The sequence below is a fragment of the Athene noctua genome, chromosome 6 (genome assembly GCF_965140245.1).
Source record: "Athene noctua chromosome 6, bAthNoc1.hap1.1, whole genome shotgun sequence".
Lineage (NCBI taxonomy): Eukaryota > Metazoa > Chordata > Aves > Strigiformes > Strigidae > Athene > Athene noctua.
Window position 1 is genome coordinate 3,267,637 of NC_134042.1, and position 65,877 is coordinate 3,333,513.

Below are 65,877 nucleotides of genomic sequence, written 5' to 3' on the forward strand. Positions count from 1 at the left end.
CTCTAGCCTCGGCTCGGCTCTAGGCTGGGCTCGGGGCTCGGCTCTGGGCTTGTCTGCAATCGGCTTTGTGTTGGGCTCAGTTATCGGCTCTGCTCTTGGCTCGGCTCGAGGCTCAGATCGCGCCTGAATCTGGGCTCGGCTCTGGACTCGGCTCGGCTCTAGACTGGGCTCGGGGCTCGGATCTGGGTTCGGCTCTGGACTCGGCTCGCCTCGGCTCTAGGCTGGGCTTTGGGATTGTCTCGGTGCTCGTCTCGAGGCTCGGCTCTGGGCTCTGTGCTCGGCTGGGCTCGGGGCTCGGCTCGAGGCTCGGCTCTGTGCTCGGCTCTGGACTCGGTACTAGGCTGGGCTCGAGGCTCGGCTCTGGGCTTGTCTGCAATCGGCTTTGGGTTAGGCTCAGGTATCGGCTCTGCTCTTGGCTCGGCTCGAGGCACAGATCGCGCTTGAACCTTGGCTCGGCTCTGGACTCGTCTCGACTCTAGGCTGGGCTTGGGATTTGTCTCGGGGCTCGTCTCGAGGCTCGGCTCTGGGCTCTGTGCTCGGCTGGGCTCGGGGCTCGGCTCGAGGCTCGGCTCTGTGCTCGCCTCTAACCTGGGCTTTGGGCTCGGCTCGGCTCTAGGCTGGGCTCGGGGCTCGGATCTGGGTTCGGCTCTGGACTCGGCTCGCCTCGGCTCTAGGCTGGGCTTGGGGATTGTCTCGGGGCTCGTCTCGAGGCTCGGCTCTGGGCTCTGTGCTCGGCTGGGCTCGGGGCTCAGCTCGAGGCTCGGCTCTAGGCTCGGCTCTAGGCTGGGCTCTAGCCTCGGCTCGGCTCTAGGCTCTGCTCGTTGCTCGGCTCTGGGCTCGGGTCTGGACAAGGATCTAGGCTGGGCTCGAGGCTCGGCTCTGGGATCGGCTCGGCTCTAGGCTGGGCTCGGGGCTCGGATCTGGGTTCGGCTATGGACTCGGCTCGCCTCGGCTCTAGGCTGGGCTTGGGGATTTTCTCGGGGCTCGTCTCGAGGCTCGGCTCTGGGCTCTGTGCTCGGCTGGGCTCGGGGCTCGTCTCGAGGCTCGGCTCTGGGCTCTGTCCTCGGCTGGGCTCGGGGCTCGGCTCGAGGCTCGGCTCTGGGCTCGGCTCTGGACTCGGCTCTAGGCTGGGCTCGAGGCTCGGCTCTGGGCTTGTCTGCAATCGGCTTTGGGTTGGGCTCAGGTATCGGCTCTGCTCTTGGCTCGGCTCGAGGCTCCGATCGCGCCCGACTCTGGGCTCTGCTCTGGAATCGGCTCGGCTCTAGGCTGAGCTCGGGGCTCGGATCTGGGTTCGGCTCTGGACTCGGCTCGCCTCGGCTCTAGGATGGGCTTGGGATTTGTCTCGGGGCTCGTCTCGAGGCTCGGCTCTGGGCTCTGTGCTCGGCTGGGCTCGGGGCTCGGCTCGAGGTTCGGCTCTGGGCTCGGCTCTAGGCTGGGCGCTAGCCTCGGCTCGGCTCTAGGCTGGGCTCGGGGCTCGGATCTGGGTTCGGCTCTGGACTCGGCTCGCCTCGGCTCTAGGCTGGGCTTGGGGATTCTCTCGGGGCTCGTCTTGAGCATCGGCTATGGGCTCTGTGCTCGGCTGGGCTCGGGGCTCGGCTCGAGGCTCGGCTCTCTGCTCTGCTCTGGACTCGGCTCTAGGCTGGGCTCGAGGCTCGTCTCTGGGCTTGTCTGCAATCGGCTTTGGGTTGGGCTCAGGTATCGGCTCTGCTCTTGGCTCGGCTCGAGGCTCGTCTCTGGGCTCGGCTCTGGACTCGGCTCGGCTTTGGGCTGGGCTCGGGGCTCGGATCTGGGTTCGGCTCTGGACTCGGCTCGCCTCGGCTCTAGGCTGGGCTTGGGGATTGTCTCGGGGCTCGTCTCGAGGCTCGGCTCTGGGCTCTGTGCTCGGCTGGGCTCGGGGCTCGGCTCGAGGCTCGGCTCTGGGCTCGGCTCTGGACTCGGCTCGGCTTTGGGCTGGGCTCGGGGCTCGGATCTGGGTTCGGCTCTGGACTCGGCTCGCCTCGGCTCTAGGCTGGGCTTGGGGATTGTCTCGGGGCTCGTCTCGAGCTCGGCTCTGGGCTCTGTGCCCGGCTGGGCTCGGGGCTCGGCTCGAGGCTCGGCTCTTGGCTCGGCTCTAGGCTGGGCTCTAGACTGGGCTCTGGCTCGGCTCGCCTCTAGGATGGGCTCGGGGCTCGGATCTGGGTTCGGCTCTGGACTCGGCTCGCCTCGGCTCTAGGCTGGGCTTGGGGATTGTCTCGGGGCTCGTCTCGAGGCTCGGCTCTGGGCTCTGTGCTCGGCTGGGCTCGGGGCTCGGCTCGAGGCTCGGCTCTGGGCTCGGCTCTGGACTCGGCTCGGCTTTGGGCTGGGCTCGGGGCTCTGATCTGGGTTCGGCTCTGGACTCGGCTCGCCTCGGCTCTAGGCTGGGCTTGGGGTTTGTCTCGGGGCTCGTCTCGAGGCTCGGCTCTGGGCTCTGTGCTCGGCTGGGCTCGGGGATCGGCTCGAGGTTCGGCTCTGGGTTCGGCTCTAGGCTGGGCTCTGGGATCGGCTCGGCTCTAGGCCTGGCTCGGGACTCGGATCTGGGTTCGGCTCTGGACTCGGCTCGCCTCGGCTCTAGGCTGGGCTTGGGGATTGTCTCGGGGCTCGTCTCGAGGCTCGGCTCTGTGCTCTGTGCTCGGCTGGGCTCGGGGCTCGGCTCGGGGTTCGGATCTGGGCTCGGCTCTAGGCTGGGCTCTAGACTGGGCTCTGGCACGGCTCGAGGCTCAGATCGCGCCTGTATCTGGGCACGGCTCTGGACTCGGCTCGGCTCTAGACTGGGCTCGGGGCTCGGATCTGGGTTCGGCTCTGGACTCGGCTCGCCTCGGCTCTAGGCTGGGCTTGGGGATTGTCTCGGGGCTCGTCTCGAGGCTCGGCTCTGGGCTCTGTGCTCGGCTGGGCTCGGGGCTCGGCTCGATTTTCGGCTCGAGGCTCGGCTCTAGGCTGGGCTCTAGCCTCGGCTCGGCTCTAGGCTGGGCTCGGGGCTCGGATCTGGGTTCGGCTCTGGACTCGGCTCGCCTCGGCTCTAGGCTGGGCTTGGGGATTGTCTCGGGGCTCGTCTCGAGGCTCCGCTCTGGGCTCTGTGCTCGGCTGGGCTCGGGGCTCGGCTCGAGGCTCGGCTCTGGGTTCGGCTCTGGACTCGGCTCGGCTCTAGGCTGGGCTCGGGGCTCGGATCTGGGTTCGGCTCTGGACTCGGATCGCCTCGGCTCTAGGCTGGGCTTGGGGATTGTCTCGGGGCTCGTCTCGAGGCTCGGCTCTGGGCTCTGTGCTCGGCTGGGCTCGGGGCTCGGCTCGAGGCTCGGCTATGGGCTCGGCTCTAGGCTGGGCTCTAGCATCGGCTCGCCTCTAGGCTGGGCTCGGTGCTCGGATCTGTGTTCGGCTCTGGACTTGGCTCGCCTCGGCTCTAGGCTGGGCTTGGGGATTGTCTCGGGGCTCGTCTCGAGGCTCGGCTCTGGGCTCTGTGCTCGGCTGGGCTCGGGGCTCGATTCTAGGTTCGGCTCTGGGCTCGGCTCTAGGCTGGGCTCTATCCTCGGCTCGGCTCTAGGCTGGGCTCGGGGCTCGGCTCTGGGCTTGTCTGCAATCGGCTTTGTGTTGGGCTCAGGTATCGGCTCTGCTCTTGGCTCGGCTCGAGGCTCAGATCGCGCCTGAATCTGGGATCGGCTCTGGACTCGGCTCGGCTCTAGACTGGGCTCGGAGCTCGGATCTGGGTTCGGTTCTGGACTCGGCTCGCCTCGGCTCTAGGCTGGGCTTGGGGATTGTCTCGGGGCTCGTCTCGAGGCTCGGCTCTGGGCTCTGTGCTCGGCTGGGCTCGGGGCTCGGCTCGAGTCTCGGCTCTGTGCTCGGCTCTGGACTCGGCTCGGATTTGGGCTGGGCTCGGGGCTCGGATCTGGGTTCGGCTCTGGACTGGGCTCGCCTCGGCTCTAGGCTGTGCTTGGGGATTGTCTCGGGGCTCGTCTCGAGTCTCGGCTCTGCGCTCTGTGCTCGGCTGGGATCGGGGCTCGGCTCGAGGTTCGGCTCTGGGCTCGGCTCTAGGCTGGGCTCTGGGATCGGCTCGGCTCTAGGCTGGGCTCGGGGCTCGGATCTGGGTTCGGCTCTGGACTCGGCTCGCCTCGGCTCTAGGCTGGGCTTGGGGATTGTCTCGGGGCTCGGCTCGAGGCTCGGCTCTGGGCTCTGTGCTCGGCTGGGCTCGGGGCTCGTCTCGAGGCTCGGCTCTGGGCTCTGTGCTCGGCTGGGCTCGGGGCTCGATTCGAGGTTCGGCTCTGGGCTCGGCTCTAGGCTGGGCTCTATCCTCGGCTCGGCTCTAGGCTGGGCTCGGGGCTCGGCTCTGGGCTTGTCTGCAATCGGCTTTGTGTTGGGCTCAGGTATCGGCTCTGCTCTTGGCTCGGCTCGAGGCTCAGATCGCACCTGAATCTGGGATCGGCTCTGGACTCGGCTCGGCTCTAGACTGGGCTCGGAGCTCGGATCTGGGTTCGGTTCTGGACTCGGCTCGCCTCGGCTCTAGGCTGGGCTTGGGGATTGTCTCGGGGCTCGTCTCGAGGCTCGGCTCTGGGCTCTGTGCTCGGCTGGGCTCGGGGCTCGGCTCGAGGCTCGGCTCTGTGCTCGGCTCTGGACTCGGCTCGGATTTGGGCTGGGCTCGGGGCTCGGATCTGGGTTCGGCTCTGGACTCGGCTCGCCTCGGCTCTAGGCTGTGCTTGGGGATTGTCTCGGGGCTCGTCTCGAGTCTCGGCTCTGCGCTCTGTGCTCGGCTGGGCTCGGGGCTCGGCTCGAGGTTCGGCTCTGGGCTCGGCTCTAGGCTGGGCTCTGGGATCGGCTCGGCTCTAGGCTGGGCTCGGGGCTCGGATCTGGGTTCGGCTCTGGACTCGGCTCGCCTCGGCTCTAGGCTGGGCTTGGGGATTGTCTCGGGGCTCGGCTCGAGGCTCGGCTCTGGGCTCTGTGCTCGGCTGGGCTCGGGGCTCGGCTCGGGGTTCGGATCTGGGCTCGGCTCTAGGCTGGGCTCTAGACTGGGCTCTAGCCTCGGCTCGCCTCTAGGCTGGGCTCGGGGCTCGGCTCTGGGCTTGTCTGCAATCGGCTTTGTGTTGGGCTCAGGTATCGGCTCTGCTCTTGGCTCGGCTCGAGGCTCAGATCGCGCCTGTATCTGGGCTCGGCTCTGGACTCGGCTCGGCTCTAGACTGGGCTCGGGGCTCGGATCTGGGTTCGGCTCTGGACTCGGCTCGCCTCGGCTCTAGGCTGGGCTTGGGGATTGTCTCGGGGCTCGTCTCGAGGCTCGGCTCTGGGCTCTGTGCTCGGCTGGGCTCGGGGCTCGGCTCGAGGCTCGGCTCTGTGCTCGGCTCTGGACTCGGCTCGGCTTTGGGCTAGGCTCGCGACTGGGATCTGGGTTCGGCTCTGGACTCGGCTCGCCTCGGCTCTAAGCTGGGCTTGGGGATTGTCTCGGGGCTCGTCTCGAGGCTCGGCTCTGGGCTCTGTGCTCGGCTGGGCTCGGGGCTCGGCTCGATGTTCGGCTCGAGGCTCGGCTCTAGGCTGGGCTCTACCCTCGGCTCGGCTCTAGGCTGGGCTCGGGGCTCGGATCTGGGTTCGGCTCTGGACTCGGCTCGCCTCGGCTCTAGGCTGGGCTTGGGGATTGTCTCGGGGCTCGTCTCGAGGCTCGGCTCTGTGCTCTGTGTTCGGCTGGGCTGGGGGCTCGATTCGAGGTTCGGCTCTGGGCTCGGCTCTAGGCTGGGCTCTAGCCTCGGCTCGGCTCTAGGCTGGGCTCGGGGCTCGGCTCTGGGCTTGTCTGCAATCGGCTTTGTGTTGGGCTCAGGTATCGGCTCTGCTCTTGGCTCGGCTCGAGGCTCAGATCGCGCCTGAATCTGGGCTCGGCTCTGGACTCGGCTCGGCTCTAGACTGGGCTCGGGGCTCGGATCTGGGTTCGGCTCTGGACTCGGCTCGCCTCGGCTCTAGGCTGGGCTTTGGGATTGTCTCGGTGCTCGTCTCGAGGCTCGGCTCTGGGCTCTGTGCTCGGCTGGGCTGGGGGCTCGGCTCGAGGCTCGCCTCTGTGCTCGGCTCTGGACTCGGCACTAGGCTGGGCTCGAGGCTCGGCTCTGGGCTTGTCTGCATTCGGCTTTGGGTTAGGCTCAGGTATCGGCTCTGCTCTTGGCTCGGCTCGAGGCTCAGATCGCGCCTGAACCTTGGCTCGGCTCTGGACTCGTCTCGGCTCTAGGCTGGGCTTGGGATTTGTCTCGGGGCTCGTCTCGAGGCTCGGCTCTGGGCTCTGTGCTCGGCTGGGCTCGGGGCTCGGCTCGAGGCTCGGCTCTGTGCTCGTCTCTAACCTGGGCTTTGGGCTCGGCTCGGCTCTAGGCTGGGCTCGGGGCTCGGATCTGGGTTCGGCTCTGGACTCGGCTCGCCTCGGCTCTAGGCTGGGCTTGGGGATTGTCTCGGGGCTCGTCTCGAGGCTCGGCTCTGGGCTCTGTGCTCGGCTGGGCTCGGGGCTCGGCTCGAGGCTCGGCTCTGGGCTCGTCTCTAGGCTGGGCTCTAGCCTCGGCTCGGCTCTAGGCTCTGCTCGTTGCTCGGCTCTGGGCTCGGGTCTGGACAAGGATCTAGGCTGGGCTCGAGGCTCGGCTCTGGGATCGGCTCGGCTCTAGGCTGGGCTCGGGGCTCGGATCTGGGTTCGGCTATGGACTCGGCTCGCCTCGGCTCTAGGCTGGGCTTCGGGATTTTCTCGGGGCTCGTCTCGAGGCTCGGCTATGGGCTCTGTGCTCGGCTGGGCTCGGGGCTCGTCTCGAGGCTCGGCTCTGGGCTCTGGGCTCGGCTGGGCTCGGGGCTCGGCTCGAGGCTCGGCTCTGGGTTCGGCTCTGGACTCGGCTCTAGGCTGGGCTCGGGGCTCGGATCTGGGTTCGGCTCTGGACTCGGCTCGCCTCGGCTCTAGGCTGGGCTTGGGGATTGTCTCGGGGCTCGTCTCCAGGCTCGGCTCTGGGCTCTCCTCGGCTGGGCTCGGGGCTCGGCTCGCGCCTGAACCTGGGCTCGGCTCTGGACTCGGCTCGGCTCTAGGCTGGGCTCGGGGCTCGGATCTGGGTTCGGCTCTGGACTCGGCTCGCCTCGGCTCTAGGCTGGGCTTGGGGATTGTCTCGGGGCTCGGCTCGAGGCTCGGCTCTGGGCTCTGTGCTCGGCTGGGCTCGGGGCTCGGCTCGAGGTTCGGCTCTGGGCGCGGCTCTAGGCTGGGCTCTAGCCTCGGCTCGGCTCTAGGCTGGGCTCGGGGCTCGGATCTGGGTTCGGCTCTGGACTCGGCTCACCTTGGCTCTAGGCTGGGCTTGGGGATTGTCTCGGGGCTCGTCTCGAGGCTCGGATCTGGGCTCTGTGCTCGGCTGGGCTCGGGGCTCGGCTCGAGCCTCGGCTCTGGGCTAGGCTCTAGGCTGGGCTCTAGACAGGGCTCTGGCTCGGCTCGCCTCTAGGCTGGGCTTGGGGCTCGGATCTGGGTTCGGCTCTGGACTCGGCTCGCCTCGGCTCTAGGCTGGGCTTGGGGATTGTCTCGGGGCTCGTCTCGATGCTCGGCTCTGTGCTCTGTGTTCGGCTGGGCTCGGGGCTCGACTCGAGGTTCGGCTCTGGGCTCGGTTCTAGGCTGGGCTCTAGACTCGGCTCGGCTCTAGGCTGGGCTCGGGGCTCGGATCTGGGTTCGGCTCTGGACTCGGCTCGCCTCGGCTCTAGGCTGGGCTTGGGGATTGTCTCGGGGCTCGTCTCGAGGCTCGGCTCTGGGCTCTGTGCTCGGCTGGGCTCGGGGCTCGGCTCGAGGCTCGGCTCTGGGCTCGGCTCTGGACTCGGCTCGGCTTTGGGCTGGGCTCGGGGCTCGGATCTGGGTTCGGCTCTGGACTCGGCTCGCCTCGGCTCTAGGCTGGGCTTGGGGATTGTCTCGGGGCTCGTCTCGAGGCTCGGCTCTGGGCTCTGTGCTCGGCTGGGCTCGGGGCTCGGCTCGGGGTTCGGATCTGGGCTCGGCTCTAGGCTGGGCTCTAGACTGGGCTCTGGCTCGGCTCGCCTCTAGGCTGGGCTCGGGGCTCGGATCTGTGTTCGGCTCTGGACTCGGCTCGCCTCGGCTCTATGCTGGGCTTGGGGATTGTCTCGGGGCTCGTCTCGAGGCTCGGCTCTGGGCTCTGTGCTCGGCTGGGCTCGGGGCTCGATTCGAGGTTCGGCTCTGGGCTCGGCTCTAGGCTGGTCTCGGGGCTCGGCTCTGGGCTTGTCTGCAATCGGCTTTGTGTTGGGCTCAGGTATCGGCTCTGCTCTTGGCTCGGCTCGAGGCTCAGATCGCGCCTGTATCTGGGCTCGGCTCTGGACTCGGCTCGGCTCTAGACTGGGCTCGGGGCTCGGATCTGGGTTCGGCTCTGGACTCGGCTCGCCTCGGCTCTAGGCTGGGCTTGGGGATTGTCTCGGGGCTCGTCTCGAGGCTCGGCTCTGGGCTCTGTGCTCGGCTGGGCTCGGGGCTCGGCTCGAGGCTCTGCTCTGTGCTCGGCTCTGGACTCGGCTCTAGGCTGGGCTCGAGGGTCGGCTCTGGGCTTGTCTGCATTCGGCTTTGGGTTAGGCTCAGGTATCGGTTCTGCTCTTAGCTCGGCTCGAGGCTCAGATCGCGCCTGAACCTGGGCATGGCTCTGGACTCGGCTCGGCTCTAGGCTGGGCTCGGGGCTCGGATCTGGGTTCGGCTCTGGACTCGGCTCGCCTCGGCTCTAGGCTGGGCTTGGGGATTGTCTCGGGGCTCGTCTCGAGGCTCGGCTCTGGGCTCTGTGCTCGGCTGGGCTCGGGGCTCGATTCGAGGTTCGGCTCTGGGCTCGGCTCTAGGCTGGGCTCTAGCCTCGGCTCGGCTCTAGGCTGGGCTCGGGGCTCGGCTCTGGGCTTGTCTGCAATCGGCTTTGTGTTGGGCTCAGGTATCGGCTCTGCTCTTGGCTCGGCTCGAGGCTCAGATCGCGCCTGAATCTGGGATCGGCTCTGGACTCGGCTCGGCTCTAGACTGGGCTCGGGGCTCGGATCTGGATTCGGCTCTGGACTCGGCTCGCCTCGGCTCTAGGCTGGGCTTGGGGATTGTCTCGGGGCTCGTCTCGAGGCTCGGCTCTGGGCTCTGTGCTCGGCTGGGCTCGGGGCTCGGCTCGAGGCTCGGCTCTGTGCTCGGCTCTGGACTCGGCTCGGCTTTGGGCTGGGTTCGGGGCTCGGATCTGGGTTCGGCTCTGGACTCGGCTCGCCTCGGCTCTAGGCTGGGCTTGGGGATTGTCTCGGGGCTCGTCTCGAGTCTCGGCTCTGCGCTCTGTGCTCGGCTGGGCTCGGGGCTCGGCTCGAGGTTCGGCTCTGGGCTCGGCTCTAGGCTGGGCTCTGGGATCGGCTCGGCTCTAGGCTGGGCTCGGGGCTCGGATCTGGGTTCGGCTCTGGACTCGGCTCGCCTCGGCTCTAGGCTGGGCTTGGGGATTGTCTCGGGGCTCGGCTCGAGGCTCGGATCTGGGCTCTGTGCTCGGCTGGGCTCGGGGCTCGGCTCGTGGTTCGGATCTGGGCTCGGCTCTAGGCTGGGCTCTAGACTGGGCTCTGGCTCGGCTCGCCTCTAGGCTGGGCTCGGGGCTCGGCTCTGGGCTTGTCTGCAATCGGCTTTGTGTTGGGCTCAGGTATCGGCTCTGCTCTTGGCTCGGCTCGAGGCTCCGATCGCGCCTGTATCTGGGCTCGGCTCTGGACTCGGCTCGGCTCTAGACTGGGCTCGGGGCTCGGATCTGGGTTCGGCTCTGGACTCGGCTCGCCTCGGCTCTAGGCTGGGCTTGGGGATTGTCTCGGGGCTCGTCTCGAGGCTCGGCTCTGGGCTCTGTGCTCGGCTGGGCTCGGGGCTCGGCTCGAGGCTCGGCTCTGGGCTCGGCTCTGCACTCGGCTCGGCTCTAGGCTGGGCTCGGGGCTCGGATCTGGGTTCGGCTCTGGACTCGGCTCGCCTCGGCTCTAGGCTGGGCTTGGGGATTGTATCGGGGCTCTTCTCGAGGCTCGGCTCTGGGCTCTATGCTCGGCTGGGCTCGGGGCTCGGCTCGATGTTCGGCTCAGGGCTCGGCTCTAGGCTGGGCTCTAGCCTCGGCTCGGCTCTAGGCTGGGCTCGGGGCTCGGATCTGGGTTCGGCTCTGGACTCGGCTCGCCTCGGCTCTAGGCTGGGCTTGGGGATTGTCTCGGGGCTCGTCTCGAGGCTCGGCTCTGGGCTCTGTGCTCGGCTGGGCTCGGGGCTCGGCTCGAGGCTCGGCTCTGGGTTCGGCTCTGGACTCGGCTCGGCTCTAGGCTGGGCTCGGGGCTCGGATCTGGGTTCGGCTCTGGACTCGGCTCGCCTCGGCTCTAGGCTGGGCTTGGGGATTGTCTCGGGGCTCGTCTCGAGGCTCGGCTCTGGGCTCTGTGCTCGGCTGGGCTCGGGGCTCGGCTCGAGGCTCGGCTATGGGCTCGGCTCTAGGCTGGGCTCTAGCATCGGCTCGGCTCTAGGCTGGGCTCGGATCTGTGTTCGGCTCTGGACTCGGCTCGCCTCGGCTCTAGGCTGGGCTTGGGGATTGTCTCGGGGCTCGTCTCGAGGCTCGGCTCTGGGCTCTGTGCTCGGCTGGGCTCGGGGCTCGATTCGAGGTTCGGCTCTGGGCTCGGCTCTAGGCTGGGCTCTAGCCTCGGCTCGGCTCTAGGCTGGGCTCGGGGCTAGGCTCTGGGCTTGTCTGCAATCGGCTTTGTGTTGGGCTCAGGTATCGGCTCTGCTCTTGGCTCGGCTCGAGGCTCAGATCGCGCCTGAATCTGGGATCGGCTCTGGACTCGGCTCGGCTCTAGACTGGGCTCGGGGCTCGGATCTGGATTCGGCTCTGGACTCGGCTCGCCTCGGCTCTAGGCTGGGCTTTGGGATTGTCTCGGTGCTCGTCTCGAGGCTCGGCTCTGGGCTCTGTGCTCGGCTGGGCTCGGGGCTCGGCTCGAGGCTCGGCTCTGTGCTCGGCTCTGGACTCGGTACTAGGCTGGGCTCGAGGCTCGGCTCTGGGCTTGTCTGCAATCGGCTTTGGGTTAGGCTCAGGTATCGGCTCTGCTCTTGGCTCGGCTCGAGGCACAGATCGCGCTTGAACCTTGGCTCGGCTCTGGACTCGTCTCGACTCTAGGCTGGGCTTGGGATTTGTCTCGGGGCTCGTCTCGAGGCTCGGCTCTGGGCTCTGTGCTCGGCTGGGCTCGGGGCTCGGCTCGAGGCTCGGCTCTGTGCTCGCCTCTAACCTGGGCTTTGGGCTCGGCTCGGCTCTAGGCTGGGCTCGGGGCTCGGATCTGGGTTCGGCTCTGGACTCGGCTCGCCTCGGCTCTAGGCTGGGCTTGGGGATTGTCTCGGGGCTCGTCTCGAGGCTCGGCTCTGGGCTCTGTGCTCGGCTGGGCTCGGGGCTCAGCTCGAGGCTCGGCTCTGGGCTCGGCTCTAGGCTGGGCTCTAGCCTCGGCTCGGCTCTAGGCTCTGCTCGTTGCTCGGCTCTGGGCTCGGGTCTGGACAAGGATCTAGGCTGGGCTCGAGGCTCGGCTCTGGGATCGGCTCGGCTCTAGGCTGGGCTCGGGGCTCGGATCTGGGTTCGGCTATGGACTCGGCTCGCCTCGGCTCTAGGCTGGGCTTGGGGATTTTCTCGGGGCTCGTCTCGAGGCTCGGCTCTGGGCTCTGTGCTCGGCTGGGCTCGGGGCTCGTCTCGAGGCTCGGCTCTGGGCTCTGTCCTCGGCTGGGCTCGGGGCTCGGCTCGAGGCTCGGCTCTGGGCTCGGCTCTGGACTCGGCTCTAGGCTGGGCTCGAGGCTCGGCTCTGGGCTTGTCTGCAATCGGCTTTGGGTTGGGCTCAGGTATCGGCTCTGCTCTTGGCTCGGCTCGAGGCTCCGATCGCGCCCGACTCTGGGCTCTGCTCTGGAATCGGCTCGGCTCTAGGCTGAGCTCGGGGCTCGGATCTGGGTTCGGCTCTGGACTCGGCTCGCCTCGGCTCTAGGATGGGCTTGGGATTTGTCTCGGGGCTCGTCTCGAGGCTCGGCTCTGGGCTCTGTGCTCGGCTGGGCTCGGGGCTCGGCTCGAGGTTCGGCTCTGGGCTCGGCTCTAGGCTGGGCGCTAGCCTCGGCTCGGCTCTAGGCTGGGCTCGGGGCTCGGATCTGGGTTCGGCTCTGGACTCGGCTCGCCTCGGCTCTAGGCTGGGCTTGGGGATTGTCTCGGGGCTCGTCTCGAGGCTCGGTTCTGTGCTCTGTGTTCGGCTGGGCTCGGGGCTCGGCTCGAGGTTCGGCTCTGGGCTCGGCTCTAGGCTGGGCTCTAGCCTCGGCTCGGCTCTAGGCTGGTCTCGGGGCTCGGATCTGGGTTCGGCTCTGGACTCGGCTCGCCTCGGCTCTAGGCTGGGCTTGGGGATTGTCTCGGGGCTCGTCTCGAGGCTCGGCTCTGGGCTCTGCTCGGCTGGGCTCGGGGCTCGGCTCGCGCCTGAACCTGGGCTCGGCTCTGGACTCGGCTCGGCTCTAGGCTGGGCTCGGGGCTCGGATCTGGGTTCGGCTCTGGACTCGGCTCGCCTCGGCTCTAGGCTGGGCTTGGGGATTGTCTCGGGGCTCGGCTCGAGGCTCGGCTCTGGGCTCTGTGCTCGGCTGGGCTCGGGGCTCGGCTCCAGGTTCGGCTCTGGGCTCGGCTCTAGGCTGGGCTCTAGCCTCGGCTCGGCTCTAGGCTGGCCTCGGGGCTCGGATCTGGGTTCGGCTCTGGACTCGGCTCACCTCGGCTCTAGGCTGGGCTTGGGGATTGTCTCGGGGCTCGTCTCGAGGCTCGGCTCTGGGCTCTGTGCTCGGCTGGGCTCGGGGCTCGGCTCGAGGCTCGGCTCTGGCCTCGGCTCTGGACTCTGCTCGGCTTTGGGCTGGGCTCGGGGCTCGGATCTGGGTTCGGCTCTGGACTCGGCTCGCCTCGGCTCTAGGCTGGGCTTGGGGATTGTCTCGGGGCTCGTCTTGAGGCTCGGCTCTGGGCTCTGTGCTCGGCTCGGCTCGGGGCTCGGCTCGAGGTTCGGCTCTGGGCTCGGCTCTAGGCTGGGCGCTAGCCTCGGCTCGGCTCTAGGCTGGGCTTGGGGCTCGGATCTGGGTTCGGCTCTGGACTCGGCTCGCCTCGGCTCTAGGCTGCGCTTGGGGCTCTGATCTGGGTTCGGCTCTGGACTCGGCTCGCCTCGGCTCTAGGCTGGGCTTGGGGATTGTCTCGGGGCTCGTCTCGAGGCTCGGCTCTGGGCTCTATGCTCGGCTGGGCTCGGGGCTCGGCTCGAGGCTCGGCTCTGGGCTCGGCTCTGGACTAAGCTCGGCTTTGGTCTGGGCTCGGGGCTCGGATCTGGGTTCGGCTCTGGACTCGGCTCGCCTCGGCTCTAGGCTGGGCTTGGGGATTGTCTCGGGGCTCGTCTCGAGGATCGGTTCTGTGCTCTGTGGTCGGCTGGGCTCGGGGCTCGGCTCGAGGTTCGGCTCTGGACTCGGCTCTAGGCTGGGCTCTAGCCTCGGCTCGGCTCTAGGCTGGGCTCGGGGCTCGGATCTGGGTTCGGCTCTGGACTCGGCTCGCCTCGGCTCTAGGCTGGGCTTGGGGATTGTCTCGGGGCTCGTCTCGAGGCTCTGCTATGGGCTCTGTGCTCGGCTGGGCTCGGGGCTCGGCTCGAGGCTCGGCTCTGGGCTCGGCTCTGGACTCGGCTCGGCTTTGGGCTGGGCTCGGGGCTCGGTTCTGGGTTCGGCTCTGGACTCGGCTCGCCTCGGCTCTAGGCTGGGCTTGGGGATTGTCTCGGGGCTCGTCTCGAGGCTCGGCTCTGGGCTCTGTGCTCGGCTGGGCTCGGGGCTCGGCTCGAGGTTCGGCTCTAGGCTCGGCTCTAGGCTGGGCGCTAGCCTCGGCTCGGCTCTAGGCTGGGCTCGGGGCTCGGATCTGGGTTCGGCTCTGGACTCGGCTCGCCTCGGCTCTAGGCTGGGCTTGGGGATTGTATCGGGGCTCGTCTCGAGGCTCGGATCTGGGCTCTGTGCTCGGCTGGGCTCGGGGCTCGGCTCGAGGCTCGGCTCTTGGCTTGGCTCTAGGCTGGCCTCTAGACTGGGCTCTGGCTCGGCTCGCCTCTAGGCTGGGCTCGAGGCTCTGATCTGTGTTCGGCTCTGGACTCGGCTCGCCTCGGCTCTAGGCTGGGCTTGGGGATTGTCTCGGGGCTCGTCTCGAGGCTCGGTTCTGTGCTCTGTGTTCAGCTGGGCTCGGGGCTCGACTCGAGGTTCGGCTCTGGGCTCGGTTCTAGGCTGGGCTCTACCCTCGGCTCGGCTCTAGGCTGGGCTCGGGGCTCGGATCTGGGTTCGGCTCTGGACTCGGCTCGCCTCGGCTCTAGGCTGGGCTTGGGGATTCTCTCGGGGCTCGTCTTGAGCATCGGCTATGGGCTCTGTGCTCGGCTGGGCTCGGGGCTCGGCTCGAGGCTCGGCTCTGTGCTCTGCTCTAGGCTGGGCTCTAGCCTCGGCTCGGCTCTAGGCTGGGCTCGGGGCTCGGCTCTGGGCTTGTCTGCAATCGGCTTTGTGTTGGGCTCAGGTATCGGCTCTGCTCTTGGCTCGGCTCGAGGCTCAGATCGCGCCTGAATCTGGGCTCGGCTCTGGACTCGGCTCGGCTCTAGACTGGGCTCGGGGCTCGGATCTGGGTTCGGCTCTGGACTCGGCTCGCCTCGGCTCTAGGCTGGGCTTTGGGATTGTCTCGGTGCTCGTCTCGAGGCTCGGCTCTGGGCTCTGTGCTCGGCTGGGCTGGGGGCTCAGCTCGAGGCTCGCCTCTGTGCTCGGCTCTGGACTCGGCACTAGGCTGGGCTCGAGGCTCGGCTCTGGGCTTGTCTGCATTCGGCTTTGGGTTAGGCTCAGGTATCGGCTCTGCTCTTGGCTCGGCTCGAGGCTCAGATCGCGCCTGAACCTTGGCTCGGCTCTGGACTCGTCTCGGCTCTAGGCTGGGCTTGGGATTTGTCTCGGGGCTCGTCTCGAGGCTCGGCTCTGGGCTCTGTGCTCGGCTGGGCTCGGGGCTCGGCTCGAGGCTCGGCTCTGTGCTCGTCTCTAACCTGGGCTTTGGGCTCGGCTCGGCTCTAGGCTGGGCTCGGGGCTCGGATCTGGGTTCGGCTCTGGACTCGGCTCGCCTCGGCTCTAGGCTGGGCTTGGGGATTGTCTCGGGGCTCGTCTCGAGGCTCGGCTCTGGGCTCTGTGCTCGGCTGGGCTCGGGGCTCGGCTCGAGGCTCGGCTCTGGGCTCGTCTCTAGGCTGGGCTCTAGCCTCGGCTCGGCTCTAGGCTCTGCTCGTTGCTCGGCTCTGGGCTCGGGTCTGGACAAGGATCTAGGCTGGGCTCGAGGCTCGGCTCTGGGATCGGCTCGGCTCTAGGCTGGGCTCGGGGCTCGGATCTGGGTTCGGCTATGGACTCGGCTCGCCTCGGCTCTAGGCTGGGCTTCGGGATTTTCTCGGGGCTCGTCTCGAGGCTCGGCTATGGGCTCTGTGCTCGGCTGGGCTCGGGGCTCGTCTCGAGGCTCGGCTCTGGGCTCTGGGCTCGGCTGGGCTCGGGGCTCGGCTCGAGGCTCGGCTCTGGGTTCGGCTCTGGACTCGGCTCTAGGCTGGGCTCGGGGCTCGGATCTGGGTTCGGCTCTGGACTCGGCTCGCCTCGGCTCTAGGCTGGGCTTGGGGATTGTCTCGGGGCTCGTCTCGAGGCTCGGATCTGGGCTCTGTGCTCGGCTGGGCTCGGGGCTCTGCTCGAGGCTCGGCTATGGGCTCGGCTCTAGGCTGGGCTCTAGCCTCGGCTCGGCTCTAGGCTGGGCTCGGGGCTCGGATCTGTGTTCGGCTCTGGACTCGGCTCGTCTCGGCTCTAGGCTGGGCTTGGGGATTGTCTCGGGGCTCGTCTCGAGGCTCGGCTCTGTGCTCTGTGTTCGGCTGGGCTGGGGGCTCGATTCGAGGTTCGGTTCTGGCCTCGGCTCTAGGCTGGACTCTAGCCTCGGCTCGGCTCTAGGCTGGGCTCGGGGCTCGGCTCTGGGCTTGTCTGCAATCGGCTTTGTGTTGGGCTCAGGTATCGGCTCTTCTCTTCGCTCGGCTCGAGGCTCAGATCGCGCCTGAATCTGGGCTCGGCTCTGGACTCGGCTCGGCTCTAGACTGGGCTCGGGGCTCGGATCTGGGTTCGGCTCTGGACTCGGCTCGCCTCGGCTCTAGGCTGGGCTTTGGGATTGTCTCGGTGCTCGTCTCGAGGCTCGGCTCTGGGCTCTGTGCTCGGCTGGGCTCGGGGCTCGGCTCGAGGCTCGGCTCTGTGCTCGGCTCTGGACTCGGTACTAGGCTGGGCTCGAGGCTCGGCTCTGGGCTTGTCTGCAATCGGCTTTGGGTTAGGCTCAGGTATCGGCTCTGCTCTTGGCTCGGCTCGAGGCTCAGATCGCGCCTGAACCTTGGCTCGGCTCTGGACTCGTCTCGGCTCTAGGCTGGGCTTGGGATTTGTCTCGGGGCTCGTCTCGAGGCTCGGCTCTGGGCTCTGTGCTCGGCTGGGCTCGGGGCTCGGCTCGAGGCTCGGCTCTGTGCTCGCCTCTAACCTGGGCTTTGGGCTCGGCTCGGCTCTAGGCTGGGCTCGGGGCTCGGATCTGGGTTCGGCTCTGGACTCGGCTCGCCTCGGCTCTAGGCTGGGCTTGGGGATTGTCTCGGGGCTCGTCTCGAGGCTCGGCTCTGGGCTCTGTGCTCGGCTGGGCTCGGGGCTCGGCTCGAGGCTCGGCTCTGGGCTCGGCTCTAGGCTGGGCTCTAGCCTCGGCTCGGCTCTAGGCTCTGCTCGTTGCTCGGCTCTGGGCTCGGGTCTGGACAAGGATCTAGGCTGGGCTCGAGGCTCGGCTCTGGGATCGGCTCGGCTCTAGGCTGGGCTCGGGGCTCGGATCTGGGTTCGGCTATGGACTCGGCTCGCCTCGGCTCTAGGCTGGGCTTGGGGATTTTCTCGGGGCTCGTCTCGAGGCTCGGCTCTGGGCTCTGTGCTCGGCTGGGCTCGGGGCTCGTCTCGAGGCTCGGTTCTGGGCTCTGTCCTCGGCTGGGCTCGGGGCTCGGCTCGAGGCTCGGCTCTGGGCTCGGCTCTGGACTCGGCTCTAGGCTGGGCTCGAGGCTCGGCTCTGGGCTTGTCTGCAATCGGCTTTGTGTTGGGCTCAGGTATCGGCTCTGCTCTTGTCTCGGCTCGAGGCTCCGATCGCGCCCGACTCTGGGCTCTGCTCTGGAATCAGCTCGGCTCTAGGCTGAGCTCGGGTCTCGGATCTGGGTTCGGCTCTGGACTCGGCTCGCCTCGGCTCTAGGATGGGCTTGGGATTTGTCTCGGGGCTCGTCTCGAGGCTCGGCTCTGGGCTCTGTGCTCGGCTGGGCTCGGGGCTCGGCTCGAGGTTCGGCTCTGGGCTCGGCTCTAGGCTGGGCGCTAGCCTCGGCTCGGCTCTAGGCTGGGCTCGGGGCTCGGATCTGGGTTCGGCTCTGGACTCGGCTCGCCTCGACTCTAGGCTGGGCTTGGGGATTGTCTCGGGGCTCGTCTCGAGGCTCGGATCTGGGCTCTGTGTTCGGCTGGGCTCGGGGCTCGGCTCGAGGTTCGGCTCTGGGCTCGGCTCTAGGCTGGGCTCTAGCCTCGGCTCGGCTCTAGGCTGGGCTCGGGGCTCGGATCTGGGTTCGGCTCTGGACTCGGCTCGCCTCGGCTCTAGGCTGGGCTTGGGGATTGTCTCGGGGCTCGTCTCGAGGCTCGGCTCTGGGCTCTCCTCGGCTGGGCTCGGGGCTCGGCTCGCGCCTGAACCTGGGCTCGGCTCTGGACTCGGCTCGGCTCTAGGCTGGGCTCGGGGCTCGGATCTGGGTTCGGCTCTGGACTCGGCTCGCCTCGGCTCTAGGCTGGGCTTGGGGATTGTCTCGGGGCTCGGCTCGAGGCTCGGCTCTGGGCTCTGTGCTCGGCTGGGCTCGGGGCTCGGCTCGAGGTTCGGCTCTGGGCGCGGCTCTAGGCTGGGCTCTAGCCTCGGCTCGGCTTTAGGCTGGGCTCGGGGCTCGGATCTGGGTTCGGCTCTGGACTCGGCTCACCTTGGCTCTAGGCTGGGCTTGGGGATTGTCTCGGGGCTCGTCTCGAGGCTCGGATCTGGGCTCTGTGCTCGGCTGGGCTCGGGGCTCGGCTCGAGCCTCGGCTCTGGGCTAGGCTCTAGGCTGGGCTCTAGACAGGGCTCTGGCTCGGCTCGCCTCTAGGCTGGGCTTGGGGCTCGGATCTGGGTTCGGCTCTGGACTCGGCTCGCCTCGGCTCTAGGCTGGGCTTGGGGATTGTCTCGGGGCTCGTCTCGATGCTCGGCTCTGTGCTCTGTGTTCGGCTGGGCTCGGGGCTCGACTCGAGGTTCGGCTCTGGGCTCGGTTCTAGGCTGGGCTCTAGACTCGGCTCGGCTCTAGGCTGGGCTCGGGGCTCGGATCTGGGTTCGGCTCTGGACTCGGCTCGCCTCGGCTCTAGGCTGGGCTTGGGGATTGTCTCGGGGCTCGTCTCGAGGCTCGGCTCTGGGCTCTGTGCTCGGCTGGGCTCGGGGCTCGGCTCGAGGCTCGGCTCTGGGCTCGGCTCTGGACTCGGCTCGGCTTTGGGCTGGGCTCGGGGCTCGGATCTGGGTTCGGCTCTGGACTCGGCTCGCCTCGGCTCTAGGCTGGGCTTGGGGATTGTCTCGGGGCTCGTCTCGAGGCTCGGCTCTGGGCTCTGTGCTCGGCTGGGCTCGGGGCTCGGCTCGGGGTTCGGATCTGGGCTCGGCTCTAGGCTGGGCTCTAGACTGGGCTCTGGCTCGGCTCGCCTCTAGGCTGGGCTCGGGGCTCGGATCTGTGTTCGGCTCTGGACTCGGCTCGCCTCGGCTCTATGCTGGGCTTGGGGATTGTCTCGGGGCTCGTCTCGAGGCTCGGCTCTGGGCTCTGTGCTCGGCTGGGCTCGGGGCTCGATTCGAGGTTCGGCTCTGGGCTCGGCTCTAGGCTGGTCTCGGGGCTCGGCTCTGGGCTTGTCTGCAATCGGCTTTGTGTTGGGCTCAGGTATCGGCTCTGCTCTTGGCTCGGCTCGAGGCTCAGATCGCGCCTGTATCTGGGCTCGGCTCTGGACTCGGCTCGGCTCTAGACTGGGCTCGGGGCTCGGATCTGGGTTCGGCTCTGGACTCGGCTCGCCTCGGCTCTAGGCTGGGCTTGGGGATTGTCTCGGGGCTCGTCTCGAGGCTCGGCTCTGGGCTCTGTGCTCGGCTGGGCTCGGGGCTCGGCTCGAGGCTCTGCTCTGTGCTCGGCTCTGGACTCGGCTCTAGGCTGGGCTCGAGGGTCAGCTCTGGGCTTGTCTGCATTCGGCTTTGGGTTAGGCTCAGGTATCGGTTCTGCTCTTAGCTCGGCTCGAGGCTCAGATCGCGCCTGAACCTGGGCATGGCTCTGGACTCGGCTCGGCTCTAGGCTGGGCTCGGGGCTCGGATCTGGTTTCGGCTCTGGACTCGGCTCGCCTCGGCTCTAGGCTGGGCTTGGGGATTGTCTCGGGGCTCGTCTCGAGGCTCGGCTCTGGGCTCTGTGCTCGGCTGGGCTCGGGGCTCGATTCGAGGTTCGGCTCTGGGCTCGGCTCTAGGCTGGGCTCTAGCCTCGGCTCGGCTCTAGGCTGGGCTCGGGGCTCGGCTCTGGGCTTGTCTGCAATCGGCTTTGTGTTGGGCTCAGGTATCGGCTCTGCTCTTGGCTCGGCTCGAGGCTCAGATCGCGCCTGAATCTGGGATCGGCTCTGGACTCGGCTCGGCTCTAGACTGGGCTCGGGGCTCGGATCTGGATTCGGCTCTGGACTCGGCTCGCCTCGGCTCTAGGCTGGGCTTGGGGATTGTCTCGGGGCTCGTCTCAAGGCTCGGCTCTGGGCTCTGTGCTCGGCTGGGCTCGGGGCTCGGCTCGAGGCTCGGCTCTGTGCTCGGCTCTGGACTCGGCTCGGCTTTGGGCTGGGTTCGGGGCTCGGATCTGGGTTCGGCTCTGGACTCGGCTCGCCTCGGCTCTAGGCTGGGCTTGGGGATTGTCTCGGGGCTCGTCTCGAGTCTCGGCTCTGCGCTCTGTGCTCGGCTGGGCTCGGGGCTCGGCTCGAGGTTCGGCTCTGGGCTCGGCTCTAGGCTGGGCTCTGGGATCGGCTCGGCTCTAGGCTGGGCTCGAGGCTCGGATCTGGGTTCGGCTCTGGACTCGGCTCGCCTCGGCTCTAGGCTGGGCTTGGGGATTGTCTCGGGGCTCGGCTCGAGGCTCGGATCTGGGCTCTGTGCTCGGCTGGGCTCGGGGCTCGGCTCGTGGTTCGGATCTGGGCTCGGCTCTAGGCTGGGCTCTAGACTGGGCTCTGGCTCGGCTCGCCTCTAGGCTGGGCTCGGGGCTCGGCTCTGGGCTTGTCTGCAATCGGCTTTGTGTTGGGCTCAGGTATCGGCTCTGCTCTTGGCTCGGCTCGAGGCTCCGATCGCGCCTGTATCTGGGCTCGGCTCTGGACTCGGCTCGGCTCTAGACTGGGCTCGGGGCTCGGATCTGGGTTCGGCTCTGGACTCGGCTCGCCTCGGCTCTAGGCTGGGCTTGGGGATTGTCTCGGGGCTCGTCTCGAGGCTCGGCTCTGGGCTCTGTGCTCGGCTGGGCTCGGGGCTCGGCTCGAGGCTCGGCTCTGGGCTCGGCTCTGCACTCGGCTCGGCTCTAGGCTGGGCTCGGGGCTCGGATCTGGGTTCGGCTCTGGACTCGGCTCGCCTCGGCTCTAGGCTGGGCTTGGGGATTGTATCGGGGCTCTTCTCGAGGCTCGGCTCTGGGCTCTATGCTCGGCTGGGCTCGGGGCTCGGCTCGATGTTCGGCTCAGGGCTCGGCTCTAGGCTGGGCTCTAGCCTCGGCTCGGCTCTAGGCTGGGCTCGGGGCTCGGATCTGGGTTCGGCTCTGGACTCGGCTCGCCTCGGCTCTAGGCTGGGCTTGGGGATTGTCTCGGGGCTCGTCTCGAGGCTCGGCTCTGGGCTCTGTGCTCGGCTGGGCTCGGGGCTCGGCTCGAGGCTCGGCTCTGGGTTCGGCTCTGGACTCGGCTCGGCTCTAGGCTGGGCTCGGGGCTCGGATCTGGGTTCGGCTCTGGACTCGGCTCGCCTCGGCTCTAGGCTGGGCTTGGGGATTGTCTCGGGGCTCGTCTCGAGGCTCGGCTCTGGGCTCTGTGCTCGGCTGGGCTCGGGGCTCGGCTCGAGGCTCGGCTATGGGCTCGGCTCTAGGCTGGGCTCTAGCATCGGCTCGGCTCTAGGCTGGGCTCGGATCTGTGTTCGGCTCTGGACTCGGCTCGCCTCGGCTCTAGGCTGGGCTTGGGGATTGTCTCGGGGCTCGTCTCGAGGCTCGGCTCTGGGCTCTGTGCTCGGCTGGGCTCGGGGCTCGATTCGAGGTTCGGCTCTGGGCTCGGCTCTAGGCTGGGCTCTAGCCTCGGCTCGGCTCTAGGCTGGGCTCGGGGCTAGGCTCTGGGCTTGTCTGCAATCGGCTTTGTGTTGGGCTCAGGTATCGGCTCTGCTCTTGGCTCGGCTCGAGGCTCAGATCGCGCCTGAATCTGGGATCGGCTCTGGACTCGGCTCGGCTCTAGACTGGGCTCGGGGCTCGGATCTGGATTCGGCTCTGGACTCGGCTCGCCTCGGCTCTAGGCTGGGCTTGGGGATTGTCTCGGGGCTCGTCTCGAGGCTCGGCTCTGGGCTCTGTGCTCGGCTGGGCTCGGGGCTCGGCTCGAGGCTCGGCTCTGTGCTCGGCTCTGGACTCGGCTCGGCTTTGGGCTGGGTTCGGGGCTCGGATCTGGGTTCGGCTCTGGACTCGGCTCGCCTCGGCTCTAGGCTGGGCTTGGGGATTGTCTCGGGGCTCGTCTCGAGTCTCGGCTCTGCGCTCTGTGCTCGGCTGGGCTCGGGGCTCGGCTCGAGGTTCGGCTCTGGGCTCGGCTCTAGGCTGGGCTCTGGGATCGGCTCGGCTCTAGGCTGGGCTCGAGGCTCGGATCTGGGTTCGGCTCTGGACTCGGCTCGCCTCGGCTCTAGGCTGGGCTTGGGGATTGTCTCGGGGCTCGGCTCGAGGCTCGGATCTGGGCTCTGTGCTCGGCTGGGCTCGGGGCTCGGCTCGTGGTTCGGATCTGGGCTCGGCTCTAGGCTGGGCTCTAGACTGGGCTCTGGCTCGGCTCGCCTCTAGGCTGGGCTCGGGGCTCGGCTCTGGGCTTGTCTGCAATCGGCTTTGTGTTGGGCTCAGGTATCGGCTCTGCTCTTGGCTCGGCTCGAGGCTCCGATCGCGCCTGTATCTGGGCTCGGCTCTGGACTCGGCTCGGCTCTAGACTGGGCTCGGGGCTCGGATCTGGGTTCGGCTCTGGACTCGGCTCGCCTCGGCTCTAGGCTGGGCTTGGGGATTGTCTCGGGGCTCGTCTCGAGGCTCGGCTCTGGGCTCTGTGCTCGGCTGGGCTCGGGGCTCGGCTCGAGGCTCGGCTCTGGGCTCGGCTCTGCACTCGGCTCGGCTCTAGGCTGGGCTCGGGGCTCGGATCTGGGTTCGGCTCTGGACTCGGCTCGCCTCGGCTCTAGGCTGGGCTTGGGGATTGTATCGGGGCTCTTCTCGAGGCTCGGCTCTGGGCTCTATGCTCGGCTGGGCTCGGGGCTCGGCTCGATGTTCGGCTCAGGGCTCGGCTCTAGGCTGGGCTCTAGCCTCGGCTCGGCTCTAGGCTGGGCTCGGGGCTCGGATCTGGGTTCGGCTCTGGACTCGGCTCGCCTCGGCTCTAGGCTGGGCTTGGGGATTGTCTCGGGGCTCGTCTCGAGGCTCGGCTCTGGGCTCTGTGCTCGGCTGGGCTCGGGGCTCGGCTCGAGGCTCGGCTCTGGGTTCGGCTCTGGACTCGGCTCGGCTCTAGGCTGGGCTCGGGGCTCGGATCTGGGTTCGGCTCTGGACTCGGCTCGCCTCGGCTCTAGGCTGGGCTTGGGGATTGTCTCGGGGCTCGTCTCGAGGCTCGGCTCTGGGCTCTGTGCTCGGCTGGGCTCGGGGCTCGGCTCGAGGCTCGGCTATGGGCTCGGCTCTAGGCTGGGCTCTAGCATCGGCTCGGCTCTAGGCTGGGCTCGGATCTGTGTTCGGCTCTGGACTCGGCTCGCCTCGGCTCTAGGCTGGGCTTGGGGATTGTCTCGGGGCTCGTCTCGAGGCTCGGCTCTGGGCTCTGTGCTCGGCTGGGCTCGGGGCTCGATTCGAGGTTCGGCTCTGGGCTCGGCTCTAGGCTGGGCTCTAGCCTCGGCTCGGCTCTAGGCTGGGCTCGGGGCTAGGCTCTGGGCTTGTCTGCAATCGGCTTTGTGTTGGGCTCAGGTATCGGCTCTGCTCTTGGCTCGGCTCGAGGCTCAGATCGCGCCTGAATCTGGGATCGGCTCTGGACTCGGCTCGGCTCTAGACTGGGCTCGGGGCTCGGATCTGGATTCGGCTCTGGACTCGGCTCGCCTCGGCTCTAGGCTGGGCTTGGGGATTGTCTCGGGGCTCGTCTCGAGGCTCGGCTCTGGGATCTGTGCTCGGCTGGGCTCGGGGCTCGGCTCGAGGCTCGGCTCTGGGCTCGGCTCTGGACTCGGCTCGGCTTTGGGCTGGGCTCGGGGCTCGGATCTGGGTTCGGCTCTGGACTCGGCTCGCCTCGGCTCTAGGCTGTGCTTGGGGATTGTCTCGGGGCTCGTCTCGAGTCTCGGCTCTGCGCTCTGTGCTCGGCTGGGCTCGGGGCTCGGCTCGAGGTTCGGCTCTGGGCTCGGCTCTAGGCTGGGCTCTGGGATCGGCTCGGCTCTAGGCTGGGCTCGTGGCTCGGATCTGGGTTCGGCTCTGGACTCGGCTCGCCTCGGCTCTAGGCTGCGCTTGGGGATTGTCTCGGGGCTCGGCTCGAGGCTCGGATCTGGGCTCTGTGCTCGGCTGGGCTCGGGGCTCGGCTCGTGGTTCGGATCTGGGCTCGGCTCTAGGCTGGGCTCTAGACTGGGCTCTGGCTCGGCTCGCCTCTAGGCTGGGCTCGGGGCTCGGCTCTGGGCTTGTCTGCAATCGGCTTTGTGTTGGGCTCAGGTATCGGCTCTGCTCTTGGCTCGGCTCGAGGCTCCGATCGCGCCTGTATCTGGGCTCGGCTCTGGACTCGGCTCGGCTCTAGACTGGGCTCGGGGCTCGGATCTGGGTTCGGCTCTGGACTCGGCTCGCCTCGGCTCTAGGCTGGGCTTGGGGATTGTCTCGGGGCTCGTCTCGAGGCTCGGCTCTGGGCTCGGGGCTCGGCTGGGCTCGGGGCTCGGCTCGAGGCTCGGCTCTGGGCTCGTCTCTGGACTCGGCTCGGCTTTGGGCTGGGCTCGGGGCTGGGATCTGGGTTCGGCTCTGGACTCGGCTCGCCTCGGCTCTAGGCTGGGCTTGGGGATTGTATCGGGGCTCTTCTCGAGGCTCGGCTCTGGGCTCTGTGCTCGGCTGGGCTCGGGGCTCGGCTCGATGTTCGGCTCAGGGCTCGGCTCTAGGCTGGGCTCTAGCCTCGGCTCGGCTCTAGGCTGGGCTCGGGGCTCGGATCTGGGTTCGGCTCTGGACTCGGCTCGCCTCGGCTCTAGGCTGGGCTTGGGGATTGTCTCGGGGCTCGTCTCGAGGCTCGGCTCTGGGCTCTGTGCTCGGCTGGGCTCGGGGCTCGGCTCGAGGCTCGGCTCTGGGCTCGGCTCTGCACTCGGCTCGGCTCTAGGCTGGGCTCGGGGCTCGGATCTGGGTTCGGCTCTGGACTCGGCTCGCCTCGGCTCTAGGCTGGGCTTGGGGATTGTCTCGGGGCTCGTCTCGAGGCTCGGCTCTGGGCTCTGTGCTCGGCTGCGCTCGGGGCTCGGCTCGAGGCTCGGCTATGGGCTCGGCTCTAGGCTGGGCTCTTGCCTCGACTCGGCTCTAGACTGGGCTCGGGGCTCGGATCTGTGTTCGGCTGTGGACTCGGCTCGCCTCGGCTCTAGGCTGGGCTTGGGGATTGTGTCGGGGCTCGTCTCGAGGCTCGGCTCTGTGCTCTGTGTTCGGCTGGGCTGGGGGCTCGATTCGAGGTTCGGCTCTGGGCTCGGCTCTAGGCTGGGCTCTAGCCTCGGCTCGGCTCTAGGCTGGGCTCGGGGCTCGGCTCTGGGCTTGTCTGCAATCGGCTTTGTGTTGGGCTCAGTTATCGGCTCTGCTCTTGGCTCGGCTCGAGGCTCAGATCGCGCCTGAATCTGGGCTCGGCTCTGGACTCGGCTCGGCTCTAGACTGGGCTCGGGGCTCGGATCTGGGTTCGGCTCTGGACTCGGCTCGCCTCGGCTCTAGGCTGGGCTTTGGGATTGTCTCGGTGCTCGTCTCGAGGCTCGGCTCTGGGCTCTGTGCTCGGCTGGGCTCGGGGCTCGGCTCGAGGCTCGGCTCTGTGCTCGGCTCTGGACTCGGTACTAGGCTGGGCTCGAGGCTCGGCTCTGGGCTTGTCTGCAATCGGCTTTGGGTTAGGCTCAGGTATCGGCTCTGCTCTTGGCTCGGCTCGAGGCACAGATCGCGCTTGAACCTTGGCTCGGCTCTGGACTCGTCTCGACTCTAGGCTGGGCTTGGGATTTGTCTCGGGGCTCGTCTCGAGGCTCGGCTCTGGGCTCTGTGCTCGGCTGGGCTCGGGGCTCGGCTCGAGGCTCGGCTCTGTGCTCGCCTCTAACCTGGGCTTTGGGCTCGGCTCGGCTCTAGGCTGGGCTCGGGGCTCGGATCTGGGTTCGGCTCTGGACTCGGCTCGCCTCGGCTCTAGGCTGGGCTTTGGGATTGTCTCGGGGCTCGTCTCGAGGCTCGGCTCTGGGCTCTGTGCTCGGCTGGGCTCGGGGCTCAGCTCGAGGCTCGGCTCTGGGCTCGGCTCTAGGCTGGGCTCTAGCCTCGGCTCGGCTCTAGGCTCTGCTCGTTGCTCGGCTCTGGGCTCGGGTCTGGACAAGGATCTAGGCTGGGCTCGAGGCTCGGCTCTGGGATCGGCTCGGCTCTAGGCTGGGCTCGGGGCTCGGATCTGGGTTCGGCTATGGACTCGGCTCGCCTCGGCTCTAGGCTGGGCTTGGGGATTTTCTCGGGGCTCGTCTCGAGGCTCGGCTCTGGGCTCTGTGCTCGGCTGGGCTCGGGGCTCGTCTCGAGGCTCGGCTCTGGGCTCTGTCCTCGGCTGGGCTCGGGGCTCGGCTCGAGGCTCGGCTCTGGGCTCGGCTCTGGACTCGGCTCTAGGCTGGGCTCGAGGCTCGGCTCTGGGCTTGTCTGCAATCGGCTTTGGGTTGGGCTCAGGTATCGGCTCTGCTCTTGGCTCGGCTCGAGGCTCCGATCGCGCCCGACTCTGGGCTCTGCTCTGGAATCGGCTCGGCTCTAGGCTGAGCTCGGGGCTCGGATCTGGGTTCGGCTCTGGACTCGGCTCGCCTCGGCTCTAGGATGGGCTTGGGATTTGTCTCGGGGCTCGTCTCGAGGCTCGGCTCTGGGCTCTGTGCTCGGCTGGGCTCGGGGCTCGGCTCGAGGTTCGGCTCTGGGCTCGGCTCTAGGCTGGGCGCTAGCCTCGGCTCGGCTCTAGGCTGGGCTCGGGGCTCGGATCTGGGTTCGGCTCTGGACTCGGCTCGCCTCGGCTCTAGGCTGGGCTTGGGGATTGTCTCGGGGCTCGTCTCGAGGCTCGGTTCTGTGCTCTGTGTTCGGCTGGGCTCGGGGCTCGGCTCGAGGTTCGGCTCTGGGCTCGGCTCTAGGCTGGGCTCTAGCCTCGGCTCGGCTCTAGGCTGGTCTCGGGGCTCGGATCTGGGTTCGGCTCTGGACTCGGCTCGCCTCGGCTCTAGGCTGGGCTTGGGGATTGTCTCGGGGCTCGTCTCGAGGCTCGGCTCTGGGCTCTGCTCGGCTGGGCTCGGGGTCGGCTCGCGCCTGAACCTGGGCTCGGCTCTGGACTCGGCTCGGCTCTAGGCTGGGCTCGGGGCTCGGATCTGGGTTCGGCTCTGGACTCGGCTCGCCTCGGCTCTAGGCTGGGCTTGGGGATTGTCTCGGGGCTCGGCTCGAGGCTCGGCTCTGGGCTCTGTGCTCGGCTGGGCTCGGGGCTCGGCTCGAGGTTCGGCTCTGGGCTCGGCTCTAGGCTGGGCTCTAGCCTCGGCTCGGCTCTAGGCTGGCCTCGGGGCTCGGATCTGGGTTCGGCTCTGGACTCGGCTCACCTCGGCTCTAGGCTGGGCTTGGGGATTGTCTCGGGGCTCGTCTCGAGGCTCGGCTCTGGGCTCTGTGCTCGGCTGGGCTCGGGGCTCGGCTCGAGGCTCGGCTCTGGCCTCGGCTCTGGACTCTGCTCGGCTTTGGGCTGGGCTCGGGGCTCGGATCTGGGTTCGGCTCTGGACTCGGCTCGCCTCGGCTCTAGGCTGGGCTTGGGGATTGTCTCGGGGCTCGTCTTGAGGCTCGGCTCTGGGCTCTGTGCTCGGCTCGGCTCGGGGCTCGGCTCGAGGTTCGGCTCTGGGCTCGGCTCTAGGCTGGGCGCTAGCCTCGGCTCGGCTCTAGGCTGGGCTTGGGGCTCGGATCTGGGTTCGGCTCTGGACTCGGCTCGCCTCGGCTCTAGGCTGCGCTTGGGGCTCTGATCTGGGTTCGGCTCTGGACTCGGCTCGCCTCGGCTCTAGGCTGGGCTTGGGGATTGTCTCGGGGCTCGTCTCGAGGCTCGGCTCTGGGCTCTATGCTCGGCTGGGCTCGGGGCTCGGCTCGAGGCTCGGCTCTGGGCTCGGCTCTGGACTAAGCTCGGCTTTGGGCTGGGCTCGGGGCTCGGATCTGGGTTCGGCTCTGGACTCGGCTCGCCTCGGCTCTAGGCTGGGCTTGGGGATTGTCTCGGGGCTCGTCTCGAGGATCGGTTCTGTGCTCTGTGGTCGGCTGGGCTCGGGGCTCGGCTCGAGGTTCGGCTCTGGACTCGGCTCTAGGCTGGGCTCTAGCCTCGGCTCGGCTCTAGGCTGGGCTCGGGGCTCGGATCTGGGTTCGGCTCTGGACTCGGCTCGCCTCGGCTCTAGGCTGGGCTTGGGGATTGTCTCGGGGCTCGTCTCGAGGCTCTGCTATGGGCTCTGTGCTCGGCTGGGCTCGGGGCTCGGCTCGAGGCTCGGCTCTGGGCTCGGCTCTGGACTCGGCTCGGCTTTGGGCTGGGCTCGGGGCTCGGTTCTGGGTTCGGCTCTGGACTCGGCTCGCCTCGGCTCTAGGCTGGGCTTGGGGATTGTCTCGGGGCTCGTCTCGAGGCTCGGCTCTGGGCTCTGTGCTCGGCTGGGCTCGGGGCTCGGCTCGAGGTTCGGCTCTAGGCTCGGCTCTAGGCTGGGCGCTAGCCTCGGCTCGGCTCTAGGCTGGGCTCGGGGCTCGGATCTGGGTTCGGCTCTGGACTCGGCTCGCCTCGGCTCTAGGCTGGGCTTGGGGATTGTATCGGGGCTCGTCTCGAGGCTCGGATCTGGGCTCTGTGCTCGGCTGGGCTCGGGGCTCGGCTCGAGGCTCGGCTCTTGGCTTGGCTCTAGGCTGGCCTCTAGACTGGGCTCTGGCTCGGCTCGCCTCTAGGCTGGGCTCGAGGCTCTGATCTGTGTTCGGCTCTGGACTCGGCTCGCCTCGGCTCTAGGCTGGGCTTGGGGATTATCTCGGGGCTCGTCTTGAGCATCGGCTATGGGCTCTGTGCTCGGCTGGGCTCGGGGCTCGGCTCGAGGCTCGGCTCTGTGCTCTGCTCTGGACTCGGCTCTAGGCTGGTCTCGAGGCTCGGCTCTGGGCTTGTCTGCAATCGGCTTTGGGTTGGGCTCAGGTATCGGCTCTGCTCTTGGCTCGGCTCGAGGCTCCGATCGCGCCCGACTCTGGGCTCTGCTCTGGACTCGGCTCGGCTCTAGGTTGCGCTTGGGGCTATGATCTGGGTTCGGCTCTGGACTCGGCTCGCCTCGGCTCTAGGCTGGGATTGGGGATTGTCTCGGGGCTCGTCTCGAGGCTCGGCTCTAGGCTCTGTGCTCGGCTGGGCTCGGGGCTCGGCTCGAGGCTCGGCTCTGGGCTCGGCTCTGGACTCGGCTCGGCTCTAGGCTGGGCTCGGGGCTCGGATCTGGGTTCGGCTCTGGACTCGGCTCGCCTCGGCTCTAGGCTGGGCTTGGGGATTGTCTCGGGGCTCGTCTCGAGGCTCGGCTCTGGGCTCTGTGCTCGGCTGGGCTCGGGGCTCGGCTCGAGGCTCGGCTCTGGGCTCGGCTCTGGACTCGGCTCGGCTTTGGGCTGGGCTCGGGGCTCGGATCTGGGTTCGGCTCTGGACTCGGCTCACCTCGGCTCTAGGCTGGGCTTGGGGATTGTCTCAGGGCTCGTCTCGAGGCTCGGTTCTGTGCTCTGTGTTCGGCTGGGCTCGGGGCTCGGCTCGAGGTTCGGCTCTGGGCTCGGCTCTAGGCTGGGCTCTAGCCTCGGCTCGGCTCTAGGCTGGGCTCGGGGCTCGGATCTGGGTTCGGCTCTGGACTCGGCTCGCCTCGGCTCTAGGCTGGGCTTGGGGATTGTCTCGGGGCTCGTCTCGAGGCTCGGCTCTGGGCTCTGTGCTCGGCTGTGCTCGGGGCTCGGCTCGAGGCTCGACTCTGGGCTCGGCTCTGGACTCGGCTCGGCTTTGGGCTGGGCTCGGGACTCGGATCTGGGTTCGGCTCTGGACTCGGCTCGCCTCGGCTCTAGGCTGGGCTTGGGGATTGTCTCGGGGCTCGGCTCGAGGCTCGGCTCTGGGCTCTGTGCTCGGCTGGGCTCGGGGCTCGGCTCGAGGTTCGGCTCTGGGCTCGGCTCTAGGCTGGGCTCTAGCCTCGGCTCGGCTCTAGGCTGGGCTCGGGGCTCGGATCTGGGTTCGGCTCTGGACTCGGCTCACCTTGGCTCTAGGCTGGGCTTGGGGATTGTCTCGGGGCTCGTCTCGAGGCTCGGATCTGGGCTCTGTGCTCGGCTGGGCTCGGGGCTCGGCTCGAGCCTCGGCTCTGGGCTAGGCTCTAGGCTGGGCTCTAGACAGGGCTCTGGCTCGGCTCGCCTCTAGGCTGGGCTTGGGGCTCGGATCTGGGTTCGGCTCTGGACTCGGCTCGCCTCGGCTCTAGGCTGCGCTTGGGGCTATGATCTGGGTTCGGCTCTGGACTCGGCTCGCCTCGGCTCTAGGCTGGGCTTGGGGATTGTCTCGGGGCTCTTCTCGAGGCTCGGCTCTGGGCTCTGTGCTCGGCTGGGCTCGGGGCTCGGCTCGAGGCTCGGCTCTGGGCTCGGCTCTGGCCTAAGCTCGGCTTTGGGCTGGGCTCGGGGCTCGGATCTGGGTTCGGCTCTGGACTCGGCTCGCCTCGGCTCTAGGCTGGGCTTGGGGATTGTCTCGGGGCTCGTCTCGAGGATCGGTTCTGTGCTCTGTGGTCGGCTGGGCTCGGGGCTCGGCTCGAGGTTCGGCTCTGGACTCGGCTCTAGGCTGGGCTCTAGCCTCGGCTCGGCTCTAGGCTGGGCTCGGGGCTCGGATCTGGGTTCGGCTCTGGACTCGGCTCGCCTCGGCTCTAGGCTGGGCTTGGGGATTGTCTCGGGGCTCGTCTCGAGGCTCGGCTCTGGGCTCTGTGCTCGGCTGGGCTCGGGGCTCGGCTCGAGGCTCGGCTCTGGGCTCGGCTCTGGACTCGGCTCGGCTTTGGGCTGGGCTCGGGCTCGGTTCTGGGTTCGGCTCTGGACTCGGCTCGCCTCGGCTCTAGGCTGGGCTTGGGGATTGTCTCGGGGCTCGTCTCGAGGCTCGGCTCTGGGCTCTGTGCTCGGCTGGGCTCGGGGCTCGGCTCGAGGTTCGGCTCTGGGCTCGGCTCTAGGCTGGGCGCTAGCCTCGGCTCGGCTCTAGGCTGGTCTCGGGGCTCGGATCTGGGTTCGGCTCTGGACTCGGCTCGCCTCGGCTCTAGGCTGGGCTTGGGGATTTTATCGGGGCTCGTCTCGAGGCTCGGATCTGGGCTCTGTGCTCGGCTGGGCTCGGGGCTCGGTTCGAGGCTCGGCTCTTGGCTTGGCTCTAGGCTGGGCTCTAGACTGGGCTCTGGCTCGGCTCGCCTCTAGGCTGGGCTCGAGGCTCTGATCTGTGTTCGGCTCTGGACTCGGCTCGCCTCGGCTCTAGGCTGGGCTTGGGGATTGTCTCGGGGCTCGTCTCGAGGCTCGGTTCTGTGCTCTGTGTTCAGCAGGGCTCGGGGCTCGACTCGAGGTTCGGCTCTGGGCTCGGCTCTAGGCTGGGCTCTAGCCTCGGCTCGGCTCTAGGCTGGGCTCGGGGCTCGGATCTGGGTTCGGCTCTGGACTCGGCTCGCCTCGGCTCTAGGCTGGGCTTGGGGATTGTCTCGGGGCTCGTCTCGAGGCTCGGCTCTGGGCTCTGTGCTCGGCTGGGCTCGGGGCTCGGCTCGGGGTTCGGATCTGGGCTCGGCTCTAGGCTGGGCTCTAGACTGGGCTCTGGCTCGGCTCGCCTCTAGGCTGGGCTCGGGGCTCGGATCTGTGTTCGGCTCTGGACTCGGCTCGCCTCGGCTCTATGCTGGACTTGGGGATTGTCTCGGGGCTCGTCTCGAGGCTCGGCTCTGGGCTCTGTGTTCGGCTGGGCTCGGGGCTCGATTCGAGGTTCGGCTCTGGGCTCGGCTCTAGGCTGGTCTCGGGGCTCGGCTCTGGGCTTGTCTGCAATCGGCTTTGTGTTGGGCTCAGGTATCGGCTCTGCTCTTGGCTCGGCTCGAGGCTCAGATCGCGCCTGTATCTGGGCTCGGCTCTGGACTCGGCTCGGCTCTAGACTGGGCTCGAGGCTCGGATCTGGGTTCGGCTCTGGACTCGGCTCGCCTCGGCTCTAGGCTGGGCTTGGGGATTGTCTCGGGGCTCGTCTCGAGGATCGGTTCTGTGCTCTGTGGTCGGCTGGGCTCGGGGCTCGGCTCGAGGTTCGGCTCTGGACTCGGCTCTAGGCTGGGCTCTAGCCTCGGCTCGGCTCTAGGCTGGGCTCGGTGCTCGGATCTGGGTTCGGCTCTGGACTCGGCTCGCCTCGGCTCTAGGCTGGGCTTGGGGATTGTCTCGGGGCTCGTCTCGATGCTCGGCTCTGGGCTCTGTGCTCGGCTGGGCTCGGGGCTCGGCTCGAGGCTCGGCTCTGTGCTCGGCTCTGGACTCGGCTCGGCTTTGGGCTGGGCTCGCGGCTGTGATCTGCGTTCGGCTCTGGACTCGGCTCGCCTCGGCTCTAGGCTGGGCTTGGGGATTGTCTCGGGGCTCGTCTCGAGGCTCGGCTCTGGGCTCTGTGCTCGGCTGGGCTCGGGGCTCGGCTCGAGGCTCGGCTCTGGGTTCGGCTCTGGACTCGGCTCGGCTCTAGGCTGGGCTCGGGGCTCGGATCTGGGTTCGGCTCTGGACTCGGCTCGCCTCGGCTCTAGGCTGGGCTTGGGGATTGTCTCGGGGCTCGTCTCGAGGCTCGGCTCTGGGCTCTGTGCTCGGCTGGGCTCGGGGCTCGGCTCGAGGCTCGGCTCTGGGCTCGGCTCTAGGCTGGGCTCTAGCCTCGGCTCGGCTCTAGGCTGGGCTCGGGGCTCGGCTCTGGGCTTGTCTGCAATCGGCTTTGTGTTGTGCTCAGGTATCGGCTCTGCTCTTGGCTCGGCTCGAGGCTCAGATCGCGCCTGAATCTGGGATCGGCTCTGGACTCGGCTCGGCTCTAGACTGGGCTCGGGGCTCGGATCTGGGTTCGGATCTTGGCTCGGCTCTAGGCTGGGCTCTAGACTGGGCTCTGGCTCGGCTCGCCTCTAGGCTGGGCTCGGGGCTCGGATCTGTGTTCGGCTCTGTACTCGGCTCGCCTCGGCTCTATGCTGGGCTTGGGGATTGTTCCGGGGCTCGTCTCGAGGCTCGGCTCTGTGCTCTGTGTTCGGCTGGGCTCGGGGCTCGATTCGAGGTTCGGCTCTGGGCTCGGCTCTAGGCTGGGCTCTAGCCTCGGCTCGGCTCTAGGCTGGGCTCGGGGCTCGGCTCTGGGCTTGTCTGCAATCGGCTTTGTGTTGGGCTCAGGTATCGGCTCTGCTCTTGGCTCGGCTCGAGGCTAAGATCGCGCCTGTATCTGGGCTCGGCTCTGGACTCGGCTCGGCTCTAGACTGGGCTCGGGGCTCGGATCTGGGTTCGGCTCTGGACTCGGCTCGCCTCGGCTCTAGGCTGGGCTTGGGGATTGTCTCGGGGCTCGTCTCGAGGTTCGGCTCTGGGCTCTGTGCTCGGCTGGGCTCGGGGCTCGGCTCGAGGCTCGGCTCTGGTCTCGTCTCTGGACTCGGCTCGGCTTTGGGCTGGGCTCGGGGCTGGGATCTGGGTTCGGCTCTGGACTCGGCTCGCCTCGGCTCTAGGCTGGGCTTGGGGATTGTCTCGGGGCTCTTCTCGAGGCTCGGCTCTGGGCTCTGTGCTCGGCTGGGCTCGGGGCTCGGCTCGATGTTCGGCTCAGGGCTCGGCTCTAGGCTGGGCTCTAGCCTCGGCTCGGCTCTAGGCTGGGCTCGGGGCTCGGATCTGGGTTCGGCTCTGGACTCGGCTCGCCTCGGCTCTAGGCTGGGCTTGGGGATTGTCTCGGGGCTCGTCTCGAGGCTCGGCTCTGGGCTCTGTGCTCGGCTGGGCTCGGGGCTCGGCTCGAGGCTCGGCTCTGGTCTCGGCTCTGGACTCGGCTCGGCTCTAGGCTGGGCTCGGGGCTCGGATCTGGGTTCGGCTCTGGACTCGGCTCGCCTCGGCTCTAGGCTGGGCTTGGGGATTGTCTCGGGGCTCGTCTCGAGGCTCGGCTCTGGGCTCTGTGCTCGGCTGCGCTCGGGGCTCGGCTCGAGGCTCGGCTATGGGCTCGGCTCTAGGCTGGGCTCTAGCCTCGGCTCGGCTCTAGGCTGGGCTCGGGGCTCGGCTCTGGGTTCGGCTCTGGACTCGGCTCGCCTCGGCTCTAGGCTGGGCTTGGGGATTGTCTCGGGGCTCGTCTCGAGGCTCGGCTCTGTGCTCTGTGTTCGGCTGGGCTGGGGGCTCGATTCGAGGTTCGGCTCTGGGCTCGGCTCTAGGCTGGGCTCTAGCCTCGGCTCGGCTCTAGGCTGGGCTCGGGGCTCGGCTCTGGGCTTGTCTGAAATCGGCTTTGTGTTGGGCTCAGGTATCGGCTCTGCTCTTGGCTCGGCTCGAGGCTCAGATCGCGCCTGAATCTGGGCTCGCCTCTGGACTCGGCTCGGCTATAGACTGGGCTCGGGGCTCGGATCTGGGTTCGGCTCTGGACTCGGCTCGCCTCGGCTCTAGGCTGGGCTTTGGGATTGTCTCGGTGCTCGTCTCGAGGCTCGGCTCTGGGCTCTGTGCTCGGCTGGGCTGGGGGCTCGGCTCGAGGCTCGGCTCTGGGCTCTGTCCTCGGCTGGGCTCGGGGCTCGGCTCGAGGCTCGGCTCTGGGCTCGGCTCTGGACTCGGCTCTAGGCTGGGCTCGAGGCTCGGCTCTGGGCTTGTCTGCAATCGGCTTTGTGTTGGGCTCAGGTATCGGCTCTGCTCTTGGCTCGGCTCGAGGCTCCGATCGCGCCCGACTCTGGGCTCTGCTCTGGAATCGGCTCGGCTCTAGGCTGAGCTCGGGGCTCGGATCTGGGTTCGGCTCTGGACTCGGCTCGCCTCGGCTCTAGGATGGGCTTGGGATTTGTCTCGGGGCTCGTCTCGAGGCTCGGCTCTGGGCTCTGTGCTCGGCTGGGCTCGGGGCTCGGCTCGAGGTTCGGCTCTGGGCTCGGCTCTAGGCTGGGCGCTAGCCTCGGCTCGGCTCTAGGCTGGGCTCGGGGCTCGGATCTGGGTTCGGCTCTGGACTCGGCTCGCCTCGGCTCTAGGCTGGGCTTGGGCTTTGTCTCGGGGCTCGTCTCGAGGCTCGGTTCTGTGCTCTGTGTTCGGCTGGGCTCGGGGCTCGGCTCGAGGTTCGGCTCTGGGCTCGGCTCTAGGCTGGGCTCTAGCCTCGGCTCGGCTCTAGGCTGGGCTCGGGGCTCGGATCTGGGTTCGGCTCTGGACTCGGCTCGCCTCGGCTCTAGGCTGGGCTTGGGGATTGTCTCGGGGCTCGTCTCGAGGCTCGGCTCTGGGCTCTGCTCGGCTGGGCTCGGGGCTCGGCTCGCGCCTGAACCTGGGCTCGGCTCTGGACTCGGCTCGGCTCTGGGCTGGGCTCGGGGCTCGGATCTGGGTTCGGCTCTGGACTCGGCTCGCCTCGGCTCTAGGCTGGGCTTGGGGATTGTCTCGGGGCTCGGCTCGAGGCTCGGATCTGGGCTCTGTGCTCGGCTGGGCTCGGGGCTCGGCTCGAGCCTCGGCTCTGGGCTAGGCTCTAGGCTGGGCTCTAGACAGGGCTCTGGCTCGGCTCGCCTCTAGGCTGGGCTTGGGGCTCGGATCTGGGTTCGGCTCTGGACTCGGCTCGCCTCGGCTCTAGGCTGGGCTTGCGGATTGTCTCGGGGCTCGTCTCGATGCTCGGCTCTGTGCTCTGTGTTCGGCTGGGCTCGGGGCTCGACTCGAGGTTCGGCTCTGGGCTCGGCTCTAGGCTGGGCTCTAGCCTCGGCTCGGCTCTAGGCTGGGCTCGGGGCTCGGATCTGGGTTCGGCTCTGGACTCGGCTCGCCTCGGCTCTAGGCTGGGCTTGGGGATTGTCTCGGGGCTCGTCTCGAGGCTCGGCTCTGGGCTCTGTGCTCGGCTGGGCTCGGGGCTCGGCTCGAGGCTAGGCTCTGGGCTCGGCTCTGGACTCGGCTCGGCTTTGGGCTGGGCTCGGGGCTCGGATCTGGGTTCGGCTCTGGACTCGGCTCGCCTCGGCTCTAGGCTGGGCTTGGGGATTGTCTCGGGGCTGGTCTCGAGGCTCGGATCTGGGCTCTGCTCGGCTGGGCTCGGGTCTCGGCTCGAGGTTCGGCTCTGGGCTCGGCTCTAGGCTGGGCGCTAGCCTCGGCTCGGCTCTAGGCTGGGCTCGGGGCTCGGATCTGGGTTCGGCTCTGGACTCGGCTCGCCTCGGCTCTAGGCTGGGCTTGGGGATTGTATCGGGGCTCTTCTCGAGGCTCGGATCTGGGCTCTGTGCTCGGCTGGGCTCGGGGCTCGGCTCGAGGCTCGGCTCTTTGCTTGGCTCTAGGCTGGGCTCTAGACTGGGCTCTGGCTCGGCTCGCCTCTAGGCTGGGCTCGAGGCTCTGATCTGTGTTCGGCTCTGGACTCGGCTCGCCTCGGCTCTATGCTGGGCTTGGGGATTGTCTCGGGGCTCGTCTCGAGGCTCGGTTCTGTGCTCTGTGTTCAGCTGGGCTCGGGGCACGACTCGAGGTTCTGCTCTGGGCTCGGCTCTAGGCTGGGCTCTAGCCTCGGCTCGGCTCTAGGCTGGGCTCGGGGCTCGGATCTGGGTTCGGCTCTGGACTCGGCTCGCCTCGGCTCTAGGCTGGGCTTGGGGATTCTCTCGGGGCTCGTCTTGAGCATCGGCTATGGGCTCTGTGCTCGGCTGGGCTCGGGGCTCGGCTCGAGGCTCGGCTCTGGGCTCTGCTCTGGACTCGGCTCTAGGCTGGGCTCGAGGCTCGGCTCTGGGCTTGTCTGCAATCGGCTTTGGGTTGGGCTCAGGTATCGGCTCTGCTCTTGGCTCGGCTCGAGGCTCCGATCGCGCCCGACTCTGGGCTCTGCTCTGGACTCGGCTCGGCTCTAGGTTGCGCTTGGGGCTATGATCTGGGTTCGGCTCTGGACTCGGCTCGCCTCGGCTCTAGGCTGGGCTTGGGGATTGTCTCGGGGCTCGTCTCGAGGCTCGGCTCTGCGCTCTGTGCTCGGCTGGGCTCGGGGCTCGGCTCGAGGCTCGGCTCTGGGCTCGGCTCTGGACTCGGCTCGGCTCTAGGCTGGGCTCGGGGCTCGGATCTGGGTTCGGCTCTGGACTCGGCTCGCCTCGACTCTAGGCTGGGCTTGGGGATTGTCTCGGGGCTCGTCTCGAGGCTCGGCTCTGGGCTCTGTGCTCGGCTGGGCTCGGGGCTCGGCTCGAGGCTCGGCTCTGGGCTCGGCTCTGGACTCGGCTCGGCTTTGGGCTGGGCTCGGGGCTCGGATCTGGGTTCGGCTCTGGACTCGGCTCACCTCGGCTCTAGGCTGGGCTTGGGGATTGTCTCGGGGCTCGTCTCGAGGCTCGGTTCTGTGCTCTGTGTTCGGCTGGGCTCGGGGCTCGGCTCGAGGTTCGGCTCTGGGCTCGGCTCTAGGCTGGGCTCTAGCCTCGGCTCGGCTCTAGGCTGGGCTCGGGGCTCGGATCTGGGTTCGGCTCTGGACTCGGCTCGCCTCGGCTCTAGGCTGGGCTTGGGGATTGTCTCGGGGCTCGTCTCGAGGCTCGGCTCTGGGCTCTGTGCTCGGCTGGGCTCGGGGCTCGGCTCGAGGCTCGTCTCCGGGCTCGGCTCTGGACTCGGCTCGCCTTTGGGCTGGGCTCGGGGCTCGGATATGGGTTAGGCTCTGGACTCGGCTCGCCTCGGCTCTATTCTGGCTTGGGGATTGTCTCGGGGCTCGTCTCGAGGCTCGGCTCTGGGCTCTGTGCTCGGCTGTGCTCGGGGCTCGGCTCGAGGCTCGGCTCTTGGCTCGGCTCTAGGCTGGGCTCGGGGCTCGTATCTGGGTTCGGCTCTGGACTCGGCTCGCCTCGGCTCTAGTCTGGGCTTGGGGATTGTCTCGGGGCTCGTCTCGAGGCTCTGTTCTGTGCTCTGTGCTCGGCTGGGCTCGGGGCTCGGCTCGAGGCTCGGCTCTGGACTCGGCTCTAGGCTGGGCTCGAGGCTCGGCTCTGGGCTTGTCTGCAATCGGCTTTGGGTTGGGCTCAGGTATCGGTTCTGCTCTTGGGTCGGCTCGAGGCTCCGATCGCGCCCGACTCTGGGCTCTGCTCTGGACTCGGCTCGGTTCTAGGCTGCGCTTGGGGCTATGATCTGGGTTCGGCTCTGGACTCGGCTCTCCTCGGCTCTATTCTGGGCTTGGGGATTGTCTCGGGGCTCGTCTCGAGGCTCGGCTCTGGGCTCTGTGCTCGGCTGGGCTGGGGGCTCGGCTCGAGGCTCGGCTCTGGGCTCTGTCCTCGGCTGGGCTCGGGGCTCGGCTCGAGGCTCGGCTCTGGGCTCGGCTCTGGACTCGGCTCTAGGCTGGGCTCGAGGCTCGGCTCTGGGCTTGTCTGCAATCGGCTTTGTGTTGGGCTCAGGTATCGGCTCTGCTCTTGGCTCGGCTCGAGGCTCCGATCGCGCCCGACTCTGGGCTCTGCTCTGGAATCGGCTCGGCTCTAGGCTGAGCTCGGGGCTCGGATCTGGGTTCGGCTCTGGACTCGGCTCGCCTCGGCTCTAGGATGGGCTTGGGATTTGTCTCGGGGCTCGTCTCGAGGCTCGGCTCTGGGCTCTGTGCTCGGCTGGGCTCGGGGCTCGGCTCGAGGTTCGGCTCTGGGCTCGGCTCTAGGCTGGGCGCTAGCCTCGGCTCGGCTCTAGGCTGGGCTCGGGGCTCGGATCTGGGTTCGGCTCTGGACTCGGCTCGCCTCGGCTCTAGGCTGGGCTTGGGCTTTGTCTCGGGGCTCGTCTCGAGGCTCGGTTCTGTGCTCTGTGTTCGGCTGGGCTCGGGGCTCGGCTCGAGGTTCGGCTCTGGGCTCGGCTCTAGGCTGGGCTCTAGCCTCGGCTCGGCTCTAGGCTGGGCTCGGGGCTCGGATCTGGGTTCGGCTCTGGACTCGGCTCGCCTCGGCTCTAGGCTGGGCTTGGGGATTGTCTCGGGGCTCGTCTCGAGGCTCGGCTCTGGGCTCTGCTCGGCTGGGCTCGGGGCTCGGCTCGCGCCTGAACCTGGGCTCGGCTCTGGACTCGGCTCGGCTCTGGGCTGGGCTCGGGGCTCGGATCTGGGTTCGGCTCTGGACTCGGCTCGCCTCGGCTCTAGGCTGGGCTTGGGGATTGTCTCGGGGCTCGGCTCGAGGCTCGGATCTGGGCTCTGTGCTCGGCTGGGCTCGGGGCTCGGCTCGAGCCTCGGCTCTGGGCTAGGCTCTAGGCTGGGCTCTAGACAGGGCTCTGGCTCGGCTCGCCTCTAGGCTGGGCTTGGGGCTCGGATCTGGGTTCGGCTCTGGACTCGGCTCGCCTCGGCTCTAGGCTGGGCTTGCGGATTGTCTCGGGGCTCGTCTCGATGCTCGGCTCTGTGCTCTGTGTTCGGCTGGGCTCGGGGCTCGACTCGAGGTTCGGCTCTGGGCTCGGCTCTAGGCTGGGCTCTAGCCTCGGCTCGGCTCTAGGCTGGGCTCGGGGCTCGGATCTGGGTTCGGCTCTGGACTCGGCTCGCCTCGGCTCTAGGCTGGGCTTGGGGATTGTCTCGGGGCTCGTCTCGAGGCTCGGCTCTGGGCTCTGTGCTCGGCTGGGCTCGGGGCTCGGCTCGAGGCTAGGCTCTGGGCTCGGCTCTGGACTCGGCTCGGCTTTGGGCTGGGCTCGGGGCTCGGATCTGGGTTCGGCTCTGGACTCGGCTCGCCTCGGCTCTAGGCTGGGCTTGGGGATTGTCTCGGGGCTGGTCTCGAGGCTCGGATCTGGGCTCTGCTCGGCTGGGCTCGGGTCTCGGCTCGAGGTTCGGCTCTGGGCTCGGCTCTAGGCTGGGCGCTAGCCTCGGCTCGGCTCTAGGCTGGGCTCGGGGCTCGGATCTGGGTTCGGCTCTGGACTCGGCTCGCCTCGGCTCTAGGCTGGGCTTGGGGATTGTATCGGGGCTCTTCTCGAGGCTCGGATCTGGGCTCTGTGCTCGGCTGGGCTCGGGGCTCGGCTCGAGGCTCGGCTCTTTGCTTGGCTCTAGGCTGGGCTCTAGACTGGGCTCTGGCTCGGCTCGCCTCTAGGCTGGGCTCGAGGCTCTGATCTGTGTTCGGCTCTGGACTCGGCTCGCCTCGGCTCTATGCTGGGCTTGGGGATTGTCTCGGGGCTCGTCTCGAGGCTCGGTTCTGTGCTCTGTGTTCAGCTGGGCTCGGGGCACGACTCGAGGTTCTGCTCTGGGCTCGGCTCTAGGCTGGGCTCTAGCCTCGGCTCGGCTCTAGGCTGGGCTCGGGGCTCGGATCTGGGTTCGGCTCTGGACTCGGCTCGCCTCGGCTCTAGGCTGGGCTTGGGGATTCTCTCGGGGCTCGTCTTGAGCATCGGCTATGGGCTCTGTGCTCGGCTGGGCTCGGGGCTCGGCTCGAGGCTCGGCTCTGGGCTCTGCTCTGGACTCGGCTCTAGGCTGGGCTCGAGGCTCGGCTCTGGGCTTGTCTGCAATCGGCTTTGGGTTGGGCTCAGGTATCGGCTCTGCTCTTGGCTCGGCTCGAGGCTCCGATCGCGCCCGACTCTGGGCTCTGCTCTGGACTCGGCTCGGCTCTAGGTTGCGCTTGGGGCTATGATCTGGGTTCGGCTCTGGACTCGGCTCGCCTCGGCTCTAGGCTGGGCTTGGGGATTGTCTCGGGGCTCGTCTCGAGGCTCGGCTCTGCGCTCTGTGCTCGGCTGGGCTCGGGGCTCGGCTCGAGGCTCGGCTCTGGGCTCGGCTCTGGACTCGGCTCGGCTCTAGGCTGGGCTCGGGGCTCGGATCTGGGTTCGGCTCTGGACTCGGCTCGCCTCGACTCTAGGCTGGGCTTGGGGATTGTCTCGGGGCTCGTCTCGAGGCTCGGCTCTGGGCTCTGTGCTCGGCTGGGCTCGGGGCTCGGCTCGAGGCTCGGCTCTGGGCTCGGCTCTGGACTCGGCTCGGCTTTGGGCTGGGCTCGGGGCTCGGATCTGGGTTCGGCTCTGGACTCGGCTCACCTCGGCTCTAGGCTGGGCTTGGGGATTGTCTCGGGGCTCGTCTCGAGGCTCGGTTCTGTGCTCTGTGTTCGGCTGGGCTCGGGGCTCGGCTCGAGGTTCGGCTCTGGGCTCGGCTCTAGGCTGGGCTCTAGCCTCGGCTCGGCTCTAGGCTGGGCTCGGGGCTCGGATCTGGGTTCGGCTCTGGACTCGGCTCGCCTCGGCTCTAGGCTGGGCTTGGGGATTGTCTCGGGGCTCGTCTCGAGGCTCGGCTCTGGGCTCTGTGCTCGGCTGGGCTCGGGGCTCGGCTCGAGGCTCGTCTCCGGGCTCGGCTCTGGACTCGGCTCGCCTTTGGGCTGGGCTCGGGGCTCGGATATGGGTTAGGCTCTGGACTCGGCTCGCCTCGGCTCTATTCTGGCTTGGGGATTGTCTCGGGGCTCGTCTCGAGGCTCGGCTCTGGGCTCTGTGCTCGGCTGTGCTCGGGGCTCGGCTCGAGGCTCGGCTCTTGGCTCGGCTCTAGGCTGGGCTCGGGGCTCGTATCTGGGTTCGGCTCTGGACTCGGCTCGCCTCGGCTCTAGTCTGGGCTTGGGGATTGTCTCGGGGCTCGTCTCGAGGCTCTGTTCTGTGCTCTGTGCTCGGCTGGGCTCGGGGCTCGGCTCGAGGCTCGGCTCTGGACTCGGCTCTAGGCTGGGCTCGAGGCTCGGCTCTGGGCTTGTCTGCAATCGGCTTTGGGTTGGGCTCAGGTATCGGTTCTGCTCTTGGGTCGGCTCGAGGCTCCGATCGCGCCCGACTCTGGGCTCTGCTCTGGACTCGGCTCGGTTCTAGGCTGCGCTTGGGGCTATGATCTGGGTTCGGCTCTGGACTCGGCTCTCCTCGGCTCTATTCTGGGCTTGGGGATTGTCTCGGGGCTCGTCTCGAGGCTCGGCTCTGGGCTCTGTGCTCGGCTGGGCTCGGGGCTCGGCTCGAGGCTCGGCTCTGGGCTCGGCTCTGGACTAAGCTAGGCTTTGAGCTGGGCTCGGGACTCGGATCTGGGTTCGGCTCTGGACTCGGCTCGCCTCGGCTCTAGGCTGGGCTTGGGGATTGTCTCGGGGTTCGTCTCGAGGATCGGTTCTGTGCTCTGTGGTCGGCTGTGCTCGGGGCTCGGCTCGAGGTTCGGCTCTGGGCTCGGCTCTAGGCTGGGCTCGAGCCTCGGCTCGGCTCTAGGCTGGGCTCGGGGCTCGGATCTGGGTTCGGCTCTGGACTCGGCTCGCCTCGGCTCTAGGCTGGGCTTGGGGATTGTCTCGGGGCTCGGCTCTGGGCTCGGCTCTGGACTCGGCTCGGCTTTGGGCTGTGCTCGGGGCTCGGATCTGTGTTCGGCTCTTGACTCGGTTCGCCTCGGCTCTAGGCTGGGCTTGGGGATTGTCTCGGGGCTCGTCTCGAGGCTCGGCTCTGGGCTCTGTGCTCGGCTGGGCTAGGGACTCGGCTCGAGGTTCGGCTCTGGGCTCGGCTCTAGGCTGGGCGCTAGCCTCGGCTCGGATCTAGGCTGGGCTCGGGGCTCGGATCTGGGTTCGGCTCTGGACTCGGCTAGTCTCGGCTCTAGGCTGGGCTTGGGGATTGTCTCGGGGCTCGTCTCGAGGCTCGGATCTGGGCTCTGTGCTCGGCTGGGCTCGGGGATCGGCTCGAGGCTCGGCTCTTGGCTCGGCTCTAGGCTGGGCTCTAGACTGGGCTCTGGCTCGGCTCGCCCCTAGGCTGGGCTCGGGGCTCGGATCTGGGTTCGGCTCTGGACTCGGCTCGCCTCGGCTCTAGGCTGGGCTTGGGGATTGTCTCGGGGCTCGTCTCGAGGCTCGGCTCTGGGCTCTGTGCTCGGCTGGGCTCGGGGCTCGGCTCGCGCCTGAACCTGGGCTCGGCTCTGGACTCGGCTCGGCTCTAGGCTGGGCTCGGGGCTCGGATCTGGGTTCGGCTCTGGACTCGGCTCGCCTCGGCTCTAGGCTGGGCTTGGGGATTGTCTCGGGGCTCGTCTCGAGGCTCGGCTCTGGGCTCTGTGCTCGGCTGGGCTCGGGGCTCGGCTCGAGGCTCGGCTCTGGGCTCCGCTCTAGGCTGGGCTCGGGGCTCGTATCTGGGTTCGGCTCTGGACTCGGCTCGCCTCGGCTCTAGGCTGGGCTTGAGGATTCTCTCGGGGCTCGTCTCGAGGCTCGGCTCTGGGCTCTGTGCTCGGCTGGGCTCGGGGCTCGTTTCGAGGCTCGGCTCTGTGCTCGGCTCTAGGCTGTGCTCTGGGCACGGCTCGGCTCTAGGCTGGGCTCGGGGCTCGGATCTGGGTTCGGCTCTGGACTCGGCTCGCCTCGGCTCTAGGCTGGGCTTGGGGATTGTCTCGGGGCTCGTCTCGAGGCTCGGCTCCGGGCTCTGGGCTCGGCTGTGCTCGGGGCTCGGCTCGAGGCTCGGCTCTGGGCTCGGCTCTGGACTCGGCTCGGCTTTGGGCTGGGCTCGGGGCTCGGATCTGGGTTCGGCTCTGGACTCGGCTCGCCTCGGCTCTAGGCTGGGCTTGGGGATTGTCTCGGGGCTCGTCTCGAGGCTCGGTTCTGTGCTCTGTGTTCGGATGGGCTCGGGGCTCGGCTCGAGGTTCGGCTCTGGGCTCGGCTCTAGGCTGGGCTCTAGCCTCGGCTCGGCTCTAGGCTGGGCTCGGGGCTCGGATCTGCGTTCGGCTCTGGACTCGGCTCGCCTCGGCTCTAGGCTGGGCTTGGGGATTGTCTCGGGGCTCGTCTCGAGGCTCGGCTCTGGGCTCTGTGCTCGGCTGGGCTCGGGGCTCGGCTCGAGGCTCGGCTCTGTGCTCGGCTCTGGACTCGGCTCGGCTTTGGGCTGGGCTCGGGGCTCGGATCTGGGTTCGGCTCTGGACTCGGCTCGCCTCGGCTCTAGGCTGGGCTTGGGGATTGTCTCGGTGCTCGTCTCGAGCTCGTCTCTGGGCTCTGTGCTCGGCTGGGCTCGGGGCTCGGCTCGAGGTTCGGCTCTGGGCTCGGCTCTAGGCTGGGCGCTAGCCTCGGCTCGGCTCTAGGCTGGGCTCGGGGCTCGGATCTGGGTTCGGCTCTGGACTCGGCTCGCCTCGGCTCTAGGCTGGGATTGGGGATTGTCTCGGGGCTCGTCTCGAGGCTCGGCTCTGGGCTCTGTGCTCGGCTGGGCTCGGGGCTCGGCTCGAGGCTCGGCTCTGGGCTCGGCTCTGGACTCGGCTCGGCTCTAGGCTGGGCTCGGGGCTCGGATCTGGGTTCGGCTCTGGACTCGGCTCGCCTCGGCTCTAGGCTGGGCTTGGGGATTGTCTCGGGGCTCGTCTCGAGGCTCGGTTCTGTGCTCTGTGTTCAGCTGGGCTCGGGGCTCGACTCGAGGTTCGGCTCTGGGCTCAGCTCTAGGCTGGGCTCTAGCCTCGGCTCGGCTCTAGGCTGGGCTCGGGGCTCGGATCTGGGTTCGGCTCTGGACTCGGCTCGCCTCGGCTCTAGGCTGGGCTTGGGGATTGTCTCGGGGCTCGTCTTGAGCATCGGCTATGGGCTCTGTGCTCGGCTGGGCTCGGGGCTCGGCTCGAGGCTCGGCTCTCTGCTCTGCTCTGGACTCGGCTCTGGGCTGGGCTCGAGGCTCGGCTCTGGGCTTGTCTGCAATCGGCTTTGGGTTGGGCTCAGGTATCGGCTCTGCTCTTGGCTCGGCTCGAGGCTCCGATCACGCCCGACTCTGGGCTCTGCTCTGGACTCGGCTCGGCTCTAGGTTGCGCTTGGGGCTATGATCTGGGTTCGGCTCTGGACTCGGCTCGCCTCGGCTCTAGGCTGGGATTGGGGATTGTCTCGGGGCTCGTCTCGAGGCTCGGCTCTGGGCTCTGTGCTCGGCTGGGCTCGGGGCTCGGCTCGAGGCTCGGCTCTGGGCTCGGCTCTGGACTCGGCTCGGCTCTAGGCTGGGCTCGGGGCTCGGATCTGGGTTCGGCTCTGGACTCGGCTCGCCTCGGCTCTAGGCTGGGCTTGGGGATTGTCTCGGGGCTCGTCTCGAGGCTCGGCTCTGGGCTCTGTGCTCGGCTGGGCTCGGGGCTCGGCTCGAGGCTCGGCTCTGGGCTCGGCTCTAGGCTGGGCTCGGGGCTCGTATCTGGGTTCGGCTCTGGACTCGGCTCGCCTCGGCTCTAGGCTGGGCTTGAGGATTGTCTCGGGGCTCGTCTCGAGGCTCGGCTCTGGGCTCTGTGCTCGCTGGGCTCGGGGCTCGTTTCGAGGCTCGGCTCTGGGCTCGGCTCTAGGCTGTGCTCTGGGCTCGGCTCGGCTCTAGGCTGGGCTCGGGGCTCGGATCTGGGTTCGGCTCTGGACTCGGCTCGCCTCGGCTCTAGGCTGGGCTTGGGGATTGTCTCGGGGCTCGTCTCGAGGCTCGGCTCCGGGCTCTGGGCTCGGCTGGGCTCGGGGCTCGGCTCGAGGCTCGGCTCTGGGCTCGGCTCTGGACTCGGCTCGGCTTTGGGCTGGGCTCCGGGCTCGGATCTGGGTTCGGCTCTGGACTCGGCTCGCCTCGGCTCTAGGCTGGGCTTGGGGATTGTCTCGGGGCTCGTCTCGAGGCTCGGCTCTGGGCTCTGTGCTCGGCTGGGCTCGGGGCTCGGCTCGAGGTTCGGCTCTGGGCTCGGCTCTAGGCTGGGCTCTAGCCTCGGCTCGGCTCTAGGCTGGGCTCGGGGCTCGGATCTGGGTTCGGCTCTGGACTCGGCTCGCCTCGGCTCTAGGCTGGGCTTGCGGATTGTCTCGGGGCTCGTCTCGATGCTCGGCTCTGTGCTCTGTGTTCGGCTGGGCTCGGGGCTCGACTCGAGGTTCGGCTCTGGGCTCGGCTCTAGGCTGGGCTCTAGCCTCGGCTCGGCTCTAGGCTGGGCTCGGGGCTCGGATCTGGGTTCGGCTCTGGACTCGGCTCGCCTCGGCTCTAGGCTGGGCTTGGGGATTGTCTCGGGGCTCGTCTCGAGGCTCGGCTCTGGGCTCTGTGCTCGGCTGGGCTCGGGGCTCGGCTCGAGGCTCGGCTCTGGGCTCGGCTCTGGACTCGGCTCGGCTTTGGGCTGGGCTCGGGGCTCGGATCTGGTTTCGGCTCTGGACTCGGCTCGCCTCGGCTCTAGGCTGGGCTTGGGGATTGTCTCGGGGCTGGTCTCGAGGCTCGGATCTGGGCTCTGCTCGGCTGGGCTCGGGTCTCGGCTCGAGGTTCGGCTCTGGGCTCGGCTCTAGGCTGGGCGCTAGCCTCGGCTCGGCTCTAGGCTGGGCTCGGGGCTCGGATCTGGGTTCGGCTCTGGACTCGGCTCGCCTCGGCTCTAGGCTGGGCTTGGGGATTGTATCGGGGCTCTTCTCGAGGCTCGGATCTGGGCTCTGTGCTCGGCTGGGCTCGGGGCTCGGCTCGAGGCTCGGCTCTTTGCTTGGCTCTAGGCTGGGCTCTAGACTGGGCTCTGGCTCGGCTCGCCTCTAGGCTGGGCTCGAGGCTCTGATCTGTGTTCGGCTCTGGACTCGGCTCGCCTCGGCTCTAGGCTGGGCTTGGGGATTGTCTCGGGGCTCGTCTCGAGGCTCGGTTCTGTGCTCTGTGTTCAGCTGGGCTCGGGGCACGACTCGAGGTTCGGCTCTGGGCTCGGCTCTAGGCTGGGCTCTAGCCTCGGCTCGGCTCTAGGCTGGGCTCGGGGCTCGGATCTGGGTTCGGCTCTGGACTCGGCTCGCCTCGGCTCTAGGCTGGGCTTGGGGATTCTCTCGGGGCTCGTCTTGAGCATCGGCTATGGGCTCTGTGCTCGGCTGGGCTCGGGGCTCGGCTCGAGGCTCGGCTCTGTGCTCTGCTCTGGACTCGGCTCTAGGCTGGGCTCGAGGCTCGGCTCTGGGCTTGTCTGCAATCGGCTTTGGGTTGGGCTCAGGTATCGGCTCTGCTCTTGGCTCGGCTCGAGGCTCCGATCGCGCCCGACTCTGGGCTCTGCTCTGGACTCGGCTCGGCTCTAGGTTGCGCTTGGGGCTATGATCTGGGTTCGGCTCTGGACTCGGCTCGCCTCGGCTCTAGGCTGGGCTTGGGGATTGTCTCGGGGCTCGTCTCGAGGCTCGGCTCTGCGCTCTGTGCTCGGCTGGGCTCGGGGCTCGGCTCGAGGCTCGGCTCTGGGCTCGGCTCTGGACTCGGCTCGGCTCTAGGCTGGGCTCGGGGCTCGGATCTGGGTTCGGCTCTGGACTCGGCTCGCCTCGGCTCTAGGCTGGGCTTGGGGATTGTCTCGGGGCTCGTCTCGAGGCTCGGCTCTGGGCTCTGTGCTCGGCTGGGCTCGGGGCTCGGCTCGAGGCTCGGCTCTGGGCTCGGCTCTGGACTCGGCTCGGCTTTGGGCTGGGCTCGGGGCTCGGATCTGGGTTCGGCTCTGGACTCGGCTCACCTCGGCTCTAGGCTGGGCTTGGGGATTGTCTCGGGGCTCGTCTCGAGGCTCGGTTCTGTGCTCTGTGTTCGGCTGGGCTCGGGGCTCGGCTCGAGGTTCGGCTCTGGGCTCGGCTCTAGGTTGGGCTCTAGCCTCGGCTCGGCTCTAGGCTGGGCTCGGGGCTCGGATCTGGGTTCGGCTCTGGACTCGGCTCGCCTCGGCTCTAGGCTGGGCTTGGGGATTGTCTCGGGGCTCGTCTCGAGGCTCGGCTCTGGGCTCTGTGCTCGGCTGGGCTCGGGGCTCGGCTCGAGGCTCGTCTCTGGGCTCGGCTCTGGACTCGGCTCGCCTTTGGGCTGGGCTCGGGGCTCGGATATGGGTTAGGCTCTGGACTCGGCTCGCCTCGGCTCTATTCTGGCTTGGGGATTGTATCGGGGCTCGTCTCGAGGCTCGGCTCTGGGCTCTGTGCTCGGCTGTGCTCGGGGCTCGGCTCGAGGCTCGGCTCTTGGCTCGGCTCTAGGCTGGGCTCGGGGCTCGTATCTGGGTTCGGCTCTGGACTCGGCTCGCCTCGGCTCTAGTCTGGGCTTGGGGATTGTCTCGGGGCTCGTCTCGAGGCTCTGTTCTGTGCTCTGTGCTCGGCTGGGCTCGGGGCTCGGCTCGAGGCTCGGCTCTGGACTCGGCTCTAGGCTGGGCTCGAGGCTCGGCTCTGGGCTTGTCTGCAATCGGCTTTGGGTTGGGCTCAGGTATCGGTTCTGCTCTTGGGTCGGCTCGAGGCTCCGATCGCGCCCGACTCTGGGCTCTGCTCTGGACTCGGCTCGGTTCTAGGCTGCGCTTGGGGCTATGATCTGGGTTCGGCTCTGGACTCGGCTCTCCTCGGCTCTATTCTGGGCTTGGGGATTGTCTCGGGGCTCGTCTCGAGGCTCGGCTCTGGGCTCTGTGCTCGGCTGGGCTCGGGGCTCGGCTCGAGGCTCGGCTCTGGGCTCGGCTCTGGACTAAGCTAGGCTTTGAGCTGGGCTCGGGGCTCGGATCTGGGTTCGGCTCTGGACTCGGCTCGCCTCGGCTCTAGGCTGGGCTTGGGGATTGTCTCGGGGTTCGTCTCGAGGATCGGTTCTGTGCTCTGTGGTCGGCTGTGCTCGGGGCTCGGCTCGAGGTTCGGCTCTGGGCTCGGCTCTAGGCTGGGCTCGAGCCTCGGCTCGGCTCTAGGCTGGGCTCGGGGCTCGGATCTGGGTTCGGCTCTGGACTCGGCTCTGGACTCGGCTCTAGGCTGGGCTTGGGGATTGTCTCGGGGCTCGGCTCTGGGCTCGGCTCTGGACTCGGCTCGGCTTTGGGCTGTGCTCGGGGCTCGGATCTGGGTTCGGCTCTTGACTCGGCTCGCCTCGGCTCTAGGCTGGGCTTGGGGATTGTCTCGGGGCTCGTCTCGAGGCTCGGCTCTGGGCTCTGTGCTCGGCTGGGCTAGGGACTCGGCTCGAGGTTCGGCTCTGGGCTCGGCTCTAGGCTGGGCGCTAGCCTCGGCTCGGATCTAGGCTGGGCTCGGGGCTCGGATCTGGGTTCGGCTCTGGACTCGGCTCGCCTCGGCTCTAGGCTGGGCTTGGGGATTGTCTCGGGGCTCGTCTCGAGGCTCGGATCTGGGCTCTGTGCTCGGCTGGGCTCGGGGATCGGCTCGAGGCTCGGCTCTTGGCTCGGCTCTAGGCTGGGCTCTAGACTGGGCTCTGGCTCGGCTCGCCCCTAGGCTGGGCTCGGGGCTCGGATCTGGGTTCGGCTCTGGACTCGGCTCGCCTCGGCTCTAGGCTGGGCTTGGGGATTGTCTCGGGGCTCGTCTCGAGGCTCGGCTCTGGGCTCTGTGCTCGGCTGGGCTCGGGGCTCGGCTCGCGCCTGAACCTGGGCTCGGATCTGGACTCGGCTCGGCTCTAGGCTGGGCTCGGGGCTCGGATCTGGGTTCGGCTCTGGACTCGGCTCGCCTCGGCTCTAGGCTGGGCTTGGGGATTGTCTCGGGGCTCGTCTCGAGGCTCGGCTCTGGGCTCTGTGCTCGGCTGGGCTCGGGGCTCGGCTCGCGCCTGAACCTGGGCTCGGCTCTGGACTCGGCTCGGCTCTAGGCTGGGCTCGGGGCTCGGATCTGGGTTCGGCTCTGGACTCGGCTCGCCTCGGCTCTAGGCTGGGCTTGGGGATTGTCTCGGGGCTCGTCTCGAGGCTCGGCTCTGGGCTCTGTGCTCGGCTGGGCTCGGGGCTCGGCTCGAGGCTCGGCTCTGGGCTCCGCTCTAGGCTGGGCTCGGGGCTCGTATCTGGGTTCGGCTCTGGACTCGGCTCGCCTCGGCTCTAGGCTGGGCTTGAGGATTCTCTCGGGGCTCGTCTCGAGGCTCGGCTCTGGGCTCTGTGCTCGGCTGGGCTCGGGGCTCGTTTCGAGGCTCGGCTCTGTGCTCGGCTCTAGGCTGTGCTCTGGGCACGGCTCGGCTCTAGGCTGGGCTCGGGGCTCGGATCTGGGTTCGGCTCTGGACTCGGCTCGCCTCGGCTCTAGGCTGGGCTTGGGGATTGTCTCGGGGCTCGTCTCGAGGCTCGGCTCCGGGCTCTGGGCTCGGCTGTGCTCGGGGCTCGGCTCGAGGCTCGGCTCTGGGCTCGGCTCTGGACTCGGCTCGGCTTTGGGCTGGGCTCGGGGCTCGGATCTGGGTTCGGCTCTGGACTCGGCTCGCCTCGGCTCTAGGCTGGGCTTGGGGATTGTCTCGGGGCTCGTCTCGAGGCTCGGTTCTGTGCTCTGTGTTCGGATGGGCTCGGGGCTCGGCTCGAGGTTCGGCTCTGGGCTCGGCTCTAGGCTGGGCTCTAGCCTCGGCTCGGCTCTAGGCTGGGCTCGGGGCTCGGATCTGCGTTCGGCTCTGGACTCGGCTCGCCTCGGCTCTAGGCTGGGCTTGGGGATTGTCTCGGGGCTCGTCTCGAGGCTCGGCTCTGGGCTCTGTGCTCGGCTGGGCTCGGGGCTCGGCTCGAGGCTCGGCTCTGTGCTCGGCTCTGGACTCGGCTCGGCTTTGGGCTGGGCTCGGGGCTCGGATCTGGGTTCGGCTCTGGACTCGGCTCGCCTCGGCTCTAGGCTGGGCTTGGGGATTGTCTCGGTGCTCGTCTCGAGCTCGTCTCTGGGCTCTGTGCTCGGCTGGGCTCGGGGCTCGGCTCGAGGTTCGGCTCTGGGCTCGGCTCTAGGCTGGGCGCTAGCCTCGGCTCGGCTCTAGGCTGGGCTCGGGGCTCGGATCTGGGTTCGGCTCTGGACTCGGCTCGCCTCGGCTCTAGGCTGGGCTTGGGGATTGTCTCGGGGCTCGTCTCGAGGCTCGGATCTGGGCTCTGTGCTCGGCTGGGCTCGGGGCTCCGCTCGAGGCTCGGCTCTGGGCTCGGCTCTAGGCTGGGCTCTAGCCTCGGCTCGGCTATAGGCTCTGCTCGTTGCTCGGCTCTGGGCTCGGGTCTGGACAAGGATCAAGGCTGGGCTCGAGGCTCGGCTCTGGGATCGGCTCGGCTCTAGGCTGGGCTCGGGGCTCGGATCTGGGTTCGGCTCTGGACTCGGCTCGCCTCGGCTCTAGGCTGGGCTTGGGGATTGTCTCGGGGCTCGTCTCGAGGCTCGGATCTGGGCTCTGTGCTCGGCTGGGCTCGGGGCTCGCCTCTGGGCTTGTCTGCAATCGGCTTTGGGTTGGGCTCAGGTATCGGCTCTGCTCTTGGCTCGGCTCGAGGCTCCGATCACGCCCGACTCTGGGCTCTGCTCTGGACTCGGCTCGGCTCTAGGTTGCGCTTGGGGCTATGATCTGGGTTCGGCTCTGGACTCGGCTCGCCTCGGCTCTAGGCTGGGCTTGGGGATTGTCTCGGGGCTCGTCTCGAGGCTCGGCTCTGGGCTCTGTGCTCGGCTGGGCTCGGGGCTCGGCTCGAGGCTCGGCTCTGGGCTCGGCTCTGGACTCGGCTCGGCTCTAGGCTGGGCTCGGGGCTCGGATCTGGGTTCGGCTCTGGACTCGGCTCGCCTCGGCTCTAGGCTGGGCTTGGGGATTGTCTCGGGGCTCGTCTTGAGCATCGGCTATGGGCTCTGTGCTCGGCTGGGCTCGGGGCTCGGCTCGAGGCTCGGCTCTCTGCTCTGCTCTGGACTCGGCTCTGGGCTGGGCTCGAGGCTCGGCTCTGGGCTTGTCTGCAATCGGCTTTGGGTTGGGCTCAGGTATCGGCTCTGCTCTTGGCTCGGCTCGAGGCTCCGATCACGCCCGACTCTGGGCTCTGCTCTGGACTCGGCTCGGCTCTAGGTTGCGCTTGGGGCTATGATCTGGGTTCGGCTCTGGACTCGGCTCGCCTCGGCTCTAGGCTGGGATTGGGGATTGTCTCGGGGCTCGTCTCGAGGCTCGGCTCTGGGCTCTGTGCTCGGCTGGGCTCGGGGCTCGGCTCGAGGCTCGGCTCTGGGCTCGGCTCTGGACTCGGCTCGGCTCTAGGCTGGGCTCGGGGCTCGGATCTGGGTTCGGCTCTGGACTCGGCTCGCCTCGGCTCTAGGCTGGGCTTGGGGATTGTATCGGGGCTCGTCTCGAGGCTCGGCTCTGGGCTCTGTGCTCGGCTGGGCTCGGGGCTCGGCTCGAGGCTCGGCTCTGGGCTCGGCTCTAGGCTGGGCTCGGGGCTCGTATCTGGGTTCGGCTCTGGACTCGGCTCGCCTCGGCTCTAGGCTGGGCTTGAGGATTGTCTCGGGGCTCGTCTCGAGGCTCGGCTCTGGGCTCTGTGCTCGCTGGGCTCGGGGCTCGTTTCGAGGCTCGGCTCTGGGCTCGGCTCTAGGCTGTGCTCTGGGCTCGGCTCGGCTCTAGGCTGGGCTCGGGGCTCGGATCTGGGTTCGGCTCTGGACTCGGCTCGCCTCGGCTCTAGGCTGGGCTTGGGGATTGTCTCGGGGCTCGTCTCGAGGCTCGGCTCCGGGCTCTGGGCTCGGCTGGGCTCGGGGCTCGGCTCGAGGCTCGGCTCTGGGCTCGGCTCTGGACTCGGCTCGGCTTTGGGCTGGGCTCCGGGCTCGGATCTGGGTTCGGCTCTGGACTCGGCTCGCCTCGGCTCTAGGCTGGGCTTGGGGATTGTCTCGGGGCTCGTCTCGAGGCTCGGCTCTGGGCTCTGTGCTCGGCTGGGCTCGGGGCTCGGCTCGAGGTTCGGCTCTGGGCTCGGCTCTAGGCTGGGCTCTAGCCTCGGCTCGGCTCTAGGCTGGGCTCGGGGCTCGGATCTGGGTTCGGCTCTGGACTCGGCTCGCCTCGGCTCTAGGCTGGGCTTGGGGATTGTCTCGGGGCTCGTCTCGAGGCTCGGCTCTGGGCTCTGTGCTCGGCTGGGCTCGGGGCTCGGCTCGAGGCTCGGCTCTGGGCTCGGCTCTGGACTCGGCTCGGCTTTGGGCTGGGCTCGGGGCTCGGATCTGGGTTCGGCTCTGGACTCGGCTCGCCTCGGCTCTAGGCTGGGCTTGGGGATTGTCTCGGGGCTCGTCTCGAGGCTCGGCTCTGGGCTCTGTGCTCGGCTGGGCTCGGGGCTCGGCTCGAGGTTCGGCTCTGGGCTCGGCTCTAGGCTGGGCTCGAGCCTCGGCTCGGCTCTAGGCTGGGCTCGGGGCTCGGATCTGGTTTCGGCTCTGGACTCGGCTCGCCTCGGCTCTAGGCTGGGCTTGGGGATTGTCTCGGGGCTCGGCTCTGGGCTCGGCTCTGGACTCGGCTCGGCTTTGGGCTGGGCTCGGGGCTCGGATCTGGGTTCGGCTCTTGACTCGGCTCGCCTCGGCTCTAGGCTGGGCTTGGGGATTGTCTCGGGGCTCGTCTCGAGGCTCGGCTCTGGGCTCTGTGCTCGGCTGGGCTAGGGACTCGGCTCGAGGTTCGGCTCTGGGCTCGGCTCTAGGCTGGGCGCTAGCCTCGGCTCGGATCTAGGCTGGGCTCGGGGCTCGGATCTGGGTTCGGCTCTGGACTCGGCTCGCCTCGGCTCTAGGCTGGGCTTGGGGATTGTCTCGGGGCTCGTCTCGAGGCTCGGATCTGGGCTCTGTGCTCGGCTGGGCTCGGGGATCGGCTCGAGGCTCGGCTCTTGGCTCGGCTCTAGGCTGGGCTCTAGACTGGGCTCTGGCTCGGCTCGCCCTAGGCTGGGCTCGGGGCTCGGATCTGGGTTCGGCTCTGGACTCGGCTCGCCTCGGCTCTAGGCTGGGCTTGGGGATTGTCTCGGGGCTCGTCTCGAGGCTCGGTTCTGTGCTCTGTGTTCAGCTGGGCTCGGGGCTCGACTCGAGGTTCGGCTCTGGGCTCAGCTCTAGGCTGGGCTCTAGCCTCGGCTCGGCTCTAGGCTGGGCTCGGGGCTCGGATCTGGGTTCGGCTCTGGACTCGGCTCGCCTCGGCTCTAGGCTGGGCTTGGGGATTGTCTCGGGGCTCGTCTTGAGCATCGGCTATGGGCTCTGTGCTCGGCTGGGCTCGGGGCTCGGCTCGAGGCTCGGCTCTCTGCTCTGCTCTGGACTCGGCTCTGGGCTGGGCTCGAGGCTCGGCTCTGGGCTTGTCTGCAATCGGCTTTGGGTTGGGCTCAGGTATCGGCTCTGCTCTTGGCTCGGCTCGAGGCTCCGATCGCGCCCGACTCTGGGCTCTGCTCTGGACTCGGCTCGGCTCTAGGTTGCGCTTGGGGCTATGATCTGGGTTCGGCTCTGGACTCGGCTCGCCTCGGCTCTAGGCTGGGATTGGGGATTGTCTCGGGGCTCGTCTCGAGGCTCGGCTCTGGGCTCTGTGCTCGGCTGGGCTCGGGGCTCGGCTCGAGGCTCGGCTCTGGGCTCGGCTCTGGACTCGGCTCGGCTCTAGGCTGGGCTCGGGGCTCGGATCTGGGTTCGGCTCTGGACTCGGCTCGCCTCGGCTCTAGGCTGGGCTTGGGGATTGTCTCGGGGCTCGGCTCGAGGCTCGGATCTGGGCTCTGTGCTCGGCTGGGCTCGGGGCTCGGCTCGAGGCTCGGCTCTGGGCTCGGCTCTAGGCTGGGCTCGGGGCTCGTATCTGGGTTCGGCTCTGGACTCGGCTCGCCTCGGCTCTAGGCTGGGCTTGAGGATTGTCTCGCGGCTCGTCTCGAGGCTCGGCTCTGGGCTCTGTGCTCGGCTGGGCTCGGGGCTCGGCTCGAGGTTCGGCTCTGGGCTCGGCTCTAGGCTGTGCTCTGGGCTCGGCTCGGCTCTAGGCTGGGCTCGGGGCTCGGATCTGGGTTCGGCTCTGGACTCGGCTCGCCTCGGCTCTAGGCTGGGCTTGGGGATTGTCTCGGGGCTCGTCTCGAGGCTCGGCTCTGGGCTCTGTGCTCGGCTGGGCTCGGGGCTCGGCTCGAGGCTCGGCTCTGGGCTCCGCTCTAGGCTGGGCTCGGGGCTCGTATCTGGGTTCGGCTCTGGACTCGGCTCGCCTCTGCTCTAGGCTGGGCTTGAGGATTGTCTCGGGGCTCGTCTCGAGGCTCGGCTCTGGGCTCTGTGCTCGGCTGGGCTCGGGGCTCGTTTCGAGGCTCGGCTCTGTGCTCGGCTCTAGGCTGTGCTCTGGGCACGGCTCGGTTTTAGGCTGGGCTCGGGGCTCGGATCTGGGTTCGGCTCTGGACTCGGCTCGCCTCGGCTCTAGGCTGGGCTTGGGGATTGTCTCGGGGCTCGTCTCGAGGCTCGGCTCCGGGCTCTGGGCTCGGCTGGGCTCGGGGCTCGGCTCGAGGCTCGGCTCTGGGCTCGGCTCTGGACTCGGCTCGGCTTTGGGCTGGGCTCGGGGCTCGGATCTGGGTTCGGCTCTGGACTCGGCTCGCCTCGGCTCTAGGCTGGGCTTGGGGATTATCTCGGGGCTCGGCTCTGGGCTCGGCTCTGGACTCGGCTCGGCTTTGGGCTGGGCTCGGGGCTCGGATCTGGGTTCGGCTCTTGACTCGGCTCGCCTCGGCTCTAGGCTGGGCTTGGGGATTGTCTCGGGGCTCGTCTCGAGGCTCGGCTCTGGGCTCTGTGCTCGGCTGGGCTAGGGACTCGGCTCGAGGTTCGGCTCTGGGCTCGGCTCTAGGCTGGGCGCTAGCCTCGGCTCGGATCTAGGCTGGGCTCGGGGCTCGGATCTGGGTTCGGCTCTGGACTCGACTCGCCTCGGCTCTAGGCTGGGCTTGGGGATTGTCTCGGGGCTCGTCTCGAGGCTCGGCTCCGGGCTCTGGGCTCGGCTGGGCTCGGGGCTCGGCTCGAGGCTCGGCTCTGGGCTCGGCTCTGGACTCGGCTCGGCTTTGGGCTGGGCTCGGGTCTCGGATCTGGGTTCGGCTCTGGACTCGGCTCGCCTCGGCTCTAGGCTGGGCTTGGGGATTGTCTCGGGGCTCGTCTCGAGGCTCGGCTCTGGGCTCTGTGCTCGGCTGGGCTCGGGGCTCGGCTCGAGGTTCGGCTCTGGGCTCGGCTCTAGGCTGGGCTCTAGCCTCGGCTCGGCTCTAGGCTGGGCTCGGGGCTCGGATCTGGGTTCGGCTCTGGACTCGGCTCGCCTCGGCTCTAGGCTGGGCTTGGGGATTGTCTCGGGGCTCGTCTCGAGGCTCGGCTCTGGGCTCTGTGCTCGGCTGGGCTCGGGGCTCGGCTCGAGGCTCGGCTCTGGGCTCGGCTCTGGACTCGGCTCGGCTTTGGGCTGGGCTCGGGGCTCGGATCTGGGTTCGGCTCTGGACTCGGCTCGCCTCGGCTCTAGGCTGGGCTTGGGGATTGTCTCGGGGCTCGTCTCGAGGCTCGGCTCTGGGCTCTGTGCTCGGCTGGGCTCGGGGCTCGGCTCGAGGTTCGGCTCTGGGCTCGGCTCTAGGCTGGGCTCGAGCCTCGGCTCGGCTCTAGGCTGGGCTCGGGGCTCGGATCTGGTTTCGGCTCTGGACTCGGCTCGCCTCGGCTCTAGGCTGGGCTTGGGGATTGTCTCGGGGCTCGGCTCTGGGCTCGGCTCTGGACTCGGCTCGGCTTTGGGCTGGGCTCGGGGCTCGGATCTGGGTTCGGCTCTTGACTCGGCTCGCCTCGGCTCTAGGCTGGGCTTGGGGATTGTCTCGGGGCTCGTCTCGAGGCTCGGCTCTGGGCTCTGTGCTCGGCTGGGCTAGGGACTCGGCTCGAGGTTCGGCTCTGGGCTCGGCTCTAGGCTGGGCGCTAGCCTCGGCTCGGATCTAGGCTGGGCTCGGGGCTCGGATCTGGGTTCGGCTCTGGACTCGGCTCGCCTCGGCTCTAGGCTGGGCTTGGGGATTGTCTCGGGGCTCGTCTCGAGGCTCGGATCTGGGCTCTGTGCTCGGCTGGGCTCGGGGATCGGCTCGAGGCTCGGCTCTTGGCTCGGCTCTAGGCTGGGCTCTAGACTGGGCTCTGGCTCGGCTCGCCCTAGGCTGGGCTCGGGGCTCGGATCTGGGTTCGGCTCTGGACTCGGCTCGCCTCGGCTCTAGGCTGGGCTTGGGGATTGTCTCGGGGCTCGTCTCGAGGCTCGGTTCTGTGCTCTGTGTTCAGCTGGGCTCGGGGCTCGACTCGAGGTTCGGCTCTGGGCTCAGCTCTAGGCTGGGCTCTAGCCTCGGCTCGGCTCTAGGCTGGGCTCGGGGCTCGGATCTGGGTTCGGCTCTGGACTCGGCTCGCCTCGGCTCTAGGCTGGGCTTGGGGATTGTCTCGGGGCTCGTCTTGAGCATCGGCTATGGGCTCTGTGCTCGGCTGGGCTCGGGGCTCGGCTCGAGGCTCGGCTCTCTGCTCTGCTCTGGACTCGGCTCTGGGCTGGGCTCGAGGCTCGGCTCTGGGCTTGTCTGCAATCGGCTTTGGGTTGGGCTCAGGTATCGGCTCTGCTCTTGGCTCGGCTCGAGGCTCCGATCGCGCCCGACTCTGGGCTCTGCTCTGGACTCGGCTCGGCTCTAGGTTGCGCTTGGGGCTATGATCTGGGTTCGGCTCTGGACTCGGCTCGCCTCGGCTCTAGGCTGGGATTGGGGATTGTCTCGGGGCTCGTCTCGAGGCTCGGCTCTGGGCTCTGTGCTCGGCTGGGCTCGGGGCTCGGCTCGAGGCTCGGCTCTGGGCTCGGCTCTGGACTCGGCTCGGCTCTAGGCTGGGCTCGGGGCTCGGATCTGGGTTCGGCTCTGGACTCGGCTCGCCTCGGCTCTAGGCTGGGCTTGGGGATTGTCTCGGGGCTCGTCTCGAGGCTCGGCTCTGGGCTCTGTGCTCGGCTGGGCTCGGGGCTCGGCTCGAGGCTCGGCTCTGGGCTCGGCTCTAGGCTGGGCTCGGGGCTCGTATCTGGGTTCGGCTCTGGACTCGGCTCGCCTCGGCTCTAGGCTGGGCTTGAGGATTGTCTCGCGGCTCGTCTCGAGGCTCGGCTCTGGGCTCTGTGCTCGGCTGGGCTCGGGGCTCGGCTCGAGGTTCGGCTCTGGGCTCGGCTCTAGGCTGTGCTCTGGGCTCGGCTCGGCTCTAGGCTGGGCTCGGGGCTCGGATCTGGGTTCGGCTCTGGACTCGGCTCGCCTCGGCTCTAGGCTGGGCTTGGGGATTGTCTCGGGGCTCGTCTCGAGGCTCGGCTCTGGGCTCTGTGCTCGGCTGGGCTCGGGGCTCGGCTCGAGGCTCGGCTCTGGGCTCCGCTCTAGGCTGGGCTCGGGGCTCGTATCTGGGTTCGGCTCTGGACTCGGCTCGCCTCTGCTCTAGGCTGGGCTTGAGGATTGTCTCGGGGCTCGTCTCGAGGCTCGGCTCTGGGCTCTGTGCTCGGCTGGGCTCGGGGCTCGTTTCGAGGCTCGGCTCTGTGCTCGGCTCTAGGCTGTGCTCTGGGCACGGCTCGGTTTTAGGCTGGGCTCGGGGCTCGGATCTGGGTTCGGCTCTGGACTCGGCTCGCCTCGGCTCTAGGCTGGGCTTGGGGATTGTCTCGGGGCTCGTCTCGAGGCTCGGCTCCGGGCTCTGGGCTCGGCTGGGCTCGGGGCTCGGCTCGAGGCTCGGCTCTGGGCTCGGCTCTGGACTCGGCTCGGCTTTGGGCTGGGCTCGGGGCTCGGATCTGGGTTCGGCTCTGGACTCGGCTCGCCTCGGCTCTAGGCTGGGCTTGGGGATTATCTCGGGGCTCGGCTCTGGGCTCGGCTCTGGACTCGGCTCGGCTTTGGGCTGGGCTCGGGGCTCGGATCTGGGTTCGGCTCTTGACTCGGCTCGCCTCGGCTCTAGGCTGGGCTTGGGGATTGTCTCGGGGCTCGTCTCGAGGCTCGGCTCTGGGCTCTGTGCTCGGCTGGGCTAGGGACTCGGCTCGAGGTTCGGCTCTGGGCTCGGCTCTAGGCTGGGCGCTAGCCTCGGCTCGGATCTAGGCTGGGCTCGGGGCTCGGATCTGGGTTCGGCTCTGGACTCGACTCGCCTCGGCTCTAGGCTGGGCTTGGGGATTGTCTCGGGGCTCGTCTCGAGGCTCGGCTCCGGGCTCTGGGCTCGGCTGGGCTCGGGGCTCGGCTCGAGGCTCGGCTCTGGGCTCGGCTCTGGACTCGGCTCGGCTTTGGGCTGGGCTCGGGTCTCGGATCTGGGTTCGGCTCTGGTCTCGACTCGCCTCGGCTCTAGGCTGGGCTTGGGGATTGTCTCGGGGCTCGTCTCGAGGCTCGGCTCTGGGCTCTGTGCTCGGCTGGGCTAGGGACTCGGCTCGAGGTTTGGCTCTGGGCTCGGCTCTAGGCTGGGCTCGAGCCTCGGCTCGGCTCTAGGCTGGGCTCGGGGCTCGGATCTGGGTTCGGCTCTGGACTCGGCTCGCCTCGGCTCTAGGCTGGGCTTGGGGATTGTCTCGGGGCTCGTCTCGAGGCTCGGCTCTGGGCTCTGGGCTCGGCTGGGCTCGGGGCTCGGCTCGAGGCTCGGCTCTGGGCTCGGCTCTGGACTCGGCTCGGCTTTGGGCTGGGCTCGGGTCTCGGATCTGGGTTCGGCTCTGGACTCGACTCGCCTCGGCTCTAGGCTGGGCTTGGGGATTGTCTCGGGGCTCGTCTCGAGGCTCGGGTCTGGGCTCTGTGCTCGGCTGGGCTCGGGGCTCGGCTCGAGGTTCGGCTCTGGGCTCGGCTCTAGGCTGGGCTCGAGCCTCGGCTCGGCTCTAGGCTGGGCTCGGGGCTCGGATCTGGGTTCGGCTCTGGACTCGGCTCGCCTCGGCTCTAGGCTGGGCTTGGGGATTATCTCGGGGCTCGGCTCTGGGCTCGGCTCTGGACTCTGCTCGGCTTTGGGCTGGGCTCGGGGCTCGGATCTGGGTTCGGCTCTTGACTCGGCTCGCCTCGGCTCTAGGCTGGGCTTGGGGATTGTCTCGGGGCTCGTCTCGAGGCTCGGCTCTGGGCTCTGTGCTCGGCTGGGCTAGGGACTCGGCTCGAGGTTCGGCTCTGGGCTCGGCTCTAGGCTGGGCTCTAGCCTCGGCTCGGATCTAGGCTGGGCTCGGGGCTCGGATCTGGGTTCGGCTCTGGACTCGGCTCGCCTCGGCTCTAGGCTGGGCTTGGGGATTCTCTCGGGGCTCGTCTTGAGCATCGGCTATGGGCTCTGTGCTCGGCTGGGCTCGGGGCTCGGCTCGAGGCTCGGCTCTCTGCTCTGCTCTGGACTCGGCTCTGGGCTGGGCTCGAGGCTCGGCTCTGGGCTTGTCTGCAATCGGCTTTGGGTTTGGCTCAGGTATCGGCTCTGCTCTTGGCTCGGCTCGAGGCTCCGATCGCGCCCGACTCTGGGCTCTGCTCTGGACTCGGCTCGGCTCTAGGTTGCGCTTGGGGCTATGATCTGGGTTCGGCTCTGGACTCGGCTCGCCTCGGCTCTAGGCTGGGCTTGGGGATTGTCTCGGGGCTCGTCTCGAGGCTCGGCACTGGGCTCTGTGCTCGGCTGGGCTCGGGGCTCGGCTCGAGGCTCGGCTCTGGGCTCGGCTCTAGGCTGTGCTCTGGGCACGGCTCGGCTCTAGGCTGGGCTCGGGGCTCGTATCTGGGTTCGGCTCTGGACTCGGCTCGCCTCGGCTCTAGGCTGGGCTTGAGGATTGTCTCGCGGCTCGTCTCGAGGCTCGGCTCTGGGCTCTGTGCTCGGCTGGGCTCGGGGCTCGGCTCGAGGTTCGGCTCTGGGCTCGGCTCTAGGCTGTGCTCTGGGCTCGGCTCGGCTCTAGGCTGGCCTCGGGGCTCGGATCTGGGTTCGGCTCTGGACTCGGCTCGCCTCGGCTCTAGGCTGGGCTTGGGGATTGTCTCGGGGCTCGTCTCGAGGCTCGGCTCTGGGCTCTGTGCTCGGCTGGGCTCGGGGCTCGGCTCGAGGCTCGGCTCTGGGCTCCGCTCTAGGCTGGGCTCGGGGCTCGTATCTGGGTTCGGCTCTGGACTCGGCTCGCCTCGGCTCTAGGCTGGGCTTGAGGATTGTCTCGGGGCTCGTCTCGAGGCTCGGCTCTGGGCTCTGTGCTCGGCTGGGCTCGGGGCTCGTTTCGAGGCTCGGCTCTGTGCTCGGCTCTAGGCTGTGCTCTGGGCACGGCTCGGCTCTAGGCTGGGCTCGGGGCTCGGATCTGGGTTCGGCTCTGGACTCGGCTCGCCTCGGCTCTAGGCTGGGCTTGGGGATTGTCTCGGGGCTCGTCTCGAGGCTCGGCTCCGGGCTCTGGGCTCGGCTGGGCTCGGGGCTCGGCTCGAGGCTCGGCTCTGGGCTCTGTCCTCGGCTGGGCTCGGGGCTCGGCTCGAGGCTCGGCTCTGGGCTCGGCTCTGGGCTTGTCTGCAATCGGCTTTGGGTTGGGCTCAGGTATCTGCTCTGCTCTTGCCTCGACTCGAGGCTCAGATCGCGCCTGAACCTGGGCTCGGCTCTGGACTCGTCTCGGCTCTAGGCTGGGCTCGGGGCTCGGATCTGGGTTCGGCTCTGGACTCGGCTCGCCTCGGCTCTAGGCTGGGCTTGGGGATTGTCTCGGGGCTCGTCTCGAGGCTCGGCTCTGGGTTCTGTGCTCGGCTGGGCTCGGGGATCGGCTCGAGGTTCGGCTCTGGGTTCGGCTCTAGGCTGGGCTCTGGGATCGGCTCGGCTCTAGGCTGGGCTCGGGACTCGGATCTGGGTTCGGGTCTGGACTCGGCTCGCCTCGGCTCTAGGCTGGGCTTGGGGATTGTCTCGGGGCTCGTCTCGAGGCTCGGCTCTGGGCTCTGTGCTCGGCTGGGCTCGGGGCTCGGCTCGGGGTTCGGATCTGGGCTCGGCTCTAGGCTGGGCTCTAGACTGGGCTCTGGCTCGGCTCGCCTCTAGGCTGGGCTCGGGGCTCGGATCTGTGTTCGGCTCTGTACTCGGCTCGCCTCGGCTCTATGCTGGGCTTGGGAATGACTCGGGGCTCGTCTCGAGGCTCGGCTCTGTGCTCTGTGTTCGGCTGGGCTCGGGGCTCGATTCGAGGTTCGGGTCTGGGCTCGGCTCTAGGCTGGGCTCTGGGATCGGCTCGGCTCTAGGCTGGGCTCGGGGCTCGGCTCTGGGCTTGTCTGCAATCGGCTTTGTGTTGGGCTCAGGTATCGGCTCTGCTCTTGGCTCGGCTCGAGGCTCAGATCGCGCCTGTATCTGGACTCGGCTCGGCTCTAGGCTGGGCTCGGGGCTCGGATCTGGGTTCGGCTCTGGACTCGGCTCGCCTCGGCTCTAGGCTGGGCTTGGGGATTGTCTCGGGGCTCTTCGCGAGGCTCGGCTCTGGGCTCTGTGCTCGGCTGTGCTCGGGGCTCGGCTCGATGTTCGGCTCGAGGCTCGGCTCTAGGCTGGGCTCTAGCCTCGGCTCGGCTCTAGGCTGGGCTCGGGGCTCGGATCTGGGTTCGGCTCTGGACTCGGCTCGCCTCGGCTCTAGGCTGGGCTTGGGGATTGTCTCGGGGCTCGTCTCGAGGGTCGGCTCTGGGCTCTGTGCTCGGCTGGGCTCGGGGCTCGGCTCGAGGCTCGGCTATGGGCTCGGCTCTAGGCTGGGCTCTAGCATCGGCTCGGCTCTAGGCTGGGCTCGGGGCTCGGATCTGTGTTCGGCTCTGGACTCGGCTCGCCTCGGCTCTAGGCTGGGCTTGGGGATTGTCTCGGGGCTCGTCTCGAGGCTCGGCTCTGGGCTCTGTGCTCGGCTGGGCTCGGGGCTCGATTCGAGGTTCGGCTCTGGGCTCGGCTCCAGGCTGGGCTCTAGCCTCGGCTCGGCTCTAGGCTGGGCTCGGGGCTCGGCTCTGGGCTTGTCTGCAATCGGCTTTGTGTTGGGCTCAGGTATCGGCTCTGCTCTTGGCTCGGCTCGAGGCTCAGATCGCGCCTGAATCTGGGATCGTCTCTGGACTCGGCTCGGCTCTAGACTGGGCTCGGGGCTCGGATCTGGGTTCGGCTCTGGACTCGGCTCGCCTCGGCTCTAGGCTGGGCTTGGGGATTGTCTCGGGGCTCGTCTCGAGGCTCGGCTCTGGGCTCTGTGCTCGGCTGGGCTCGGGGCTCGGCTCGAGGCTCGGCTCTGTGCTCGGCTCTGGACTCGGCTCGGCTTTGGGCTGGGCTCGGGGCTCGGATCTGGGTTCGGCTCTGGACTCGGCTCGTCTCGGCTCTAGGCTGGGCTTGGGGATTGTCTCGGGGCTCGTCTCAAGGCTCGGCTCTGGGCTCTGTGCTCGGCTGGGCTCGGGGCTCGTCTCGAGGCTCGGCTCTGGGCTCTGTCCTCGGCTGGGCTCGGGGCTCGGCTCGAGGCTCGGCTCTGGGCTCGGCTCTGGACTCGGCTCTAGGCTGGGCTCGAGGCTCGGCTCTGGGCTTGTCTGCAATCGGCTTTGGGTTGGGCTCAGGTATCGGCTCTGCTCTTGGCTCGGCTCGAGGCTCCGATCGCGCCCGACTCTGGGCTCTGCTCTGGAATCGGCTCGGCTCTAGGCTGAGCTCGGGGCTCGGATCTGGGTTCGGCTCTGGACTCGGCTCGCCTCGGCTCTAGGATGGGCTTGGGATTTGTCTCGGGGCTCGTCTCGAGGCTCGGCTCTGGGCTCTGTGCTCGGCTGGGCTCGGGGCTCGGCTCGAGGTTCGGCTCTGGGCTCGGCTCTAGGCTGGGCGCTAGCCTCGGCTCGGCTCTAGGCTGGGCTCGGGGCTCGGATCTGGGTTCGGCTCTGGACTCGGCTCGCCTCGGCTCTAGGCTGGGCTTGGGGATTGTCTCGGGGCTCGTCTCGAGGCTCGGTTCTGTGCTCTGTGTTCGGCTGGGCTCGGGGCTCGGCTCGAGGTTCGGCTCTGGGCTCGGCTCTAGGCTGGGCTCTAGCCTCGGCTCGGCTCTAGGCTGGTCTCGGGGCTCGGATCTGGGTTCGGCTCTGGACTCGGCTCGCCTCGGCTCTAGGCTGGGCTTGGGGATTGTCTCGGGGCTCGTCTCGAGGCTCGGCTCTGGGCTCTGCTCGGCTGGGCTCGGGGTCGGCTCGCGCCTGAACCTGGGCTCGGCTCTGGACTCGGCTCGGCTCTAGGCTGGGCTCGGGGCTCGGATCTGGGTTCGGCTCTGGACTCGGCTCGCCTCGGCTCTAGGCTGGGCTTGGGGATTGTCTCGGGGCTCGGCTCGAGGCTCGGCTCTGGGCTCTGTGCTCGGCTGGGCTCGGGGCTCGGCTCGAGGTTCGGCTCTGGGCTCGGCTCTAGGCTGGGCTCTAGCCTCGGCTCGGCTCTAGGCTGGCCTCGGGGCTCGGATCTGGGTTCGGCTCTGGACTCGGCTCACCTCGGCTCTAGGCTGGGCTTGGGGATTGTCTCGGGGCTCGTCTCGAGGCTCGGCTCTGGGCTCTGTGCTCGGCTGGGCTCGGGGCTCGGCTCGAGGCTCGGCTCTGGCCTCGGCTCTGGACTCTGCTCGGCTTTGGGCTGGGCTCGGGGCTCGGATCTGGGTTCGGCTCTGGACTCGGCTCGCCTCGGCTCTAGGCTGGGCTTGGGGATTGTCTCGGGGCTCGTCTTGAGGCTCGGCTCTGGGCTCTGTGCTCGGCTCGGCTCGGGGCTCGGCTCGAGGTTCGGCTCTGGGCTCGGCTCTAGGCTGGGCGCTAGCCTCGGCTCGGCTCTAGGCTGGGCTTGGGGCTCGGATCTGGGTTCGGCTCTGGACTCGGCTCGCCTCGGCTCTAGGCTGCGCTTGGGGCTCTGATCTGGGTTCGGCTCTGGACTCGGCTCGCCTCGGCTCTAGGCTGGGCTTGGGGATTGTCTCGGGGCTCGTCTCGAGGCTCGGCTCTGGGCTCTATGCTCGGCTGGGCTCGGGGCTCGGCTCGAGGCTCGGCTCTGGGCTCGGCTCTGGACTAAGCTCGGCTTTGGGCTGGGCTCGGGGCTCGGATCTGGGTTCGGCTCTGGACTCGGCTCGCCTCGGCTCTAGGCTGGGCTTGGGGATTGTCTCGGGGCTCGTCTCGAGGATCGGTTCTGTGCTCTGTGGTCGGCTGGGCTCGGGGCTCGGCTCGAGGTTCGGCTCTGGACTCGGCTCTAGGCTGGGCTCTAGCCTCGGCTCGGCTCTAGGCTGGGCTCGGGGCTCGGATCTGGGTTCGGCTCTGGACTCGGCTCGCCTCGGCTCTAGGCTGGGCTTGGGGATTGTCTCGGGGCTCGTCTCGAGGCTCTGCTATGGGCTCTGTGCTCGGCTGGGCTCGGGGCTCGGCTCGAGGCTCGGCTCTGGGCTCGGCTCTGGACTCGGCTCGGCTTTGGGCTGGGCTCGGGGCTCGGTTCTGGGTTCGGCTCTGGACTCGGCTCGCCTCGGCTCTAGGCTGGGCTTGGGGATTGTCTCGGGGCTCGTCTCGAGGCTCGGCTCTGGGCTCTGTGCTCGGCTGGGCTCGGGGCTCGGCTCGAGGTTCGGCTCTAGGCTCGGCTCTAGGCTGGGCGCTAGCCTCGGCTCGGCTCTAGGCTGGGCTCGGGGCTCGGATCTGGGTTCGGCTCTGGACTCGGCTCGCCTCGGCTCTAGGCTGGGCTTGGGGATTGTATCGGGGCTCGTCTCGAGGCTCGGATCTGGGCTCTGTGCTCGGCTGGGCTCGGGGCTCGGCTCGAGGCTCGGCTCTTGGCTTGGCTCTAGGCTGGCCTCTAGACTGGGCTCTGGCTCGGCTCGCCTCTAGGCTGGGCTCGAGGCTCTGATCTGTGTTCGGCTCTGGACTCGGCTCGCCTCGGCTCTAGGCTGGGCTTGGGGATTATCTCGGGGCTCGTCTTGAGCATCGGCTATGGGCTCTGTGCTCGGCTGGGCTCGGGGCTCGGCTCGAGGCTCGGCTCTGTGCTCTGCTCTGGACTCGGCTCTAGGCTGGTCTCGAGGCTCGGCTCTGGGCTTGTCTGCAATCGGCTTTGGGTTGGGCTCAGGTATCGGCTCTGCTCTTGGCTCGGCTCGAGGCTCCGATCGCGCCCGACTCTGGGCTCTGCTCTGGACTCGGCTCGGCTCTAGGTTGCGCTTGGGGCTATGATCTGGGTTCGGCTCTGGACTCGGCTCGCCTCGGCTCTAGGCTGGGATTGGGGATTGTCTCGGGGCTCGTCTCGAGGCTCGGCTCTAGGCTCTGTGCTCGGCTGGGCTCGGGGCTCGGCTCGAGGCTCGGCTCTGGGCTCGGCTCTGGACTCGGCTCGGCTCTAGGCTGGGCTCGGGGCTCGGATCTGGGTTCGGCTCTGGACTCGGCTCGCCTCGGCTCTAGGCTGGGCTTGGGGATTGTCTCGGGGCTCGTCTCGAGGCTCGGCTCTGGGCTCTGTGCTCGGCTGGGCTCGGGGCTCGGCTCGAGGCTCGGCTCTGGGCTCGGCTCTGGACTCGGCTCGGCTTTGGGCTGGGCTCGGGGCTCGGATCTGGGTTCGGCTCTGGACTCGGCTCACCTCGGCTCTAGGCTGGGCTTGGGGATTGTCTCAGGGCTCGTCTCGAGGCTCGGTTCTGTGCTCTGTGTTCGGCTGGGCTCGGGGCTCGGCTCGAGGTTCGGCTCTGGGCTCGGCTCTAGGCTGGGCTCTAGCCTCGGCTCGGCTCTAGGCTGGGCTCGGGGCTCGGATCTGGGTTCGGCTCTGGACTCGGCTCGCCTCGGCTCTAGGCTGGGCTTGGGGATTGTCTCGGGGCTCGTCTCGAGGCTCGGCTCTGGGCTCTGTGCTCGGCTGTGCTCGGGGCTCGGCTCGAGGCTCGACTCTGGGCTCGGCTCTGGACTCGGCTCGGCTTTGGGCTGGGCTCGGGACTCGGATCTGGGTTCGGCTCTGGACTCGGCTCGCCTCGGCTCTAGGCTGGGCTTGGGGATTGTCTCGGGGCTCGGCTCGAGGCTCGGCTCTGGGCTCTGTGCTCGGCTGGGCTCGGGGCTCGGCTCGAGGTTCGGCTCTGGGCTCGGCTCTAGGCTGGGCTCTAGCCTCGGCTCGGCTCTAGGCTGGGCTCGGGGCTCGGATCTGGGTTCGGCTCTGGACTCGGCTCACCTTGGCTCTAGGC